The sequence below is a fragment of the Lissotriton vulgaris genome, chromosome 11, assembly GCF_964263255.1.
Source record: "Lissotriton vulgaris chromosome 11, aLisVul1.2, whole genome shotgun sequence".
NCBI classification, from domain to species: Eukaryota; Metazoa; Chordata; class Amphibia; order Caudata; family Salamandridae; genus Lissotriton; species Lissotriton vulgaris.
The window spans coordinates 447,814,560-447,886,648 of NC_141699.1; positions in this window are offsets into that span (position 1 = coordinate 447,814,560).

Genomic DNA, 72,089 nt, shown 5'->3' on the forward strand with positions numbered 1-72,089 from the left:
AACCCCTTTCCTTCCACAGCCGCCCGAAACTATGGGCCACGCCAAAGGCGTATTGGCTGCCTGTATAAATATTGACCTTCAGTCCTCCGCTCAATTCACAGGCTCGTAATAATGCCACTAGTTCAGCGGCTTTTGCTGATTGATAGGGTACTCGAGAGGTTTCAACTACTGTTTTTGAAGTGGCGATTGCATAAGCAGCTGTTGTTGTGCCATCTGCTAACTTGAAACAGGAGCCATCCACATACAATTCCCCATGGGGGTCAGATAAAGGAATATCTGTGAGGTCAATCCGACCATTCGTCTCTTCTTCGGTCCGAAATATACAATCATGTACATCATTTTTAACTTCGTCCAAAGGGAGGGGTAGTAACATGGCAGGGTTCAAAGTGGCACATCGTTTAAATGTAATATGCGGGGCAAACAAAGTCAATTCATATCCAGTAAGGCGCGCACTTGTGAGATGCTGTGTCTTTGTCTTATTTAATAATGCGTCCACAGCATGAAGGACCGAGTTATATTCTATGTAATATCCGCTCACTGACAAAACATGCTATCCAAATCTGGGACATACTATCAACAATCTCCCCAGATATATGCTTCTTGACAGAAACCTGGTTAACTCCCCATAGTGCCCCGGTAATCAACATCGCGATTCCGGTTGGGTATAAATTTATCCACCTGGACAGAGTGGGGAAATTGGGGCGGGGGGGGGATTGCCATAGCATTCAAAGAGAACTTAAAGGTCCAATGGTTACACACGCTTAGGAATGGGGAGCTAGAGATAGGCCTTTTTAGGGTTTCCACCTCACCCTCTAAAACCTGGGAGGGCGCACTTCTGTACCACCCACCTGGTCCAAAATTGAACTTTGTCAATTCTTTGACGGAGTTCATAGCCACACAGGTTATGGCCTCTAGTAGTTTTATACTGTTGGGGGATTTCAACTATCATGGAGAAGCTCTTCATGACCCAGAAGTGGCTCAATTGTTTTCAGGATTATCGTATATGGGTCTGGCACAGTATGTCCTTGGCCCAACGCACACTGCCGGACACACATTGGATATGCTATTCTCGAATATTAAAAGCCTACAATTCCTAGATGCCCAGCTCCTGACCTGGACAGACCACTATCTGATCTCCTTCATCTGCCCTGAGGCAAGTAAACGTGGACATGAACAACGGCCTACATTAAAAAAAACTCAGAGAGTTAGATCATGGCAGAAGCTCACTGCGGAAGCATTTGAGGGAAAGTTTCAGATCTTGGAGCATCAGGCCAGGGAATTAGGGGATCAGGACATGGAGGTACTATTGGCCAATTTCAATTGGGCTCTAATTCAGACCTTGGATACGGTTATCCCAGAAAAAAACACGAAGCCAGGACTTCGCTGGGACTCAGCACCTTGGTACTCAGGAGCTCTAAACATTTTTTAATCCTCCTGTAAAACACTGGAGAGACAATGGAGACGATCCAAAAAGAGGGGGACAAAAGGACCTACAAAAAGGCCTTAGCAGGCTATCATCACAATATCAAGACTGCCAGATCTGTCTACATCCAGGTGCAAATAGAGCAGGCAGGGATCTCCTCAAAAACACTGTTTGATATAGTGAAGGGTTTCTCTTCCCCGCAGGCCTGCAAACAATCACCGGTGGAAACACAGGAGCTCTGCGAAGCACTAGCCTCCCATTTCCAGGGAAAGATCTCCCTGATCTATGAGAACTTTCCTAAATATAAAAGTACCAGCCTAGCTGAGCCCAGCTCTAATAAAATGGCGTCCGGGAATCGTCTCAATCGGTTCGATCCCATTATGCGGCAGGATGTTATCCGTCATCTTCAAGCAGCTAAATCGGGATCCCCGAGTGACATCTGTCCGCCCTATGCCATGGCCTTGATTGCAGCGAGCTGTGCACCAGCCATTCAGGAGATTTTTAACTCCTCAATTGCCAGTGGCCACATTCCCATGGCATGGAAGGAAGCCCATGTGCGTTCTATTAAAAAACAACCATCAGCAGACCCCGCAGTTCTAAGTAATTATAGGCCAATATCATTACTTCCTCTGTTAGCAAAGATATTGGAGACTCATATTAACACACAATTGAGCCAATATCTGGAGTCCAATAACATTCTGGACATATCACAGTCCGGTTTTTGGCAGGGAGTTAGCACAGAGACGGCCATCTTAGCAGTCACTGACTCCATCAGGCGGACGCTGGATAGAGGGGATCAGTGATGCTTATTCTTCTGGACCTCTCCGCAGCTTTCGATACTGTTTCACATAGACTGCTGGCGGAGAGGCTACAGGACTGTGGGATGGGCGACCTGGCCTTGAAGTGGCTGATCCATTTTCTGGCCGACAGGAAACAACAGGTCATGATGGGCCCTTTCAGGTCACATAAGTTTTTGTTGGAGAGAGGGGTTCCACAGAGCTCATGCCTGAGCCCTACCCTCTTCAAAGTTTATATGGCCCGGCTAGCTGGAGTAGTACGGCAGTATGGGTTTGAGGTCGTCTCATATGCAGACACCACTCAACTGATATTCCCTATTGGGAGAATCTGGCGGAGGAAAAAGTACGCTTCTCACAAGGAATGCTGGCCATTGCAAATTGGATGACAGAGTCCTGCCTCCAATTAAACCCAGGAAAGACAGAACTAATGTTTCTGGGAAAAAGACAGGATCTGATTCTGGACGACTGGTGGCCGGCTGAGCTGGGCACTGCGCCAGCGCCCACGGATTCAGTAAAAAGCCTAGGAATACAGTTGGATGAAAGCCTGTCGATGAAGAACAATGTCAGCAAGATAATGAGCTCCTGTTATTATATCCTCCGGCTGTTGCCGAAAATAATTCCATACCTTCCCCATAGCCACCGTAGGACGGTGGTCCAGGCCTTAGTAATCAGCCGGATGGACTATGGTAACGCTTTGCTAGCAGAAGTAGGGGACACGCAGTTAGCAAATCTCCAAGTTATTCAAAATATGGCCGCCCGGATGGTCTTAACTCGTCCCCTGCCACACCATCTCTTCCTTTATTGAGGGAACTACATTGGCTGCCAGTCAAAAAGAGATCCTTCTTTAAGACATGTTGTCTGGTTTATAAAGCTATGAGGGAAATCGGCCCAAAGTACCTACAAAATAAACTCTGTAAACTGACATCATGCTGTAACCTAGGATCTAACGGAAAGGCTCTCCTATCAATCCCACGCATTCAACGGACTCGCCTGGGAGGTAGAGCATTCTCATATGTAGGCCCCAAATAATGGAACTCCCTACCAGAAGCTCTGCGTAAGTCACCATCTTACCTAATCTTTAGGAAACACCTGAAAGCCTTCCTATACTGATGTCACTCTTTGGGTCTTTGTTGTTCTCGGCAATTGTACTAGGTAGCACGGAGATGCCCCCGGGTGATTCATGTGCTTTAGAAAATACCAATAACATAACATATAACATAACATGCAGCACCATTATTGTGAGGTCAGAATTTAGAACTAGCCCTTCCGACTGTCGGATGGCCACCGCAACAGCGGCAGTGGCTCTCAGGCAGCTGGGAAGCGCTCTGGCAACATTATCCAATACTGCAGAAAAATAAGCACAAGGTCTCTGCTTACCACCAAATCCTTGTGTCAACACTGAAAGCGAGCAACCGTCTACCTCATTTACATAGAGCACAAAAGGTTTTCGGTAATCAGGAGTACCCAAGACGGGTGCAGAACAAAGCGCAGATTTTAAAGAATCAAAAGACTGTTGACATTCATCAGTCCAAGGAAGAGGTTCATGCACATATTTAGTGGTTAAATACAACAAAGGTTTAGCAAGAAGAGAAAAATTAGGAATCCATTGGCGACAGTAGGAAGTAATGCCAAGAAAAGAACGAACATCACGCTGAGTACAAGGTACAGACATGTTAGAAATGGTAGTAACACGCTCTGGGGTTTATGAACCTCCAATCTTTCGACAGTAGATGACCAAAATAGGTCACCTCCTGTTGACAATATTGAAATTTCGAGAGGGACACCTTATTACCTTTGGCCGCCAAAGGATGCAACAATCTAACAGTGGCGTCTTTACAGCCCTCCTCAGTATCCGAGGCCACTAGCAAATCATCCACATATTGAAGGAGGACATTTCCAGAGGGCAAAGTCAAATCATCTAGAACAGCTTTAAGAGCCTGGCTATATATACTTGGGCTTTCTGTATAGCCTTGGGGGTCACGACAAAACCTGAAGCTGCGACCAGATAACGAGAATCAAAAAATCTGTCGGCTATCAGGATGAATCGGAATGCTAAAAAATGCATTCTCCAGATCAATAACTGAGAAATACTTTGCCATCGGTGTAATCATAGTGAGAATAGTACTGATGTCTGACACCACTCGATATTGAGGTATTACAATCTTATTCACCTCCCGTAAGTCAATTACCAAACGATATTTATCACTATTCTCTGATGCTCCATCAATAGGGCCCTTTTTCAAAATCGGAAGAATAATGTTATTACAGACATTGGCCGCAGTTTCTTCCACTATACCCTTATCAACTAAATCTTGTATTATGGACAGCAAGGCACGTTCGCCTGCCGGCGAAATCTTATATTGTGGTATACGTGGCAACTTCACACCTTGTTTTAGAGTTATATGGACAGGAGGAATGTCCAACAGACCGACATCCGCATCTCCAGTAGCCCATAGTGAAGAAGGAACAGCTGCTAGCTCGGGCGGAAGAGGTTAATTTTTAGCGAAGCACTGCTTGACATTTTTACTAGGAGAATGTATAGTTAAATAGACACCATCAGGGGAACAGTAGATTTTTGCATTTAATTTCTTCAACATATCCAAGCCCAATAAGTTTTCTCCACAATGCGAGGTCAATAAAAATGGGGAATCAATTGTAACTGGCCCTATAGTAAAGGGAATTGGCTTCGATATGGGGCTTATCACAGGAACTCCTGAAAATCCGACTGAGACATTATTTTGCCCGGACAGAGCAGCCCCTGGGACCAATGAGCGAGCAATAGAACTATTGATTGCGCCCGTGTCAATTAAAAAAACTTAAGAAGTCCTCATCAATTGCCCTTTCACATAGGGTCCTTGCTGATCCACGGATACAGACACTTGGCCCCCTCTCTGTCGTGGGCTGTCCTATGCGTAGCAATACACATTCGGTTCCCTAAACTCACAATCCTCATTATAATACTGCCTACCTTGAGATTTGTCAAAACTATTTCTTTCTGTGATTCCACGTGTCACCTCTTTCCTGCGCATATCACTTTGATCGGTACCACCACGGCCACGTCCTCTTCCTCTCACAGCCCCATTCTGCGCCATCAACAATGGACACTGAGCTTGCAATGTCCTTCCAGTTTACAATATGCGCACTGATTTATTCCTAGAGCAGGGGCCGGACCTCCGCCTCTTCAAGTCGCCACCCCCTTGGAATGGGCCCTCTACCGCCTCTTCCTCCACCTCGTCCTCGCACGACTTGCTGTAATAATATTCGAGTTTTAAGATCTTTTGCTTTCTTTTCCATTTTATCTTTACTCTCATTTTCCCTATGTTCATAATACTGAGCCATGCTCTGAATCACGGAAGGGGTAGAAGTAGTCCATTTACTTTCGGCAGCTTGCAATCGAGCAAAGACCTCTGGTAGTAAATTGGTCACAAAGCGATTCCCAAATAATCGAATCCCACATTCCGTAGCATGGGCCTGCCCACTAAAATCTATAAATGTGCCTTCAAACCTAGTAAAGAAATCCGACACACTTTCATCCTTCTTTTGTTTACATGTTGTTAACTTATCCCCATCTACCTTACGAGGTGGAATCAATGAATGCATATATGCAATTATTTTAGCTGGGAGTGTCGTTATTTCATTCTTCGGCTTATCACCTGGTTTGCGATCCTTGTCCCACTCTTCAAGTGATCCCATGTTCCCCCTAGCTCAGCCACATGATCTGTATCATGTACTTAACGCCACACATCCACTGGAACTAACAGTCCGAAAAACAACTCAATGTCAGCTAAGGTCATCACTGCAGAAGCAGCCGCTTCAGTTAACTCCTTATAGTAAGCCGTAGGATTCTTTCGGTGATCAGGAAGTTGCGATTTCAGTGAAAGGACCTCACTCCTTTTCCATGGAGTCCAAACCCATTGTTCCAGAAATCGAGGCTCCACTCTATCTCTAGTTACTACATTCTGATCGTTTCCTATCTCTGGTATCTCAAGATGATAAATGGGGCGTACCTCTCTCATTGGATGCTGGGAGTCCCAATTGGGACATTTCAGAAATACCCTACCTCGGTATTTTACCACAATTTCTACATTCCTATATACTTCTTCGGGGCTTAGCTCAAATTTATGAACAGCGGGCCCTATTCACAGAATGAACTTAAGACTAAATCCTAAACTTACTACTATTTGGTATTCACAGAATGCACTTACTACTTTTGGGATTCACAGATTAAACTTACTACTTTTGGGATTCACAGAATGAACTTACTACTTTCGGTATTCACAGAATAGATTTAAGACTACTAACTTTACGTACGCACTAGGGCCATAAATTCCGGCCCGGAGGCGGAGTTTCTGGCTTGGGGCGGAGCTTACGGCCCGGATGCAGAGATTCCGGGCCGGAGGCGGAGCTTGCGGCTTGGAGGCAGAGCTTCCGGCCCAGAGGTGGAGATTTCAGCCATGGCTAAATACCCACCTCCGAGATGGAAGCTCCGCCTCTAAGCTGCAAGCTCCGCCTCTGGGCCGTAAGCTCCGCCCCCAAGCAGGAAACTCCACCTTGGGCCGGAATTTACGGCCTGAGTGCGGACGTAAAGTTAGTAGTCTTAAATCTATTCTGTGAATACCGAAAGTAGTAAGTTCATTCTGTGAATCCCGAAAGTAGTAAGTTCACTTTGTGAATCCCGAAAGTAGTAAGTGCATTCTGTGAATACCAAATAGTAGTAAGTTTAGGATTTAGTCTTAAGTTCATTCTGTGAATCGGGCCCTCTGTCTGAAATATCATATAATATCTGAGGAGCTAGCCCATCCCGAAAACACTGTTCCCATACATTAATGAGATAACAAGACATTTGATACCAAGCATGCTGCTGCATGACCAGCTCAAAATCCCTGATAGTACTCCAGATATCAGCCACTGTATATTGATCGTTTTGCATCCATTTAACTGCCTGTTCAGCTATTAGTTCTTTCTCATCATGCCCTGCTGATGCCCTCGTAATTAGCTTTTGACTACTTAAGTCCCCGAAATCCCTGGAAGGGGTCAATGCCACTGATACAGGTGTCGTACCAGCAGATTGAGAGGTCCATACAGGACTCGGGACCGAAAGAATCACCAGAGGAACCCCTATTGGAGGCTGTATATCAGGGATCAATGTAGCCATCTCCCTTACTGAGGTAGAAAGGGACTTTAGGAGTCCCTAAAAGGAAAGGAGAAATAGCTGAAGCAGGAATTTGGGCCGGTGGGGTAGGAGCCAAATCTAAAGGAACAGCAGGATACACACGCTGAGGGGCATACGGCAATGGGGGTCGAACATCCAATAATTCTTCTATTTCATCTTCTGCTTCAGTCCGAGTGACATAACTTTTATCTGTTTGTAGTCTAAATTGCCGATCAGTCAATATTTTGCTCAGTCTGAGTTTTATCATAAGCAATGGCTTTCTGGGTAATAGTTTGTCCTGCTTTAATTTTCTGTCATTTTTCCGATCTAATGCATCTACGTTTTGTTTCTTTCTACCACATAGTTAGTGTATCAAACATTGCCTGTCTTCTTTATTTAGAGAGCCATCGATCTTGTAAATACTCGATCTTTTTCTCATCAATAGATCCTGTCAGTGGCCATTGTAATTCCACATTGTCCTTCGTATATTTGTGCCACAATGTTTTAAACAGAAGTGGAGTAATTCCATGCTTACAATACATGTCATGACTAGGGCTTCCCTCAGGAGGAGCTGGCTGACTTTCATCCAATCGGGTGTCTTTTCGGCAAACACATCCAAAACATAATTTACTAAACCACGGCATTGTTCTTAATTCCTACTCACAATTTCTGAACCTTTCACAATAACTCTCTCTCATACATGGCCATGTTCATACAGAATTCTTCATTTGTTCACAAGGAACACATTCACAAACGACATAAAAACATGAACGAGAAAACAAAAATTAAAAAAAAAAACCCGATTCAAATTGACATGTCGTTCCAAACAAAGAGCAGAGCCCATTGACTCCTGCTCGTGGAGCACTTAATTAATTCCAATTCTTACTGAGAAAAACCAAAATCAGATAGCCGCATCCATCGACTACCTGGAGAGAGCCACACAGGTTTTCTACCACAGACCGACCTACGGACCATCCAACAGCCTTCCTGGTTCGCCTCCCGAACTATTCTGGCTCAGCCTGCTATCTTAGTGTTGCTCCAGATCTGTCTGAGGGTTACCCAAGTATAACTGCTGGCGTTTCGGAGAGCAGTCCGGCTGGGTGTATACTATCACAAGTCACACAAAGGCGTCTGGTCTATATCTCTATTGTAACCAAACAAATCCAGATAGGAGCATCCACCCATGCAGTCTCAATACTGCCCCGTTAGACCTCCAAACAAATTCTCCGTGGCTTTCCAATTGTGAGAAGTTGGTCTGATATGTGATGTCCACTATTCTAGTGGGCACCCTGTATCAGTCCAAACAACCCGTATGGTGATGGTTGTAAAGTCAACCTTATAGACCAGCTATCCTAGTGGTAGCATGGACAAAGCAGTCTTAGGCTAAACTAAAGAGAGCATGTGAAGCCAGCTGTTTTACCATATGTAACCCCTTTAATACCAAATGAAAGGACACCACACAGGTTATATATAAAATATATATGTATTTATTTCTAACACAACCCCTCTGAACTCTTTATGAGGTCAGAGGCACAAGCACATAACAAGATACTTAATTATCATACAATAAGTCGCACAATATATGGTAGCACCCTAGGGGCACAGGAAACCATATACTAAAATAGTTGTATAAGAACCACGTCACGAACAAAGGATAGGCCTAGGGCCTAGAGAATCGCTGGGGCTATACTGTACTACCAAAGGATAGGAAGTAGGAGGCCCACGGGAGGCGTGTGCAGTGTCTTTACACACACGCAAGTTACCATAGATTTAGAATGGGAACGAAAGAAATGGAAACTAGTTCTTTTAGGACACTTCCGGATGGACTAGGAGAAAGCCACTGAAAACTAGGACACTAGGATAGTTAATACCCACAGGAGCACTGGAGCACTCACGTTACCTCACCCACAGGAAGCGGGTGCATAGGTGTCAAAGTGTGTCGGGTTTCGTCGCTGAATCCTATGGAGCCTTGAAGAAAGATGCTGCAGGCAACCAGGAGAGAAGTGTCCGGTTGGATCCAAGGGCGGATCGAGGATGAAGAATACCTGAAAGCAGAGGGGACAGAGTCTGGGTCACTAGACAGTGACCAGGAAGGAACCAGGAAGGAACCAGGCGATGTCGTGAAGCTATCAGGGGATGTTGTGAAGCTTGTCTCTGCAGCCACGTGGACCAGGAGGTGTCCACGATGACCAGGAGCTGGGCACGGACTGTCCCATAAAGGATCTCGCTGTCGGCGGTGTCGGCTTCCGGATTGGAGTCAACAAGCCTTGGCTAAGGCTACCCATGCAGGAATCGAAGATGGCTTCTGGATCAGACCAGCAAGGTATGATGGGCTTCTCCTTTTCAGGGAAGCAAGGGCAAGCCTGAAGCAACCAGTCCAGGGGTGGAAATTTAAAGGTTCGTCGTCACAGAGGCCACTAGTCAACGGGCAAATGACCGGACAGACGCGTCAAGCAGGAAAATGCAAAAGGGCCCCACGCGGCACTCGTGGAGTTTGGAGGGCTGGTCATTGGTGCAGTTGATGCTTGGGGCTGGGGCTTCTCAGTCCCTACTGCACAACTTCGAGGGTACCTCAGAAGTTGCACGGGAAGCAATTCACAGGCTTTCCAAGATGGCCGGTCCCACGTCTCTCGTTGCCTCCACGGGTATCAGCTTTGCTGTGGCTATGGATCGGGCTGAAGGAAGTCTGGGTCTTGTCAGGCTCTGTGCTCGAGCTCCGGTGGGAGCATCAAAAAAGCAAACCATTGATCGCTTGATGGTGTCTGCTTGTGCAGGGTGGTCACTCCTTGACCACAAGGGAGATTCTTCAGTCTTCTATCTTCAAGTAGAACGTCGAAGGTCCAGAGTTTAATTTCACATTTCAGTCAGGATAAATCTAAAGTCTCTAGACTCAGCTCCTACCTATATACTATTCTAAGGGGCTGGATTACCTGCTAGGTCCCTCCAATGGGTGGGACCAGGGAAGGGGGTGGTTACACCCCTTTCACTTTGTCCAGTTTCGTGCCAGAGCTGGGGCTGGAGTACCCCAGCAACTGGTTTCAACTGGACTATGCATGGAACACCTTGTGTGCCCCAGGCAGTGTCTCATTTCATTTAGCCCTCCCTGCCCCAATACACTATGGCCTGTCTGGGGTGGTGCTAGCACCTCCCAAGACAGGAAACCAATTGTCCAAACCTCCCTTGCTGGAAGGACTCCCAGCAGCAGGAGGTCAGACTTGTGTCTGTGGCAGCAGCATCCATTTTGTGATGCTGAGGCTCAGGTTAACTTTAACCGGGAATAGTAGGAACAACATGTCTTCTCCCTCTAGAAGGGTGGAATGCTACCCCCGTCACCAGAACTGGCGAGGGGGTAGTATTCCAAAGTGTATGACACCTTACACGGCATGTTTTGATAAAGCCAAACCAAAGTTAGCATTCAACCGCGAGGATTATAATGCACTTAAGAGTATATGGTATGGGTATATCATAGAACAGCTATAAGGACATGATTCCGAATGCTGCAGACAGGCTCAGCTCATGCTTGAGCCTCATCTCACATAAAACCAAGCACTCTGCCTCCAGGATTGTTAAGGCATGCCAAAGGAGTGACTTATAGGCATATATGTGTCTATATGTAAAGTTAGGTATAGGGATACTACACCTAAGCAATGGGTGATTACACGACCTTGCCCCAGCTGACTGATCAGCCAGTTGTGTCAATGTGAGTGGCCAGCCAGGGGTGGCATAATACATGCTGCAGCCCCTGGTAGGCCTTGGATGCACCTATGCCCTGGGGACCTATAGTACAGTGTACAGGGGCTCATAAGGTGACCCAATGTCCAATTGGTAATGTACCTAAAGTACATGGTATTGAATTTAGAGAGAGCACAGCTGGGCTGTGGGTCTCATTAGCAGGCCCACAGCCACATTAAGTCAAAAACCAGTAAAGCAAAAAGCAAAAAGTGGGGAGACCATGGGAAAGCAGACCTTACTCTCCTACACCAACCACCAAATCCAAAGATCCAAAATCAAAAACTCCAAAAGAACACCCCCTTTCGAGGTGTATCCAACACCAGACAAAAAAAATCACTCACCTGGTGCACTCAGGTTTGATTGCGAATTCTCCACTGCCAACTCCTGACGACCAATACGGTCAGCTCCTAGGTTACGCCCGTAGGACTCCGGCGTGGGGCCACTAGCAGCTGAGGCTCTCTGATCGCAAGAGCAGAGCAACTCCAGACCTCCGATCAGTCCACCCCCTCAACCAAAAATCTCCCTCTTATTGTCCCTTTCTTTCCGATTACGGGGGAACGACCCCAACGCGGAGTCCCGGCGGAGTCGCCAACTGATGTACCGAAAAACTAAATACCCTATGGAGATATACCTACCAATAGCTCCCAATAACAATTTGCAATAATCAGTCAGTTGGCAGTGAAGAAGGTTCAATAATTTATTATCAAAGACTCTGACAGAGGAGCCTCTCCTCGCCTCACCCCTCGAGGCTCACAGAGAAGACTGCTGGCACATACTCAATAGCTTGTATATATCCTGGTACATTCTCAAACCGTTACCCAGGAAAGGAAAAATACAAGTTGGTACAGGTGGTTTCATAGGAAAGACCATATATGGCACACAAAGCAGCATCAGAATAGCTCTATTCATTATAGCAAGGTCAAAGAAGTTGACTCCCTTCTGCCTACCGTCCGGGAGGGCTCGCATGGCGCCTCCAAGAATGTGCTTATCAGGCTTGCACCCATTTGCAACCTTGACAATCCTAACGAGGGAAGAAGCAACCCTTCATCAGCTGCCTGTCTATAACTCAAACGCAGGGATCTTGACTACTAAACAGAAAGTTACGTTTTCCTAACCGAGAGTCGAGCTAAGGCCACAAAGTGGCGTCAGTTCCGCTCTGCTAACTATTCTAACATGAAACATACATGAAGATATGGGTGCTATTATACAAAACTAACTAATCAATATATTTCTCATCTAAATAAACTGAATATCTAGATACATCATGCTAACAACATATATTTATATGTGCCTAGGCCCGCAGCAAGGGGGAAATTCAGACTTCTGCCTTCAGACCTCTGAACAAGTAGCAGTAGCCATAGCAAACATTAAATCAGGCTCACCAACAGACCCCCTTCCACCCCATTCTTTTTATGAAGCTAGCACCCCTGTTAACCACAAGCCTCACAGAGATCTTCAATATGTCATTAGTTCAAGCCTCAGTCCCGACCAGATGGAAAACAGCTCAAGTCAAGCTCATTTTGAAAAAAACTACTTCTGATCCCAGGATACCAAGTAATTATCGTCCCATCTCGCTGCAGCCATATTTTGGGAAGGTGCTCGAATCCCTGGTAAATAAGCAACTAACCGCTCACCTGGAATGTCATGGACTTCTTGACTCATCGCAATCCGGGTTTTGATCAGCCCATAGTACCGAAACGGCAGTAGTAGAGCTGGTTGACAATATCAGACTGGCCTTGGATAACAGAGAATCAGCTATACTGGTTCTTTTGGACCTATCGGGCGCCTTCGACACCATCTCCCATGGCATTTTAGAACAATGGTTATGGGAGGTGGGAGTAAGAGGGAAAGCCCTTGACTGGTTTTAAAACTATCTAGTAACCGGTCTACCACCGTACATATAGACACCCTGGCCTCGGTTAGTAGATCCATAAGTATAGGAGTTCCTCAGGGATCTATCCTGAGTCCTATGCTTTTTAACCTCTACATAACACCTTTGGCCAAGGTAATCAAGTCCCATGTCTTAGAGGCCGTGTAATTTGCTGCTGACACTCAGCTGCTGATTAAGTTTGGTCCTGACCCTTCAGACACCATAATCCAGTTTAAAAACTGTATGATCCACATTAACAACTGGATGGGAAAAAACAAATTACAGCTCAACAGTAGCAAGACCGAAATCATCTTGTTTGGTAGGGCTGAAGAGCATTGGTCCAACAACTGGTGGCCCCAGGTATTGGGTCCTTGCCCATCCCCTAAATTAGCAGTGCGCAATTTTGGAATAACCATCAACAACAAATTGTCTATGAGAAATCATGTCAACCTTGTATTGGGCACTTGCTATGGGATCATGTGGAAACTACGTAAAATCTTTAAATGGCTACCAATTGAATCTAGGAAACGTCAGGTGCAGGGTCTAATTATAAGCCGTCTGGATTATGGGAATGCCTTATTAGCCTCCCTAAATGAAGATTCTTTTTCCAAACTACAGATCCGGCAGAACAGCGTGGCCAGACTTATCCTGAGTCTGCCACCCAGATCTCCTTCAGCCCCCAGTTTGAGATCTCTTCACTGGCTCCCAGTAAGAAAGATAGGCCACTTCAAAATCTTATGCCTTACTCATAAGATCATACAAGGAACCGGGCCCTGCTATTTAACGAAAAAGCTCAACAGGCACCTGCCAGGCAGAATGTTAAGATCGAGTTCAAAATCTCTTTTTACCCCACTACGAGTCCGCACAACACTGACTGGTGAACGATCCTTCTCTTTTCTTGCCCCCAATCTCTGGAACAAGCTCCCAATCCATCTCTGTTCCATTGCAGATCATAAGCGCTTTCGGAATGAATTAAAAACGTGGCTTTTTGACCAAAAATAATGCTGTCCAACTTTGACAGACCAGTCTACAGGAGTCCTGCAAGCACCATGAGACCTCTTTGGTGATGTGAGCGCTCTATAAGTTCTTTTGAATTTGACTGTGTAAGGGGGATACAGACTATAGCTAACCCCTGCTCCCCCCTTGGTAGCTTGGAATGAGCAGACAGGCTTATCCCAAAGGCAATGTGTAAAGTATTTGTACCAACACTCACAGTAACACAGTGAAAACACCACAAAAGGACATCACACCAGTTTAGAAAAATAAAGTATCTTTATCTAAACTAAACAAGACCAAAATGACAAAAATACAAAATACACAGTTAGAAATATGACTTTCAAAAGGTTTCAAGAACGTGTATTATAGAAAACTAAGGATACGTGACTATTCACCAAAGTACCTATAGATGTGTCAAAGTACCAAAATGGCAAACAGCCGGAAAACAAAGAGATGCGACAATCGCAAGACATTGGGGAGGCGATGCAACAGTTCTACGACATGCAGAGGATAAGTTGAGTCGAATCCAGGCTGTATGGGGAGGGATGCGTTTATTCTTCATGATGGTTTTGGTTTGTAGGTGATGTGTCAGGAAAGTTTGGAGCACAGGTACGATGCGTGGAAATCCGGGGTGCGTTGGCGATCAATGCGGTGGCATAGAGTGGCACTGCGTCGTTCCTCCTCAGCCGCGATCCCATGATGCGTCAATTCTTGTACTGGCGACAGGCGCAGCAACAGTTTTCGCAGCAGCACAGCAATGCGGGGGAATTCTTCTCATGCCGTGGAGATGCATCAAGAAAGCAGCCGCAAGAAGAGCTATGTGTTGATCTTAGCAGTTCTTCACGTTTCTTCTTTCTTCCAGTTCCCAAACAGCAGCAACAACCTCCAGAGGCCCAAAGCTGGCACAGGTACCTCTTGGCAGGCCAGAACTCACAGGAGCAGAGTTCAAGGGAGCTGGGGGTGTAGTCTTTGTGTCCCTGAGACTTCAAAACAGGAGGCTAGCTCACTTCAGGCCCTTGAAGATCTCCTTCCAGCAGGGGACACAGCACACAGCAAAGTCCTTCTCCTTTCCTTGGCAGAAAAAGCAACTGTAGGCCAACCCCAGACACACAGCAAGGGCAATACTTCTCCTCAGTATCTCCAGCTCTTATCCTTGGCAAAGGTTCCTCTTAAATTCCAAGAATGATCTAAGGTCTGTGGTTTCGGGTCTGATAGGTATACCCCAAAACGTCTTTGTTCTCTTTGTGCAAGGGATTCAGAGCACAGTTCAAACCAGTTCTGGGGGCACTCTGCAAGTGCACAACAACATCCAATGTCAGTGTGAGCCTTGGCTCCAGACACACCACAGAAGGACAGAGCCAGCATTGTGAAAGGCAGGCACAGCCCTATTCAGGATTAGGTGCTACTCTTCCCACAGCTCCAAATGCAGATCAGGCCCATTCAGCCTAGTGCTGATTCATCCAGACTCCTGGGGCCACTGGACTTCCCCATCCCCTGTCACTCCAAAGCCAGACAGTCAATCCAAAAACTGGCAGAGTCACACAGGATGTTTGAACAAGAAAGTAGCCACTTTCTAAAAGTGGTATTTGCAAACACACAATTTAAAAACCATCTTTACTATAAGATGTGTTATTCAATCCTGAGTTCAGGGATACTAAACTCCATTTTTCTATCTTATCCCTATAGGAAGATATGCTTGTAAAATGTTACAAAGCATTTCTCATTCTGTCCTATGGGGCAGATAGCCTATCAATAGTGAAAAAAGACATTGGCAGTATTTCACTATTAGGACATGTTTTACACTCCAGTACATGCCGTACCTTTCACATACACTGCATCCTGCCCAGGGGAGTACCTTGGTCCTACCATAGGGGTGTCCTATATGTAAAAAATGGGAATGTTAGGGTCTGGCAAGTGGGTACACTTGCCAAGTCGACATGGCAGTTAACAAACTGCACACAGGCACTGCAGTGGCAGGCCTGAGACATCTTTTCCAACCTACTCATGTGGGTGGCACAATCAGTGCTGAAGGTCTACTAGTAGCATTTGATTTACCAGCCATGGCACACTCAGTGCACTTTATTAGGGACCTACTGGGAAAACAAATATGCCAATCATGGATAACCACTCACAATAACAATGTACACAGAGAGCATATGCACTTTAGCACTGATCAGCAGTGGTAAAGTGCCCAGAGTCCTATAGCCAACAAACACAGGTCAGGAACAAATTGGAGACAAAAGCTAAAAGTTTTGTGGATAACCCTGCAAAAAGGGCCATTTCCAACAACACACAACACTGAAATTACTCCTATAGATGCCATTCCATCCCCTACTTACTACCTAGCATAATCAACAGAGCAGAGTGCTACTCATCAGCACAGCGATTCAATGCCACGTTGGGTATCACGTGTTACATAATTGCAACTGCAAACAATACAATAATATGAAAACTGAGATTATTTAGACCACCAGTGAACACTATTAAGAGGGCTTCCCTTAAGCGCTTTACTTTTAACAACACCTGAAAACCCCTACAATCTGCCCATTTTAACCCTTCATTGCTCATACATACAGAGCATCTGATTCAAGCTAGCACATTCATGGTTTCTGTTCTAATCAGTCATTTGTTATTCTTTTTAAAAAAAAAATCTTTTAAAGGTTCACAACATCCACCAAAACTGTTTCTATGAACAAAAGAGTACAGCAAAAAAAAAAAATGAGAGTATAAATAATCCATAGCAACAATACCTGTCAGCGGTTCAGGAAAGCTGGCTTTTCTTTGCATTCTATTCAGAAGTAGAAATGAAATATTCCGTGCTTAACAAACGCCATTTATAAAATGAACACCCTTTCATAATAACACCGGCAGTGATATCTTTTCACAAAGAAATGATGCACTGCTAAATATTGTTTGACATAACCTACCTTCAAATGTACCTTCCAAATTAATGATAAGTTCAGAAAACATTAAAATGAACCAAACGGAAATACATCAGACCAGTTGAATATGACAATGTGTGTTGCACAGAAAACAGGTAGTGTGGCAGAGGCAAGCTGCTGTTGTCAAGCAAAACCAACGGTAGGGGTCTTAGGTTTTAGAAATCGATAGCTTTTGATGCCTTTACATCAAAAGCTATCAGTTTTCGCCGCTTTATCAGCAGAAAACTGACGATAAAGCGGCGATAATGGGCTTGATAATATGCTCTATGGAATTCTAATCGAAGCCCATGTTAGATGTCTTCACTCCTAACATGGGCTTCTATTGGACTTCCATAGAGCATATTATCAAGCCCATTATAGCCGCTTTATTTGCAGTTTTCTGCCAATAAAGCGGCGATAATTTTATCTCCTGTTCTTGAAAATATGCCCCATAATTTTTTATGTTTGACGAAGCCCATCGATATAAAACGGTCACCAAAGAGTGTAAGCAAACAATCAGGCATCTAAAAAGAATTTTATATACAGATAAACGAAATACCGTTGTGTCAGGGACTACCCCTGCAGGTACCATTTCCAATTTACTAATTAATTTTGAACGCAGTACAACTCCAGTGACTGTTGGGGGATTTCGCCTAGTTTTTCCTCACAAACTAGTCATAATTTCCAAATAAACATTAGTAATGACAATAGGTTCCACCTATAAATGCCTTTTCAGTCACAGATGGGTGTAAGCATTATGTAGTCCTTCTTGGACTAATGCATTCATTCATCCATCTATCTATTGACGTATTCTTGCATTCCCCACTTGCACAACCATAGAATACCCACACACAAACTCAACAACATATGCAAGATAAATTAGGAGAATAAAAGTTGAACAAGAAATCATACCTCTGCCTAAGTATGGTAGGCATTTGCTTGTAATTAAAAAAAAACATTAAACATAACAGGAGGTGGCCTCCCTGCAATTTTACTGTAGATAGTGTATCGCTGCTCTATGTCCAACATGGCTGCCAGGTTTACAACCATGCACTGGACATCTTCTATAGGTAAAACTACAATGCATTGTAGATTATACCACTCCCTGATGTGAGGGTGGTTTAAAGAGAGAGGTTGCGTGGCACACCAAGAACTACAGATGAAATGAGCAGCCAGAACACATTGAATTAGCACTTTCTCAGGATCTGTATTATGCTCTAAAACATGAAAGTAACAAAAATAACATGAAAGAAATAAAAAGAGATCTACATAAGGAGAGATTAGAACATTGGAATGTTGGGAGCTTCATTGCAGACAATGGAGTGCTCCCTGCTTCCACAGGCCAGTAAAGGCCCGCAGAGCAACATTCCAATGTTCTACAAAGGCTTCTCGAAGCTCGAGGGGATTTATATCCCCTCGAGCTTCGAGAACCCTTTGTTTAATTTGTTTGAACATTCTGCCCTCTAGTGGCAGAATGTTCTAATATCCTTATATCCCTTCGTAGCAGCGCCATACCGGCAATTAAAGTCCTGCTGTCTCGTTAAAGTCCCTCGCCTTCGGCTCAGGCCTTTAACGATTCAGCCGGCCTTTAATAGCCGGTAAAGCCCGCTACGGCGGGCTATAAGGCTATATTGAAAAACTGCCCGACCAGTCCTATCAATGAAAGACATTGATTTTCTTGCAATGTGCACATCAGATCAATGCTGTCAGTTACAGGACAATCAGGTAGATGACAGAATTGTCTGACCACTCTTGATGGGGCAGACTTTCTTGTACCTAAATATCCTTGTATGGCCATCCTCAATTGGTCATACAGTCATTTGGTTGTCTACTGAAAGCGTCTGCGAATTTTACGCAGAACCGTACGCAAGACCACAGTTTAACCACTGCTTATTGTGAACTGCATAACTAATTATCTTCCCTTCGGCTGCATACTCTAACTGTTAAGCATTGTCATTGTTTCCATGTCACGGGTCTTATTACTCAATCACACTTCACTCCTCTCCAAGATGGCCGCCATTGTCCCGCTAACTCCTGCCTTTTCCTAAATGGCCACCGTACCAGGACTCCACAACACCCCTTAGTCCTTTCTCACTCTTGACCCCCATCACATGCACCAATCACTGGCCCTTATAAATGTCTCCCATACATCCCTATTGCAGAGGAATTCCCTGTGGACACCACGATCGTGCCGCCACACCCTCTTCGGCCCGGTAAGTCTCGTAATTCTGCTGCCTTTACCCTTTCACCCTCACGTCCCCTCTCCTTGCGTCCCCACTCTGACGCTGGCATTCCCTTGTCTCTACGCCATCATGCCATTGGCTCCTGGACTCGTTTGAACCGACCCAGCTTATCACCGGTTCATTCATCCGCATTAACGGTTTTGCCACTTAACCTCCAATTTTAGGTAAGTCTTTCCCTCTTCTCCCTTGTCCGCCCCCATGAGGGGTGCCCAGCTTAGGTTTCCATCATCGGAATGTGTCTTGAATTCCGTTCCCTTCCCACAGGAAACTTCACGAGCACTACCGCACCAAACAGCAGGACCGACTGTTACAACCTCACCTGGCTCAGCCAGCCTTCGGTAAGCTAGTCTCTTCAATACTCACTGACTCACATCACGTCCTAGCCTTTACATGCATGACTTGCATCTTTCATGTCTCCCTATCGCCCTCACCTCTGTTTTTATTGTTCACGCCGTCACTCCTTAGTACTTTCCTAATGACAAGGATGCGCCATATATCTAATGGTTAAACTCTGTAACTACTCAGCAAGTGTGAACTGACAACCACAGTAAGGATAGCTGCTCTAAGCAGACAACCATAGTATGTATTTTTTACCCCAATTAACTTCACAATGTTAGATCGCCATCACAAGCCTTCACAATGATTTGTTTCACCGCTCGCAAAGAATGTGTCCTTACCAATTGGAATACATTTAATGCACCAATTATGCATGAAGTGTACCACACCTCTAATGTGTTTTGTAGATATGTGTTTTTAATATTGATTGTCACCACTCCTAATACCCTCGCACACTGCCTTTCTCCCTTCTCTCCCCGCTAGGCATCTGAGGTTATTATTGTTAGGCATAATATCTATGTCCTGATGATGATCCGTGTATCAAGATAATGGATCGAAACGCCGTCGACTTCTCATAACACCTTATACAAGCTCGAAACCAATGTGTACTATTAATGTAAAGGTGTTTGTTATGTTCTGAGGTACCATGACATTGTGCAATTACTGGTGCTTCAAACCTCTTGCTTTTGCCTACAAGCACTTTTGTTCCAGTATTGACGCTAAATGTATGTTGCACACGTGTTAAGTAGGGTGCAGGCTTGTGCCCCACGTTGTGAATTGTTGTGTAACATTTATTATATCTAACCATCAGTAAATACTAGACCGCTGTCCGGCTGGAAAAGTCCAAACAAATATAGCGACGACAGAGTCAACAGTGATATATGTGGCACTTACTACGTATAAATGCAGCTACTGTTAATTGAATGATACAATGGACACAGATTAACATCGTTATAGCATAATATGTAAATATGATGCATACATGCATGAAGAGCTAAATTACGCTGCACCACTGTCACAGATGGAAGCAGAGTGTCCGTGACAATCAATCAATCAATCAGCAGATTTGTAAAGCGCGCTACTAACGCGCTAGGGTCTCAAGGCGCTGGGGGAGGGGGAGTCGCTACTGCTCAAACAGTCAGGTCTTGAGTTGTTTCCTGAAGGAGAGATGATCCCCGGTCAACCGTAGGTGGGTGGGGAGGGAGTTCCATGTCTTGGCCGCCAGGTAGGAGAAGGATCTTCCTCCGGCGGTGGATCTGCAAATTCGTTGGACGGTGGCGAGGGCGAGGCTGGCGGATCGGAGTTGGCGGGTGGGTGTGTAGAATGCGAGGCGGCTGTTGAGGTATTTGGGGCCCGTGTCATGGAGAGCCTTGTGTGCGTGGGTGAGGAGTCTGAACGTGATCCTCTTGCTCACGGGGAGCCAGTGCAGGTCTCTCAGGTGGTCAGAGATGTGGCCGTGACGGGGTTTGTCCAGGATGAGTCATGCAGATGCGTTCTGTATGCGCTGGAGTCTTTTCTGGAGTTTGGTTGTGGTTCCAGCGTAGAGGGTGTTCCCGTAGTCCAGACTGCTGATAACGAGACCCTGGCTGACCGTCTTCCTGGTTTCGGTGGGGATCCACCGGAAGATCTTTCGGAGCATGCGCAGGGTGTTGAAGCAGGATGACGAGACGGCGTTGACTTGCTTCAACATCGTGAGGGAGGAGTCCAGGATGAAGCCCAGGATGCGTGCATGGTCCGTTGGCTTGGGGGCGGTGCCTAGGGCAGGGGGCCACCAGGAATCGTCCCAGGCAGAGGGGGATGGTCCCAGGATGAGGACTTCCATCTTGTCTGAGTTCAGTTTCAGACGGCTGAGCTTCATCCATTCCACGATGACATTTATATAAACCAATGCCAGAAGAGGGCTGACGAAAAGCTTGTCTATGTATATATATGTTTAAATACATGACCCTCTCAGGTCCTCCAAAAGAACAGCAGCATTGATTACTACAGCTCAAATCTTCTGCCACCCGGGTTTGCAAAGGGTAAACAAAGTCAGCACCAAAATCCTTGCCGAAAAATCTAAAGTTTGAGATGTCTTATAACAAAATACATGTCTGCAGGCTTTCACACCATATAGAAACAATCCACCATTAAAATTCAATAGGATTTAACATAAGCATTATATAATATTATGAATCTGGTCTACTGTCTTTGCCATAACCTTTCATAATAAATGGATCAGATCAATGGCATTTGAAATACGTTTTCCAAGGAAACCATTCAGGCCTATAACCTTTATCATTTGCTTATCGCTAAGGGTGTGCAACATTTAAATAATTAGGCAAAGTTTTGGCAAAAATTTGTAAAATTATGCAAAATTATGTGAAATGCAAATTGTCATTTAGCACTATATTTCAATGCAAAAGGCATCCTCTCATCAATTTTTGGCGTGAAAACTCATCTAAACATAGGCATTGTGAATAGCTGCTTCCATTTTGTTGAACCATTGTGTTCAAAGTACATTTTTATCGCAAAAGGCCTGTTTGTGGTACATTTTTACAGTAAATAAAGTTGCATAGAGGAGTATTTTGGGGAATTTCACGTAAATAAGTGCAATACAAAATTATCTAAATTATACAAACGATGCCAGGATAATGTAAATGTCACCTTAAACGTCTCGGACCTACAAAACAGAGTATAAGCATTCCCACACGGCACTCTAGGGTAACAAAAGAGCAACATTTTATATTTCACGTGGAAAAACAAAGTACAATCCCTCCTGAGAGGGCATAATAGGGATTACCATGGTGAAATGCTTCTAACCCCCACTGTTTGAGAGGATTTCGAACACCAAAACCTTTGCCTACTATGTTAATATTTGAGATTCTATTTGTCATAGTACCTGCTTTCAGACTATTGTACCGTGTCCTCATAAACAACTTGAATGGCCACATGCATCATCCCGGGAGTTTGCGAATTCTAAATTGCGAAAAATAGCGATTCGCAATTTAGAATTCGCAAAACGGGATGCATGATTATTTTCGGTAAATTTATGCGATTCGGTAAAAATCGCAATTTTTACAGAATCGCATAAATTACCGAAATACAATTTGCGAAATCGCTATTCCCATTGGTTCCTATGGGCCAAAAGGCCCATAGGAAGCAATGGGAAGGCATTAGCAAATTGCGATTTTCACTTTGAAAATCGCAATTTGTTAATGCATTTCATGGGTGCAGGGGGGGTCCAAAGGACCCCCCCCTGCACCCCTGAAATGTATTTTTCGCATCATGTTGCACACACACATGTCCTAAGGACATGTGTGTCCGTAACATGAATGTTTTAAAAATGCATTTTCTGCGTTTTTTACACTTTTTCCAAATTTACCGAGTGGTTCAACCACTCGGTAAATTTATCCCTCTAATTGCGAATTCGCAATTTAAAAAGTAATCATGCATTGCTTTTAAGAAATCGCAAATTTGCGATTTCTTAAAAGCAATCGCAATTTTAGAAATCGCAAAAATGTTGCGATTTCTAAAATTGCTTGATGCATCCAAAAAAGCATTTTTGGAATCGCAAACGGCCGATTTTAAGGAATCGCACCGTTTGCGACTTCAAAAATGCTTGATGCATGTGGGGGTTAATGCCTTATTGTTGTTAACATAACATATGCTTTTCTCAGTAACTAAATTAAGTATATCGGCTTTTTCATAACTTTTCACAATACACAGATCAAACCTATAGGTTCAGACATACTTTTCCCCAATAAACCAATAAGGCTCTCCCATTTACCTTGAGTCTCACACTTTATCCACCAAAGGCCTTTTGGAGTGTGCATAAACTAGCAACAGTCATGCATACAGTTATAAATAATAACACATATGTACAAAGATACAGTTGGCAAAACAGCATACAACTTCTCTCGAAAGGGCCTACCAAGATTTATCACAATGAAAATATTCTCAACCCGGGACTTGCCGGAGGGAGTGACCAAATAAAAATCTGCGTTTATTATGGTTATCTGTGAAATTCCACGTAACACACATTTGCAGCTGGTAACACAGTGTGATAGAAGCCACTGATAAAGGCCTATCGGTTTTAACATATCCATTCCTGAATGAATGAGTTAGGCCCACTAACTTTGTTCATAACTTCTCATAATAAACACATGCGATCTATGGCATCGGACACAACTTTCTCCAATGAACCAACAAGGTTTAAAGTCTTTATCATCGGCTTGTCTCCAGTAATAAACTCATGTTTACTGTGTTGAGTGCAAACTTTTTCAGAAATTAACCACCATGGATACAATCATAAAATAACTATTGTATATAAAATTACAGTTCGCAAAGCAAAATAATATCTCTCCTAAGAGGGCCTAGAAAAAATTGTCACCATGCAAATCTTTTTTCGACAAGGTTTGTTAGAAGATGTAACACTAAAACCCTTGCCTGCTACAGTAATATGGGAGATTCTCTGTAACAGAATACACAACTGTATGCTTTAATACAGGTTCATAATAATCCACCTTTAAATTCTTATTGACTTTAGCATATGTTTTTCACAATAAATATGCCATGCCTAGTGCCATTGTCATTACTTTTCATGATGAATCTATGCGGTCTAGAGTTGTGATCACTGGCTTGTAACCATAACCAAATCAGTTCTGCTGTATTGAGCATAAGCTTGCTCTCAACGGCAACATTTTGAATAGAAGCACTCTTTCATTGGAATCACTTTACTTCTGCCCAATAAAGTAATGTTCTCAATGGATCCAACATAGTGGGGGAACATACATTCTTCTTTCTGTAGTACTTCTGAAAGATGTTTTTCTGTTGCTTACATAAGCTTAGCAGCAGCTGTGTGATCAAGCCAACCTAAAAATTATGAAACCACTGAAACACTCACAGTTTTCCTAGAGGGTTTTCTCTTTCAAAATCAGAAGCTGTTCAAGTACGTTGTATTCAAGTGCTATTTGTGTGAAGTCATTCTCAAGGGAAAGGTACCCATGGTAACACTCATGAACATATGGTTAAGAGTTACTAGCCACACCCAGATTCAGTTTACCCATGAAAAACAAATATTAGCTTATCAAATGTTCTCATTACTACTACAACTATCACAATCGTCAGAGGAAACCACCCAAGTCCAGTGGCATGGGTAAAGCAGGAGAATCCACAAGCAATGGCTTGGCCAGGAATTGTGAACTTGGCAAGACTGATTGCATACCTGTTAGAAAGTGAATTATTAGCAGTGGCAGATATGCATTTACCACTGCCAATAATACCACTGACAAAATATAGGGCTCAGAATAGGTGTTTAGAAACCGTTGGTAGCTTGGCTGCGAGCAGGAAGGCTTAACTTCAAAGACAGGTATGTAAAACACTTAGAACCCAACAGTGCCACTTTTGGACATTTGGTTGACTTTGACAGGGACAAATTCACATTTAGAAATTGTTCTGGAGGATTATCCACCAGATGGCATGCAGCCTCCTCCAGCAGGCTTAGTCCTGTTAGGAACCCCTTCCTGACTTCCTCTTGTGGATCCAAATGGTCCAAAACACAATCTAAGGATCTGGATTCCCCAAGTGGGTCCTTGAAAGTTTGGGCATTCAGTTCCCACAATACACTTGGACAAAACCCTTACAAATCCACTATTAGTACTGCAGGCTGAGGATTCTTTGTGGTGATGGTCCAGGTGAGCTCGTTTAACCTGTAGCTTGCAGGGAGTCCACCCTTTAGTCCTTTTGAAGCAGGTTTGATCCACAGGGCTGTAGTTTCAGATGGTGCAAGAGGCGTAATCTTCAGAATGCAGGGCCTGGTTAATGCACATCAACTCTTCAGCGTGAACCCTTATTGTTCTCTAAGGTTTAAAAAAAGCAGATCTGAGAGGCACTGCCCCTTCAGATACTAATTCAGTGTTCTCTGCAGTCAGGCAGAAGGGCACTCCTGCCCAGTGAGGTGCAGGGCAATACCCCAGAGCACGACCACTTCTTCCAAAGTGTAGCAAAATGATATATCGGAAAGTACTAGTTCGACAAAAATCAATATGTCAGAATTTTCAGCAGGGAGAGAAGAATTGCCTAAACACACTCCCAGGATGGCCAATCTCCATAGTCCCTCCCCCGTGCATCTGCTCATTCCTTCCTTAAACCAAGTATTGTTGTCAACGAATCTAGGACCCTAATTAAATATTCCTGATTTATGCCCTTACATGGTTATAACAAATCATTTCCTTATAAAGGCATAAGAATCATATCCATATTTAGTCATAGCCAATGCAGTCCAAATACGACAAGGCTACTTCCTTAGACTCCTAGAAAGTACAACGAGTTCTTTCAACAAACCAAACCTCCAGCAACCTGGGAATTCCCCATGCCTTTGTTTTGATTTTTCCTAGAACTCCTGCGAGTCCGAAAGAACGGCCAGTTCTTAGTGACATCTTTTATTGACGTCTTATGTCCAACCTTACGTCAAACACGGCACCTTCCAGGTATAAATATACCAGCGTTTGCCTTAAGCAACACACTGTGGTTTGGAGCAGAGCAGCTATCTTTTTATCCGAAGCCCTGCTGATGCAAGTGCCGAAGGAAGCCGTCCCTCCCATTTGACGCACTGAGAAAGACGCTGTCTTTTTCTCCTGCCGAGAAAATCCAGGTCTAGTGTTTCCGGTCACCCTTGAGGGTTACTGGGAGATCGAGTCCTGAGAGCGAGATACAAGACCTCCTACATTCTAAAACCAAGGTATCGAGCTGATTAGATCCTTAGAGAATTCTTGAGTCAGATGCTTGGCAAATCTAACTTAACCTAAAAACTCCTTTACTCCTTCCCACGTACTAGGCTTAGGTTAGGTACACTGGGGTAGGCATATTTAGAAACATCAGTTGAGTACGTTTAGTAAACTTTTAACATTGCATGTAATTGTATATATTTTATACATTTTAAATATCATATGGCTCAGAAACCATATCAATGCTTTTACAGTATTATTTCATAATACTCCTTTTACTGTACGCACTTTACTTTATTACAAGTATTGCAATTGTAGCAATTCACTTCTCTTGCATGAGAAAGAAGTCAATAAATAACACCTTTTATTGAAAACACCCGTCTCTCTATTTCTCTGCACTCTGGTGAAACTAAGTATGCACGATTGACTGAGTGAAATAGCTATCTATTGTTTTCACACGACTCTGGAGATATACTCTTTATTCTGGGGGAGCAAAGTTGTCATGTTTATGCGGTTGTCAGAAGCTAATCCCTTCTTGTCTAATCAGGGAAGTTAACTCTTCCCTGTTCATTCGAGAAAGTTTCTAGTGACCTCTGAGCTAGCTGGCAAACCTAATTAAGTCTAACATATTCAATAGAGACCTAGTCGACCTCAGTCCTACATCTAAACTATTGTTTATGTTATTCCAGTGCGCAGAGCCTATTGGGAAAATAGGAACTACACTACATGGCGCTCAATGTTTGGTAAGGCGATAATCTAACGCAAGATACTATAGTAACTCAGTTGTGCTTTTTCACACAGACCCCTTTTTCCCGTAAAAACTCCAATAGACGTCTGGAGTGGGTGAAAGGTTAATATCCGCCGAAACGTAGTAGGAAGAGATTCCTATGTATCAGTTTACGGTATAGTCAACGTTGAAGGATACAGTGTTCCAAAATATTGTGCACCTAATCTTTGTTCCCTCAAAACTTGCTCTGCAAACTTTCTGTCAGTAAAAATGTCAGACAGTGAGAACGAAAGGGACAGAGCTAGACTAGCAGCTCAACTCGTAGCGGATGACACACTTGTCCGAGACAACGACCCGGATGCAATACTCATCCCGGTCAATATAAGAAAAACCGTAACTATAAAACTTATAGAAAATGGAGTAACATCAAGAGGTGGTACAGTCGTATTTGTGGTAGAGGCACATGAGTTTCGGCAGACAGAGGTATTCTATTCCTGGATAAATTTTCCAGCAGCACATGCTGTAACACAAGAGTTCCACTACTACAAAATAGCGGAAGCTCCAGCGGAATACTCTCCTTTCGAGGAAGTTGAAATTCCACTTACATAGCAAGAGCATCTGCTCTGGTTTAATGGCGCCCTAAAACATCAAAATCACATTACTAGGCTTGGTCCACAAGGTAGACCAGGAGCCACCTGACCGGTTCTAGCCAGCCACACACCACATCCCGACATTGAAAAAATATCAAGTAAAGAACTCTTAGTTAAAATAAAAGAATTAACAAGAGCATATAGGGATTTAGTTCAATTAACAATTGACGGTACAACCTACCGACTAAATACATTAACTGAAAATCCTGAAAAAACTTTTATTAAAAATAATCTCAATTCTCAAAAGAAGAAGTGGGAGGGTAAAAAACAAACCACTCCCAGAGAAAAACAGTTTCAGACCAGAGGAGGGTCTCCCCAACGAAGAGATAAATCTCCAGAACGGGGGGGGCAAGTCTCCCCAAAGGGAGCCCTCTGAAAAAAGATACAACCTTAGAAATAGGGACAATTTGAGAAAACCTGTCAGATATCAAGATATTGATACACGTCCCTCTCGATCTTTTCAAACTTCCTCCAAGAAATCGGAAAGAAGAGGACGGTCAGAACATAAAGAAGAGCACGTCAAGTCCAAAGACAAGGAAGCTGCTTATCAAAGTAAAAAATGTCAATTTCCCAGAAAGAAGGTAGCCAGTATTAAAATAAAACATGCAGAGAATTCTGAGGACACAACTGAAAAACGGAGAGTGGGCCCAGACAATGCTAGACAGCGCAGCAGAAGTGAGCATAGCCTGCAAGATCCTGATGAATCTTCTGGAGACAGTGGACACGAATGAATACATTCAAGTGGAAACTGCAGACACCCGAGTGAGCGTGCCCCATAAACTATATGAAATAACATTAAGTATAGAGGGAGATAAAACTAGGAAAATAAAAGGTCTGCTTTGGGGGAATCTATCTAAAGGCTATGATATCCTTCTAGCAGAGAAAGACTAGCCACCAGAGTTTGTCAGGGAGTGCCCACATGGCGAAGAAATGATTAAGCCTGTCTTCTCGAATCACATTCCAATTCATTAGAAATACACACTTGCTAAAAAATGGGCAGTGGCCCAAGCTCCTGCATTATATAAAAATCATGTAGGATGGGATGTTCTCCTCACCATAAAATCCAGTTAAAAAATCAACCTACTGCACAGAGGCAGTATCCTGTTAATCAAGAAGCTAAAAATCAAGTAAAAGAAATTTTAGATCAACTTGAATATCAGGGGGTGATTGAAACATGCACCTCACAAATGAACAATCCTTTGTTTCCTGTCTCCAAGCCAGACGATTCATATCGCCTAGTTTTGGACTACAGACATCTAAACTCCTGCTGTAAAACTTTTGCAGTACAAAACTCACACAGTGCAGCACTAATGAATAACATTGTGCGCAAGAAATATAAAACGACATTAGATATTTCAAATGGTTTCTTCTGTCAAACCATAGGACCTGAAAGCAGATATTTGACCGCTTTCTCCAGCATGGGGACCCAAAAACAATTTTGCCATCTCCCACAGGGATTCAAGAACAGCACAGGATTATTTTCAGCCAGGGTAACAGAGTTACTACAAATGTATGATGATGAGGCATTATCCTATGTCGATGACATCTATCTTACAGACGATGACCTGGAGAATCACTTGAAAAGAGTGAACACCATAATACTTGGGTTCGCAGCTGAAGGGTACAAATTTAACTTTAAAAAATCACGAATGGCCCATCTAACTGTCCTATTTTTTGGTTATGAATTCTCAAGTGAAGGCAAAAGCCTAGCAGACACCTTCTTAGAGAAGTGTGCAGTACTCCAAGCTCCAAAAACGCTGAAGAACTTACAATCAATACTAGGTTTCCTGACTTTCGGAAGAACATACATTCTAAATTATGCAGAGAGGGTTAAACCTCTCTACGAACTAATAAAACCTGATTTTAAACCAATTAATTGGACTCAAAAACACACAGAAATTTTAAGGTCATTACAGACAGACATGTTAACTAAAACAAAACTGCAAACACGCGCAATTGAACACAACCTTGTAATCCGAGTCATCCCAGGAAGATGCGGATTCACATAACTGACCTCTAATGAGGGAGAAACTGTAACAATAGCTTACAAATCACATTTGTACACACAAGCTGAAATGAAATTCAGTTCTACTGAAAAAATTCTAACTGCGGTTCAAACTACTGTAGCAAAAGAAAGAGCCCGAGCCCAAGGTAAGAGGATATCTGTTTTAACAGCAGTATCAGCCCGTGAGGCGGTAACAATACCAGGCAATCTTAATGCTAAAGCTCTAGATCCAAAATGGATAAGATGGGAAACTTCTCTTGCAACAGAAGACGTGACACACTCATTTGATCCTAAAAGGAAAAAACTAGAATATCTGGAATATGAAAATGAATGTCCTCTGCCGATCGAAATTCTGCCTCTCGAACAGTACACCTGTGTAATCTAAACGGACAGATTTGCACAACACTACGTTGTGGAAAAACAGATTTACAATGCAGCTTGTGCGATTGTTAAAGGTCGCTGGCGCTTAGGTAAATTCAGACCGATGATCACTAAAACTGAATCTCTCAGAGACTGTACAGCTCAGCGAGCTGAACTACAGGCTTTTGAGAAGGCACTTGAAAATAGCGAACGAGAATTCCCCACACTAATAGTGTGCGATTCATATTACTGTGTCCAGTCTTACAATGAATATTTACAGAACTGGGTTCAAAACAACTAAAAAGATGCAAAAGGTGGCACAATCAAGCAATAAATGCTTTGGGAACAGGTAGTTCTTTTACAAAAAGAACTACAAAAGACTCACGTGATTCATACACTGAGTCATCAACGTGATGGCGTTCACGTTGCGGGAAATTCATTGGCTGATGAGGCAGCGAAAGCAGCTGTACAAACGGCTTCCGTAGCTGTCATTACTCGGTCAAAAACAAAAATAGACAGCGAGATAATACAAGCTGTCAGTGCTTCAGTAAAAAACAGCGGTAAGACACTCCCGAAAGGCTTTCCAGTAAAGTACTCATACAAAACTGATGCAAACAATGTTCCATTTGCTCAAATCCCTGGAGTGGGGGATAGAGTAATTCCAAACACGGAGCACAGATTAGGACTAATTTTAGCGGCACACGAAGGTCTCGCCTCTGCACACGCTGGTGTTTCCGCCACAGTATCATTATTAAAACAGAGATATTGGTGGCCACGAATGAGAAAACAGACTAGGAACTATGTTCTAGAATGTGAAATATGTCAGAAAATTAAAGTATCAACAGTGAAACGACCAGCGCAGACGCCCCTTTTAATCTCAGACAAACCATTAGCATGCGTTTACCTGGACCACTGTGGTCCCTTACAAAGGGACGGCAACTATCATTCATACATACAAGATTCATTTGGATGTTGCTCCAGCGCTCGGATGTCACCAGAACTGTTATAAAAGATTTGCGAGTCTTTATCGGCACATACGCAATTGGCATGCTACATTCTGACCAGGGTCCTGCGTTTAGCTCTCGGGCTTACAAGGAGGCCATGGCCAGCATGGGCATTGCATTGCGGTATTCTAGTCCATTCCATCCCGAGGGAAATGCGGTAGTGGAGAGAAAAAACCGGGACATAAAGCAATCTATAACAGCGAGGGTATTAGGTTCGGGTGACGGGTGGGTCAAACATCTAATAAGTGTCCAACGTAGTCTTAATAACATGCCAAGAAATTCTCTAGGAGGTGTCAGTCCGTACAAACTTTTATTTGGTACTAGAATGATCATCCAGGACTTGGATTGTCAGACTTCAGTGGTGCAAAAAAAAGCTTTTGATATCAAAGATCGTTTGGCTGTTTTACAGGACTTAAATGAAACAAGAAAAAGTCTGAGTAACGAAAAGCTAAAGCCAACTACCACTGAAGAAAAACCACCTGTCCCAGCAAGACCTGTCTGGATTCCAAAGATTGGGGATCTGGTCAGAGAAAATATCGTGGTGAAGAAGGAATTTGGGCCTTCTTACAGAAAAGCAGTACCTGTCTTAGCTGTCAACGGAACAAGATCAGTAGTACTTCCGCCCCTTGCTGGTAAAAAGGAGAACCGAGTTGTATCAATCGACCTGGTGAAACCACAACCATGTGGCAAATAATAAGTAGCAGGCCCAGTGGACTCCCAAGAAATAGCAGAAGACCAAATCTTGCTACAATCTAAGCGGTTCAAACTGAGAGACTAATCACATTTGACAAACCTGCAGTGATTAAAAAAGGACTATGCAACAAAGCCATGGAACTTGAGCATCTTGAAACCCAAATTGCAACAGTACATCAAGAATCACCAGTCTACAATGATGTAGCCACGGACTATATACATGTAACAAAAGTAAATGCAAAGATCAATGGAAATCCGGAAGCAATCCCACCAATTGACAGAACTGCATCTGGCTACTTTATCAACTTTGATGACTTTTCTGATGATCCAAGTGAAAATTGAGACAAGCCAGCAACAAAAACCTTCAAAAATAAAATCACAGAGCTCTTTCATCAACTCAGAGAAACATATCTAACTTCATCATGGAATAAATTATGGATTGTGTTAGGTGTACTTTTCCTCCTTCTATGGCTCATCTTGGTTTTAAGTTTGGGTAGATTTATTGATGGAAAATATAGTACAATGGACACAGCAAGTCAGAACATCAACTTGGTCCTGAAACCACACAGATCCTCACAAATCGAAAAAAGAGAACTGTCATCAGTCAACATCACAGCAAAGCCTATACCTGGTGGTATAGCATGGGACAAAACTGATTATGAAATCTATGGCCCGGTTGAGCTCTTGAAATATCCACACCAATTTAAGATCTCCTTAAGTGACTTTGTATCACCTAGTACTTTCTCTGATGATTGGGACTTTGAAAATATTAATAATATGATGTAAGATTTAGAAATGTCAGCAAAATGTACAGAACATGATTATTTACAGGGTTCGTCGAATTATGAGGAAATGTATTGTTACAATCACTTTGGGCATCATTATCTGCATAAATCTGCAAATCCTAGAAATTTTTTCAGTTATAATCAACGGGAACATTGACAAACTCCGCCAAAAGGCAATTCAAAAATATTTTATGATAAATTCCCATACTTCTCAGGGTTTAATGTCACTGATCCTGAAACATTTTATTTCAAAGTGTTAAATAAGACAGGAATGAAAAACATGTTGACAAATACTAAACTTATTTATTCTGAAAGACTTTATGAAAAAATGTCAACATTTGATTTTGAATTTTGGGAAAACAACATTGAGACAAACAACATCTGGGGAACAAAAGAATGGCAGGTACATGGTCTAGAAGCATTGTTTAGAGCCTGCATGATCCCAGAACAAATAATGTTCCTGAATGACACAATTCAGCAAACAACCTGTCTTGGTTTAGCCAAGATAAAAGATTTAAACAGCCCGTCTATACCAAAGCCTATGCCTGATAGAAACACCACTATAGATGAGGGATTAGACGTGGCCTATATTTTAAAACAAAACAGAACAATTCCTGATTGGAACAAATGGTTGATCTGGCCCACAGACACTAATAACTGTCAAGATAGATTCCTGAACAAAGTACAGGGTTTCAAACAGAATAGGCCGGACCCAAGATATTCCCAAAGACAACATCCAGGGATAGTTACAACATACAGTGTAGGAAAGTTATGCCTTGATTGGCTACAAAGATCCACACTTCCCGAAATTAAGCAACACTTAACTTTACTTAAAGAAGGTGCTGACTTGCGAGATTTCATACTGGGACCTCGCAAACAGCGTCAAAAATGTTTCATATACGCCGGTATATACGCTGCTTACAATGAAGCTTGGAAATTAAATCAAATTAAAACTGCAGAAAAAATACGAGAAATTGATCGTATTAATTTGGAAAAATCTCTTTCTGTGGTGGACAATGGGTTAACGACTCTGTCCTCCAGAATTTATTCACTGGACAGCATTGTATCATCTGCTATTGATATAATAGAACAGGATATGCTAATGTTACAACATGGTCAATCCCAATTGCGTTCTATTGTACAGCTAGGCTGGACGTTACAAAACCTGCGTTCAGTTCACGTGCCATGGCGTCTAAGCGCAAAAAACACAGTTGATGGACAGAATGCAGAACAATGTCTTACATTCACCCCAGTACAAAGATCTGGGCCTAAATCCATTGTTTTTTTGCACTCCACACCACCCTGGGTCAGACACTTGCTATATGCAAATCAGCCTTGACCCTGTGCCTCATGGGAACAGTCCAGCCCGAACTACCAAGCCATGTCTTTCTTAGACCGGAATCAAGCATCCAAGGACCGGTTTCTGGCTATCAGCCTTCTTCAGCCTGGATAGCTTGATTCCAGTGATGTGGAGAGCCTGGGACTCACGTCTGAGCATACCCAGCCCACTCGGGGTGAAAATTGCAAAAAACACAGTTGATGGACAGAATGCAGAACAATGTCTTACATTCACCTCAGTACAAAGATCTGGGCCTAAATCCATCGTTTTTTTGCACTCCACACCACCCTAGGTCGGACACTGGCTATATGCAAATCAGCCTTAACCCTGTGCCTCATGGGAACAGTCCAGCCCGAACTACCAAGCCATGTCTTTCCTAGACCAGAATCAAGCATCCAAGGATCGGTTTCTGGATATCAGCCTTCTTCAGACTGGATAGCTTGACTCCAGTGATGTTGCATCCTTGGGAACTCTTGTCCTAACAGTCCTTTCTTTTTCACTAATTGAAATAAGGCACTAGTTACTAATCCCTCATTCAAAAGGTACCATTACCTTACCATTATACTATGGGGTCAAGGACACAGAGGCGTTGTCATGCCTCGAATGTTGTCTCACTACATGTGACCGATATGGATTACATGTTTTTTTGTTGTGTGTGTTTTAAGTGTCAGTTTGTTCTCTTTCCTTCCTCTACAGGTATCTTTGGCTGCTGTAATCCACAGTGTGTCGGCACAGGTAATATCCGTGAGTAACTACTTTTTCACTTATTAAGTTTTCATTTTTCACATTAAATTCCTAGAATCCCTTGATTTCTTCCTCCCCCCCTGGCCACCTTACTCAACCTCTCTTTCTCCTCTGCGGTGGTTCCCACATGCTGGAAGCAGGCAAGGGTCTCTCCGATTATCAAAAAGCCCACACTAGACCCCTCAAAGCCAGAAAATGTTAGACCAATTTCGCTGCTTCCATGGGTTTCGAAACTGGCAGAAGCCCATGTGAACAAAGTACTGTCCGATTATATGGCGCAATATCAAATCCTGGACCCCTCACAGAACGGTTTCAGGCCAGGATTCAGTACTGAGTCCGCCCTGCTGACTACTATTGAACACCTCCGGAACATCCTGGACACCGGTCAAAGTGCTGCGCTGATCTTACTTGACCTCAGCGCGGCCTTTGATACGGTCTCCCACCCTCTTTTGCTAAAACGTATCGAGGCCATAGGGATCAGTGACCTAGCTCTTGAGTGGTTTCAGTCTTTTCTGAAGGATAGATCCTCACGGGTCTCAGCCCCCCCATTTATCTCTCAGCCTCACCCCATTGAGCAAGGAGTCCCGCAGGGATCGGCGCTTAGCCCTTCCCTTTTTAATCTCTACGTCCAGCCTCTCGCTGAAGTAGCAAAAGAATGGGACCTCACGCTGGTGTCGTACGCCGACGACACGCAGCTGGTCATTTCTCTATCTGAAGGCCCCTCGATCTCAGCTGCGAAATTTAAGAATGGCCTAGAGGCAGTCGCGCGTTGGATGTCACACAACTGCCTACAGCTGAACGCTGGAAAAACAGAGGTGCTGCTCCTGGGAAATAATCCCTGTTACTGGAGTGAGCACTGGTGGCCGTCCTTACTTGGCCCCATCCCTTCCCCCAAAAATGTGGTGAAAAATCTAGGTGTCTGGGTGGACTCCTCCCTCAATTTCCAGACACACACCAAGAAAGTGGCTGCTACTTGTGTGGGCCTGCTGAGGAGCCTTCACCCAATACTTGGCTTTTTCGACCCCAGTACGCGCCAACTGATAGTTCAATCTATCATTTTGGCTCGACTGGATTATGCCAATGTTCTATTCCTTGGCATCAACAAAGCAGAGATGGCTCGGCTGCAACGGATACAAAACTCTGCAGCCAGGGCTGTCGTAGGCCTCCCTCGCAGATGCTCTGCCAGAAATACCATCCAGAAGCTACACTGGCTACGTATTGAAGCCCGTGTTCAATTCAAGGCCCTCACCACTGCTTTTAAAATTCTTAGATCTGACTGTCCGGGGCTCCTACGCCCACTCCTAGTGCCTTACACCCCCCAGCGTGCCCTACGCTCCTTAGGACAACACTTGGTGGTAGTCCCTCGTACTAGGCTAAGCAGAATGGGTGGCCGTTCTTTCAGAGTTTTAGGGGCAAAACTTTGGAATGCTCTGCCTCCCCACATTCGCTCCATGACCAACTTGTTGGCCTTTTGGAAGGCGATCAAAACTTTTCTGTTCTCCCCTACATAATCTCCCTGTAGTTCCTCTCCCCCCTCCCCCTCCCTTCAGGTTTCTGTTATGGTTCAGCGCCGGGACGCCTCGTTGCTGGGGCAGCTGTTTGCGCTTAATAAAATATTAACATAACATAACATAACATAACATTAAGTGCCTCACGGGAGGGTGTACCTTAGCGCGTACATACCACCGGAGTGCCATTTAGTTGTGGTCCTGACGAATGCTGTGCGATCCCGCTTTTTGACAGCAGAAACATGTTGACCAGATATTGTAATTAAGGACACAGGTCTCCTAATATAGAACCTTTGGTGGTCCGGCTTTCACGTTTTTAATCCTAATACAGGTTGGCCCGCATTAAATATTTTGTTTGGGTTCCAACCTAGTATTTTTTAACCTTGCATTCACATATTTTGCACATCCTTTTGAGTTTAATCACTATTACACTCACCATCAACCCGCTCCGCTGTAACTCAGGCGTTGTAGCACGCTGGGGGGGCATTCGGCCACCCCAGCGGGGACCCGATGATGAAGCATGTCACCAACTAGTGGTGAGTGAGGGTCCTTCTAAACAAGAGGTAACTTGTCTTTCCCTGTTGGATGCAGTCATTCTTGTCCACTGGGTTTTTGCCTCCTGGTTATTAGGATTGGACATGCCAAATCCTAGTTTTGCCTTAACCAGGTAGGGGCCTTTGAACAACCTGTCACTTTTTATTTTGTTTTTCACGCATGATTATGTTTCACAGAGTCACTCCTTAGTTGTTTCTGATATACTTGTTGGGGTACAGGAGTGTTTACTCGCGCCCTATCTCTCTTGTTGATATAAATATATCAGCCTTCTTCAGCCTGGATAGCTTGACTCCAGTGATGTGGAGAGCCTGGGACTCACGTCTGAACATACCCAGCTCACTCTGGGTAAAAATTGCAAAAAACACAGTTGATGGACAGAATGCAGAACAATGTCTTACATTCACCCCAGTACTAAGATCTGGGCCTAAATCCATCATTTTTTTGCACTCCACACCACCCTTGGTCAGACACTGGCTATATGTAAATCAGCCTTGACCCTGTGCCTCATGGGAACAGTCCAGCCCGAACTACCAAGCCATGTCTTTCCTAGACCGGAATCAAGCATCCAAGGACCAGTTTCTGGCTATCATCCTTCTTCAGCCTGGATAGCTTGACTCCAGTGATGTGTAGAGCCTGGGACTGACGTCTGAGCATACCCAGTCCACTCGGGTGAAAATTGCAAAAAAGGGTGGTGTGGAGTGCAAAAGAACGATGGATTTAGGCCTAGATCTTTGTACTGGGGTGAATGTAAGACATTGTTCTGCATTCTGTCCATCAACTGAGTTTTTTGCAATTTTCACCCCGAGTGGGCTGGGTATGCTCAAACAGTTCTGGGCATCTTCCCGAATTTTGTGCATTCGCTATTCGGCGGCCTTCCTCTTATTTTGGGACTCGTAGCAGGAATTTTATTTTTGTTCCTTCTACTTTGATATGGCAAGCCAAGTCACAGACAAAACTCAGGCTACGATGGGAGAAACGATCCTAGCAATACAATACCGAGACCGTATCACTAAGGTCCTCGGATTGGCCCGCTAAGAGATCTGAATACTACATGGTTTCTTTCATTCAGACCAATCTGGCAAGATTGCATTTTACCTGTGCTTCGATGTCTGCTATGCGGAGAAGAATGCGTGTTGGACGTCTGTCTTACACTACCATCAGCAGTACCAATGGATATCGATACTTTGCTCGGTCCGGTAACGACTCATACAACGTGTTGTCCCCAGCGGCTACCTATTCTGATGAAGGCATTCGTTGAGACTTCACCATTACGATTAGGTGGTGGTGAAGCACGAGATGAAAGCGGCACCACACAGGTACAACCTTCTGTGAACATTGCTGATCCTGACATCGATGATAGCAATGCATCTCACATATGCACAATAGCAGCTTTTTCAAACTTGGTAGAACTTTCACCTACTGTAGTAGAGGATTTTTTCAACAGCCTATTTGATTTGATGTTCTCTCCTAACAACGAGAATAATTTTTGAAACAGCGAGCAAACAGCGTTCCCTGAACTCTGAATTCGACCTTCAGTTTTTATAACAACACTACTGAAATCATTTGGAACTATTTTTTCCCATGAAAGCGAAATTATTTTTCCCCAATTTCCAAAATATTTACCTTTTTCCTTTCTTTTGGCACATGCTACTCTGCATAAAGTAGAACTATTCTTAGAGAACAGAACTTCTATTTTTAGAGACTCTAGAGACAATATTTTGAATCAGCCTCTAGCACATGTACAATTTTGTATAAATATGTGATGAAATGGTCTCGACCTTCTCTTCTGTATTAAGAGCCATTTCATAAATGTAATTTTCGCAATTCATTCAGCTGATATTTATATTTGCATTATCTGAATGATACCACTGCTTGAAAGCGTAGAGTATAATAATCATGTTTGTGTATCTATACCATTTCAAATACATTTGATGTATTTTGGGGAGGGCTGGAAAACACATGCATACCTATATGTTTATATATTGCTTAGTATTTAGTAATGATGGACATTATACGTGGAGTGGGTGTTGTGAACGTATCTAGGACCCTAATTAAATATTCCCGATTTATGCCCTAATGTGGTTATAACAAATCATATCCTTATAAAGGCATAGGAATCATATCCATATTTAGTCATAGCCAATGCAGTCCAAATACGACAAGGCTACTTCCTTAGACTCCTAGAAAGTACGAGTTCTTTCAACAAACTAAACCTCCAGCAACCTGGAAATTCCCCATGCCTTTGTTTTGATTTGTCCTAGAACTCCTGCGAATCCGAAAGAACGGCCAGTTCTTAGTGACATCTTTTATTGACGTCTTATGTCCAACCTTACGTCAAACACAGCACCTTCCAGGTATAAATATACCAGCGTTTGCCTTAAGCATCACACGGTGGTTTGGAGCAGAGCGGCTATCTACTTATCCGAAGCCCAGCTGATGTGAGTGCCGAAGGAAGCCATCCCTCCCATTTGACGCACTGAGAAATACGCTGTCTTTTTCTCCTGCCGAGAAAATCCAGCTCCAGTGTTTCCAGTAACCCTTGTGGGTTACTGGGAGATCGAGTCCTGAGAGCGAGATACAAGACCTCCTCCATTCTAAAACCAAGGTACAGAGCTGATTAGATCCTCAGAGAATTCTTGAGTCAGATTCTGGGCAAAGCTAACTTAACTTAAAAACTCCTTTACTCCTTCCCACTTATTTGGCTTAGGTTAGGTACACTGGGGTAGGCGTATTTAGAAACATCAGTTGAGTGCGTTTAGTCAACTTTTAACATTGTATGTAATTGTATATATTTTATACATTTTAAGTATCATATGGCTCAGAAACCATATCAATGCTTTTACAGTATTATTTCATATTACTCCTTTTACTCTACGCACTTTACTTTATTACAAGTATTGCAATTGTAGCAATTCACTTCTCTTGCATGAGAAAGAAGACTGCTCAATAAATAACACCTTTTATTGAAAATGCCTGTCTCTCTATTTCTCTGCACTCTGGTGAAACTAAGTATGCACGGTTGACTGAGTGAAATAGCTATCTATTGTTTTCACATGACTCTGGAGATATACTCTTTATTCTGGGGGAGCAAAGTTGTCATGTTTATGTGGTTGTCAGAAGCTAATCCCTTCTTGTCTAATCAGGGAAGTTAACTCCTCCCTGTTCATTCGAGAAAGTATCTAGTGACCTCTGAGCTAGCTGGAAAACCTAATTAAGTCTAACATATTCAATAGAGACCTAGTCGACCTCAGTCCTACGTCTAAACTATCGTTTATGTTATTCCAATGCACAGAGCATATTGGGAAAATAGGAACAACACTACAGTATATACTTGGGTTCAAGAGGAGAGTTGCAAATGAAAACTACTTTCTGTTGCTTGTCTCCTCCTTCCCTTGAAGAGCATTATTTACTACCCCTCCCCCTCCCCCTAGCTCTTGTCTTCCTATGCCCAGCAACCTCTCCTTCCAGAAAGGCTCCCTAACCCCAGGGGTCAATTATCACCTCTTCAAAGCAGCCAGGCTAATCCATTTATCTCTGACTAATCAAGGCAGAGCACTAGAGGGCTGAATTTCGGCTTACAAACAAGAAAGTCTTATAACTTCTTGTCTGTACATTCTAGAATAAATTCAACAATACCATAGTGTTGCATTTGTCATTACCATTCTACTGCGTCCTTTAATCCTAGTTTTATGGCTTTTATTTCTCCTGTTATTAACTAATAACCTCTTCCAATGTTAACCCATGGGCTGGGGATCTGCAATGGAAAAAGGAACTAAACAATGTTTCCAATACCAGGGCCTATAAAACAGTTTTTATAAGGACCCTGCTTTATACCTATGTGACCCCCCCCCCTATCTCTGGAACACATAGGAAAGACTTTAGGGGTTCTGCATATATCAGAATATTGCAGATCCTCATTTCCCAGTGCTCCTAGCACACAAGTCGATTTTAGGAAGCACTTTACTACAATGTGGGGAGTGAAATGTACAATTTCACTAACCCCAGGGCATATAAAAACCACTTTATAAGGATTATCCTTATAAATACCTAACTTCCCTACCCCTGGGACACCTAGGGAAGACCCTGGGGGCACCTACCATGCCCAAACATTGTAGCTTATTATTTTGTAAGTGCCCCAAACACCAAAGTCGAATTTGGGCACAATCTGCATTTTAAAAGAAGTCCTGCAACACAGGGCTGCCTTTTTATATCCTAGGGCCTTACAGGGGAGGCCGTGCCAATCACAGAAGTACCCTAACCCATAGTGTATCCTAGTGTATGTAGGTTTTTTCACTGCATTATAAGTGTCTCTTTCAGCATAGCACTGGCCTTGGGCCTGGTTAGACAGAGCCCATGATCAGGCAGAGTCAGTTACCACCAGTACCAGTCAGCAAAAAGTTCTTGGGGGGTTCCCAGGGCACAGAATGACCTTGCAACAATAACAAACACATACGCCTACTCTGGCGACTGTGCCTGTAGTTAAGATCTGTATGCAAGCAGTACATTCTGTATCTGCCTAACTTTCACAAATCATTCACAAGGGTCAGTAACACAGGAGATTTATAGGTGACTTTAAGTTGTACTAGGCTTGATGACAACTACTGGGAAACAATGGAGGTCTTGAAAAATAATCATATAGATATGATTAAATACATTTATTAGTAGTATAATTCTCGGGTTTGCCACAATATGCTAAATGGTGAATAATATGATTACATTAATTGAATTCATTGCCCTGGACAAGGAAACCTGCAGATGATGGGTCGTGGACTTGTCAAAGCCAACAGGTCAAATATCCTCTCTATAAGATGTTGGTGCTAAAGACAACATACACTTGAAAGAAATGTGCTGCTGCCTGGCCATTTTTTTTAAAAGCATCACATTTTCAAAAGATCTTTTGTAAATTACCAGAGAAGAGACACAAATCACAACATAATATGCAATAAAAATGTCTCATACCAGTATGGCAACTTACACAAACCCAGACAGACCATGCGTTATCAGTACAGTATTAGGAGAATAGTGCAACAGACGACCATGCAATTGAGAGAGCATTACACATAATACCTCGAGCGGGGACTTTGTACATTATACATTATTGTCATGAATGCAAAGCATATTGTTATAAATGAAAAATACATTGACACGTCATATAGTATTTTCAGGCATGCAAAGTAAGGCAGGCTTCACATTATTGCGATGGACACATTCCACAAGGTAGCACAACGATCCCATTTTCTTTGTTTATAAAATAATAAATCGTATTTTGCTGCATTGTGGTATTTTGTATTATGATACTCTCTGGCATGCACTGCCAACTCAAATGCTTCTAAGAGCAAAAGCAGGTAACCTGACCAACGTTCCAAAAGACTATGTCAGACAACCAAGAAACTACACCAGGTAAGTCTTCAACGTTTGGCATAGAAATATTGAACATAATGGTTGGCAAGTATTATATTATGATGCTTAGAGAGATAAGTTAAAAATCCAAACTCATTACCATGAATATCAAAAAAGACCTAAGCGAGGAAGGCCTCTCCAATGGAGAACTCACATCACAACTAAATATGAATAAAACATAACATACTATCAAACGCAGATATTTTTCTCCAAATTAATATAACCAAGCAAATACAGAGAGTGAGAAGTCTCTCTGAAACAGATTTCGAACTATTAACGAAGCACGGGTGTTATTATAAAAGGATATTTTTAACACATTACATTGACATTTCGGATGCAACAAACAATCATATATTAATTAATGCATTATGCGTTTTCTCATGGAAATAATATATTATAATGTTATTAAATCCTGCACTCTCTGGAGAAGTTACCCATAAGTATGCTATTGGGTCTTCTGTCCTATATGGATATCTGCATAGGGAAAGCCTAAACTCCATTTTAACTGTGCTGGCGGATTCTTGTGTGCAGTATATTATCTGGTCAAAATGTGTATACCTTCTTAACGTTTTAACCAAACGTATTACTAACCGTCCAAACTACCGGTGAATGATCGACCAAGAACCATGCATATGATACATTCCATGCAATGGCGAGGCAAGCAAAAGGAAATGGGGAGGGAGGAATGGTCAGATTAGAAGAATCATGTATGCGTTTAAGAGTTTGTACAGATGGAGGGCATGACACGCCTGAGGTAAAGAGCAGCCAGCATAGAGGCTTCCCCCAGTGCAGCCTCACTACACTGGTGAGCTGTGTTGGTCTGAACAGTGAGTGTATAAGGGAAGGCCATCAAGCATTATGTAATGTGGGGGACATGGATGTGCTTCTTGGATGTGTTATAAAAATTCTTGAATAATTAAACCTACACATCTAGGTACCACGGTCAGACTCTATAGGGCGAACTAACCTCATTTTTGACTACCTTGGAGAATAAGATCATCTGCTTGTCCTAAGAATAGGCAGTGAGAATTACCTGAGACCACTGACATCTTCTCTGTGGAAAGCCAGACTCTTGCTAGCAGTAAATTGTGATGTGGCAGTGCTCAGCTGGTTTACAGGAGAATCTGAGTTGGTCTTTCTATTTATGGCAATGGTACACTTGGACAACATTAGCAGGAAATCAGAAAATCTAGTCTTTATCTTGCCTGCTTTGAGGTATGGAGTAGTCCCACTATACAGTTCTGTAAGATATTGAAATATTTTATTCCCACTTTTTTCTCAGTATAGGTTCGGAGGACCTGCCAGAATTGCTCCATTGTTAAGTAAGCATGGGCGGAAAATCCGTTTCGCTCGCGGATTTTGCGGATTTTCGGGAAATTCGCAATCCGCGAGATTCGCGAATCTCCCGCAAAATCCGCAAATCCGCGAGCAGCGGATTTTGCTCGCACTGCTCGCACTGTTCGCGTGAGTTCGCGGCTTCCCAGTACAACTTTGCGCCCCGCGAATAAGTGCTAAATTGCAGAAATACGATCTTATCAAAACTGAAACTACTTACCAGGTTCAAAAGTTCAGGCTCATCATTAGTAGCCATTTCCTGTAGTGCTTCCTGAGGGGCCCCTCCAGAGTTCAGTTGCCAGTTGCAACTATTATGTGACCCTGCTCTGAACCTCAGAATAGTTACACATATGCCACAAAGGTCCTGAATTACAGCTAAGGGAGACAAGCAGGAGCCAGGCTGGAAGTTAAAATCCATTAATCAGCCCCTAATTCATTATTGTCAGTTGGGGCAGGGCAGGTGTTGTAACTAATTTTGCAACAATGAAAGCACTTAGCAAGTGCAAAAGATCACTAATCAGGGCGCACTAAGGAAGCAGGTGCCAGCTAAAAAAATATTCTGTGACACATTAATCAGCCCCAAATTAATTCAGGTCACTTGAGGCAGGGAAGGTGTGCTTTGCTTTGCCGAAAATAATGTACACTGGACAACCAGAGGGTGTGGTGATGAAACAGAGGGTGGCATGGGTGGGCCAGAGGGTGGCATGAGTAGTCAGAGAGTGGCAGTGGTGACAGAGAGTGGCAGTGATGAAGAAGAGTGTCCCAAACAGGCTGGACACGTAGAAACAACAAGTTCGCAAAACTTGCGACCCGACAGGTAAGTTCGCAAATTGCGAAATTGTAAAAACCCTCGCGAACTGGCAGAAACACGGGCGAACACAAAAAAAAAAAAATCCGCACATTCGCGGGAATTCGCGGATTTTGCGGATTGCTAGTTCGCAAATCCGCAAAATTCGCGAACGCGAGATTCGCAAAATTCGCCCATGCTTATTGTTAAGCACTCCAATACTATACAGACAAAGCCTGCCTAATCCGTAGGACAGCAAAGGGCAGCTTAATGAAATTGTGGGCTTAACTTTACTAAGTATTTTGGAGGTCAAATAAGCCCTGCACAGCTGGGGATATTAATCACAGCTGTCCAAGGCCCGCAAAGCTGCACTGTCACAGAGGCCCTGCTGAGGTGGGACTCGATCCTCCAACCCCCACCCTGAGAGAAACAGGAGGGTCATAACTGCTGATGCTTTAAAAGCGTTCAGGGATTCCCAAAGCATGGGACACGTGTGGGTTGCCCGGGTCATGTCCGGCAACTCCCGGGTCAGGGGCTAGTCCGTGGCCGGAAAAGGCTGGGCTGGGCCTCAACTCTTGGCTTTGAGATCTGCCATTGTCCTGTTTACAGGTACTCTGGACCACCAAATCAAGATCCTGCAAAAGTAAGTGGACAGTTTCATAGACTACCCATATCTTGTTTTGTACTATCCTGTGACGAGTCTGTGAGGATATTCCATGGTATTATTCACAACATCTACTCTGCTGGTATAATGCCCCGATACCTGTCATTATGAGAAAAAGGAAGGCGACAAGTAATACATCTATAACATGCGGTAATCCAGCCACAAGAGACTCATTCTTGACAAGAACTATGAGTGTTGTAACAAAGGAGATTGACTTGTCTACTCTTTCCTTTTTTTTTAAACTTTATTTATAAAATGTTTCACACAGTAACTGAGCGGTCGTACGTAGAGTTCAACAACATATCACCATTCAGAATGTTTCCAATTTGTATCTGGGTCCTATACACACATCGTAATTATATATTCATTTAATTTCATATATCTTTATTTCGGCAATTTGTAACCATAAAAGATGATCGAAACATATTAAAAAAATACAATGTACATGGATGAGAAGTAAGTTCAAATAAAACAAAAGTTAATTAACAGCAGTACAGGAACAGGTAAGTATCTAAAATACACCGTGCAAGTTGTTGCATAAAATCCTGAGAATTACAGTGCATCCATTTTATCATTTGTAACAATCAATTACAAAGTGCTCATGTAGGTAGTTTTATGCAGTGATTGTCAGAAACCTACGCTTGTGCCACATAGCTGCCAGAAATTTTGCTACAGCAAATACAATGTAACTGGTTTACTCTGATTTGAATATTCTGTAAGCTTGCATACAATGAGTAAATCCCAAATTTTTACAAAGAGGTATGAGCCAGTACCTTCTAGACTTTTGATAAACTGGGCAAAAAAACTAAATATGCAAGTCATTTTCTAATTCGCAGTTACAACCAGGGCAGTTTTTTGGAGAAGATGGGAACCATTTGCTAGTGAGGGCTCTAATTGGTAAGTTGCCATATCTCCATTGTAAGTATATTTTTCTAGTTAAAATAGGAAAAATGTCATCCAAGACACACTCAAAATGGTAAAAATCTTCAACCTTTAGAAAGGATTCTGTTAGGGTGCCGATCTGAGAATTATGTTAAACAGCGAATAGTTTGCTATCATAAAATAGTCTGGCCAAGTGCTTGCGTGAAACCACGTTACAAGCAGACTCGGGGTCAGACCACAGTGATGGTACTCCCAGCTTCCAACATTCTTTCTTAATATACCTAAACCATGGGATTTTCCCTACATTGGGTAGACTTAAAATTTCTTGGAGTTCCTGCCTGTAGTTAAGGAGCTCGGGTGGTGTCCACAGTCTCCGCCAGAATCTTAACGGTTTAAGGCCCAGTTCCTCGTCTATCGATCCGAGGCCCAAATCGAGCCTCATGGGTAGGAGAGGAGTACTAGATGGCAGGGCTAACAATTGTCTGAGGAATTTATTTTTTGGTGGTAACAATCTCTGATCTACATGAGTAGCCCCAAAGTTCGCCGCCATAGATGACCGCCCCCCTTGCCTGCATTTTATATATCTCCAAGGGTGGGCCAATAGGTTTGATGGTAGATGTGTTGGAGAGCTTGAGGATACCCCCTGCAAGTTGGGCCAGTTTTAGTTGGGATTTAGTTTGTTGGGGTGGCCAAGTCATGCTCTCGTTTATGGTTACCCCCAAATATTCGAAAATCTGGATCCTTTCTAATCTAATACTGGGGTTTGGGTGTGTGGTTGCTGGGGGATTAAAAATCATGAATTTGGTTTTGAGTGCATTTATCTCCATATTCAGTTACGACGCAGGTTTTTTGACATCATACCTAGCCAGAGTGTTGCACCATTATCAACTTTACGTTTTGCTACTATTATCCAATCCATTGTCCTGAGCATTTTTATTTCCCGTTGGGTTTAACAACTCCCTACATAACTCTCTCCAGAGTGCAATGTCCTCATCTAACTTTTCATCTTTCCGACAGTGATAGTTGTCGTAATTTATTGGCCATTCTCTGCTCCTTGAGTTGCGGTGACAGTCCCAGGAGGCATTGTTTCGGTTTGGGCTCTACCAAAGTCCCCACCCCTACCCGGATCCTTGATAATACATTGATCCAGTACTGCTGATCCTCTGGACATTCCCACACCAGGTGCATAAACCCCGAGTGGGCTCTTTTACATCTAGGACATTCATGTGGATGGCTGGCATCTGTGCAGTGGAGCCTCACTGGGTCATGTACACCAGCTGCAAGAAGTTATTATGCAGCAGCTTCAAGTAGGCGTTGCAGGATATCTTGCGTGTTAATGCACATGCCCTCATCCAGCTTTTTTCCTGTAATGAAACCAGCAGGTCCTCATTCTATGCATCCCATGCCTCAAGGGCTAGGGACCCAGAATCCACTCCCATGGCTTTATATAGCAGCGACACAAGCCTGCGCCTGCTGCCACATGTTAACAGTATAGCAAGCGTCTCAGTTGTCTGTGGCATAGTTGGATATGTGAGCCACGTAACCCTGGCTAGTTCCACTAGGCCCGCATATTGGCTATACTGCCCCTGTCCCAGGTCAAATCCCTCGCATGCCTGTTCAAAAGTGATGATATAGAAGTCCGCTAGAACCATGCGACCCCCTCACTCCAAGCCTGGAAGGACATTGTTCAGACATGTTCTCTACCATTCTTCACATAGAGGCTAACTGCCAGATAGGTAACTCTGGGTGGAATGGATCCCTCCCAAGCACCTGTTCCACGCACTTCTGCCATATAAATGCCGTTTGTCGGCCTATGTATGGGAGTTCCGTACTCACACCTGCACCCTCCATTAGTATGATGTGTAAAATCTCTGGCTGCAACCGTTCGCTAAGTAGACGTTACTCCCAGTTGTCACCCTCATCTAACCATTGTGCTTCATGCTGAAGGTGCGCCGCATAGTATTATGGGTCAAATCTGGGTAGCCCCATCTTCAAATTGCTTACAAAGGACCTGTGGCACTACTCTACAACGTCTCCCCACCCAAAATAGGGATATTAGTATTGAGTTCAATTGCCAAAATACCTTCATGGGGATAGCGCACAGTGCATTTTGTAAAGGCGTACAGCCATCTAGGCAACACCACCATCTTTGGCACAGCTATTCTGCCCATTAAGGACAGTGGCAACATGTTCCAGAATTCTACTGAGTGCCTCAGGGACTGCAATACCCCCTTCATGTTCAGTTGAAGTATTTAGGCGTCCCTGTGTGCTACCTGTACACCCAGGTATACAGCGATGTCTCACACAAATCTGCCAACCAAGTCAGTTTTTACTTTCTATACCATAAATGTACTCAACTGTTCATCCATGAACTATGGTGATAATAAATTGTAGATAGGATTGACATGTAAAGACAATTATGCAGTGATAAATATTCCGTGGAAATTTGACGTTCAATTTGTTGAGACATGTTGATGCGGATACAACACACTGTGTCTGTCGTAGGCCCCACCAGTCATTGCTTCAGTCACCGGAATACAAATTCCTTGGAGAAAAAAAACACCAAGCGTCTTCGGGAGAAATTTATGTCTGCCCCTAGATTGTGCCCTTGAAGTTTGAGAAATGCACACAATAATGGTGAACTGCTGTAGCTTCCATTATAACCACATGGAAGGAAAATTGCAGCATGTACATTGTGCTGCACCAGATGGCCAAAACCGGGCAAACCAAGTCCACTACCTTCGTGCAGTAACTAATCGAAGATGGCGGCATCCCTGCGCCGGGTGGCTCACGACGCGTGCGTGTGCCAAGCGCTGCCACGCAGCAGAACAGACGTGGTGAAAGGCTGGTTCGTCACAGATGAAGAAACCGAGATCCTGGTGGGAGAACGTCACTGATAAGACTTTGCGTGACCCACATACAGAAGGTTAGTGTGTGTGTGAGATACTTGACTTGTGCCACGCTTTAAAAAATGACCACAGCGGTTGATCTGCCATATATGCTTCAGATACAGTTGAAAAATTATAGTGTAACAAAATAATACCTTTGAAGTGTTTCTATGCACAAAAGTACAGCACATACTGTTGCCACCACAATCAAGCTCCACATGAACCACTGCGCATTCCCCAGCAGCGAGCGCCACATGAATCACTGCATATACCCCAGCAGCGAGTAGGTAGAATAGTGCAGCATGCCACGAAACCATGCAGCAGAAGACATGTCCAAAAACTCAACGTGCCTCTGATCCATAGTTGCGAAGGGCAAATGAAAAGGCACAAAAACGCAGCATGCAGCAATCTGTAGTCCGAGTTGTTGCACAGAGAGACCAGGTATAATAAGATTTCGATTGAAGTAGATGCTTCAATTGTCCAGTTTGTTACCACTAACTCTGGGCAATTACTCCACAAATGATCCCGTGATGAGCAGTTGAGCCATTGATCTTTTGTTGAGATGTTGAGCCTTGTCTAGTGTTTAGAGATATTTACAACAAGGGGTGGTGAGGGACAGAGTCTCTGAATTAAGCAGAAAGCTCTCACCCAGTCAAGAGATCAGGGCTAGATCCAACACCGTTTTTAGCTCACTGCACCATCCCAGTTTCAGAACCTGGCTGTATGCAAATTAGTCTGTTCCTGTCCCAGTGCATGATGGGAACAGGGCAAACCAAACTACAAAAGCCAATTCTTACACTGGGAAGGAAACAAGCTCCCGGGGACCGGTTTCTGGCATTACAGCCGTCTTCGGCCCGGTTTGCTTGAATCCTGATGGTGCAATGAGCAAGGGTCTCACATCTGAGAATACCCTTCCACGCTTAGGGTGGACAAAAATATTTACAACAAGGGGTGGTGAGGGACAGAGTCTCTGAATTAAGCAGAAAGCTCTCACCCAGTCAAGAGATCAAGGCTAGATCCAACACCGTTTTTTAGCTCACTGCACCATCCCAGTTTCAGAACCTGGCTGTATGCAAATTAGTCTGTTCCTGTCCCAGGGCATGATGGGAACAGGGCAAACCAAACTACAAAAGCCAATTCTTACACTGGGAAGGAAACAAGCTCCCGGTGACCGGTTTCTGGCATTACAGCCGTCTTCGGCCCGGTTTGCTTGAATCCTGATGGTGCAATGAGCAAGGGTCTCACATCTGAGAATACCCTTCCACGCTTAGGGTGGCCAAAAATATTTACAACAAGGGGTGGTGAGAGACAGAGTCTCTGAATTAAGCAGAAAGCTCTCACCCAGTCAAGAGATCAGGGCTAGATCCAACACCGTTATTTAGCTCACTGCACCATCCCAGTTTCAGAACCTGGCTGTATGCAAATTAGTCTGTTCCTGTCCCAGTGCATGATGGGAACAGGGCAAACCAAACTACAAAAGCCAATTCTTACACTGGGAAGGAAACAAGCTCCCGGGGACCGGTTTCTGACATTACAGCCGTCTTCGGCCCGGTTTGCTTGAATCCTGATGGTGCAATGAGCAAGGGTCTCACATCTGAGAATACCCTTCCACGCTTAGGGTGGACAAAAATATTTACAACAAGGGGTGGTGAGGGACAGAGTCTCTGAATTAAGCAGAAAGCTCTCACCCAGTCAAGAGATCAGGGCTAGATCAAATACCGTTTTTTAGCTCACTGCACCATCCCAGTTTCAGAACCTGGCTGTATGCAAATTAGTCTGTTCCTGTCCCAGTGCATGATGGGAACAGGGCAAACCAAACTACAAAAGCCAATTCTTACACTGGGAAGGAAACAAGCTCCCGGGGACCGGTTTCTGGCATTACAGCCGTCTTCGGCCCGGTTTGCTTGAATCCTGATGGTGCAATGAGCAAGGGTCTCACATCTGAGAATACCCTTCCACGCTTAGGGTGGACAAAAATATTTACAACAAGGGGTGGTGAGGGACAGAGTCTCTGAATTAAGCAGAAAGCTCTCACCCAGTCAAGAGATCAGGGCTAGATCCAACACCGTTTTTTAGCTCACTGCACCATCCCAGTTTCAGAACCTGGCTGTATGCAAATTAGTCTGTTCCTGTCCCAGTGCATGATGGGAACAGGGCAGACTGATTTGCATATAGCCAGGTTCTGAGCTGGGATGGTGCAGTGAGATAAATAACGGTGATGGATCAAGCCCTGATCTTTGGACTGGGTAAGAGTGGTCTGCTTAATTCAGACACTCTGTTCATCACCACCCCCTTTTCTGAATCGTTTTTGGCCACTATAGGTGTGGCAGGGTATACTCAGACATGAGTCCCTTTCTCACTGCACCATCAGGATTCAAGCAAGCCGGGCCGAAGACGGCTGAAATGCCAGAAACCGGTCCCCGGTAGCTTGTCTCCTTTCTGGTGAAGAATTGGCTTGGTAGTTTAGTCTGCCCTGTTCCCATGATGCACTGGGCCAGGGACAGACTGATTTGCATATAGCCAGGTTCTGAGCTGGGATGGTGCAGTGAGATAAATAACGGTGATGGATCAAGCCCTGATCTTTGGACTGGGTAAGAGTGGTCTGCTTAATTCAGACACTCTGTTCATCACCACCCCCTTTTCTGAATCGTTTTTGGCCACTATAGGTGTGGCAGGGTATACTCAGACATGAGTCCCTTTCTCACTGCACCATCAGGATTCAAGCAAGCCGGGCCGAAGACGGCTGAAATGCCAGAAACCGGTCCCCGGTAGCTTGTCTCCTTTCTGGTGAAGAATTGGCTTGGTAGTTTAGTCTGCCCTGTTCCCATGATGCACTGGGCCAGGGACAGACTGATTTGCATATAGCCAGGTTCTGAGCTGGGATGGTGCAGTGAGATAAATAACGGTGATGGATCAAGCCCTGATCTTTGGTAACCCTGGGCGAAGAACTACGCTCCGTTCGCGGAGTTTGCGGAGTTTCGGCAACTCCGCGCTCCGCGGAGAACGCGAAGTTGTTGAATACTCCGCAAACTGCTGCGTAGCGTAGTTCTCGCGCGCTCAATAGCATGTTCGCGTGCGCGAGGATGCTTGTCGGTAAGATCGAGTTGCCGAACACGCAGAAACTGCAATCCAGCACAGAATAACTCGCGAACACGTTAGTAGTGACCGGAAATAAGGGGACGCGAGCGGGCGGGACAAACCTCATGGGTAACTTTGCGCGCTACACATCCCGAGCATGCAGGCAATCAATCAATCAATCAATCAGGATATTTGTATAGCGCGCTACTCACCCTGAGGGTCTCAAGGCGCTTGGGGGAGGGGGACCGCTACTGCTCGAACAGCCATGTCTTGAGTTGCTTCCTGAAGCAGAGGTGGTCTTGGGTCAGGCGGAGGTGGATGGGGAGGGAGTTCCAAGTCTTGGCTGCCAGGTAGGAGAAGGATCTTCCTCCCATGGTGGATCTTTGGATGCGTGGCACGGAGTGTAGAAGGTCAGGCGGTTGTTGAGGTACCTGGGGCCCAGGTCGTGGAGGGCCTTGTGTGCGTGGGTGAGGAGTTGGAACGTGATTCTCTTGCTGCCAGTGAAGGTCTCTCAGGTGTCCGGAGATGTGGCTGTGTCGGGGGATGTCCAAGATGAGTCGTGCGGAGGCGTTCTGGATGTGTTAGAGTCTTTTCTGGAGTTTGGCTGTGGTTCCGGTATAGAGGGTGTTTCCGTAGTCCAGTCGGCTGGTGACGAGTGCCTGTGTGACCGTCTTCCTGGTTTCGGTGGCGAGCCATCGGAAGATCTTTCGGAGCATGCGTAGGATGTTGAAGCATGCTGATGAGATGGCGTTGACTTGTCTGGTCATCGAGAGGGAGGAGTCCAGGATGAAGCCCAGGTTGCGTGCGTGGTCCGTTGGTTTGGGTGCGCTGCCCAGGGCAGGGGGCCACCAGGAGTCGTCCCAGGCGGAGGGTGATGATCCAAGGATGAGGACTTCCATCTTGTCTGAGTTCAGTTTCAGGCGGCTGTTCCTCATCCACTCGACTACGTCTTTCATCCCTACGTGTAGGTTGGTTCTGGCGGTTCCTGGGTCGTTGGTGAGGGAGAGGATCAGCTGGGTGTCGTCGGCGTAGGAGATGATGTTGAGGTTGTGTTGGCGTACGATGGCTGCGAGGGGGCTCATGTAGACGTTGAAGAGGGTGGGGCTGAGTGATGATCCTTGTGGTACACCGCATATGACTTCGGTGGCCTTGGATCTGTATGGGGGGAGGCGGACTCTCTGGGTTCTTCCGGTGAGGAACGAGATGATCCACTCCAGTGCCTTCTCTTGGATTCCGATGTTGCTGAGGCGCTGCACTAGGGTGCAGTGGCAGACCGTATCGAATGCTGCGGAGAGGTCCAGGAGGATGAGGGCCGCTGTTTCCCAGTTGTCGAGCAGGGCTCAGATGTCGTCATTGGCTGCGATGAGGGCGGTCTCGTGCTGTGGTTGGCGCGGAAGCCGGACTGCGAGTGGTCGAGGCTGGTTGGGCGAGCGCAATTGGTGATCCACTGTGTGAGGTTGTTGGCTGCTTGGTTGGGGTCCGTTGAGCTGGCGGGAGGGTTCTGTCTCAGTGAAGTGGTGAGCTGGTCGGTGGTGATCTTGTTCCAGTTCCTGCGGGGAACCTGTTGCGGGTGGTGGTGAGTCGTGGTCTTTCTGAAGCTGAAGTGGACGCAGCTGTGGTCTGTCCAGTGGAGTCCGGTGGAGTGGCTGAAGGAGATGTACTTGCTGGAGGAGAAGACTGGGTCAAGCGTGTGTTCGGCGTAGTGGGTGGGGGTATTCACAGTTGCATGAGTCCCAGGTTGGCAAGGTTGTCCAGCAGGGTGGTGGTGGTGGTGGTGGTGTTGTCGTTGTTGTTCTCCAGGTGGAAGTTGATGTCCCCTAAGGGGATGTAGCCAGCAGAGGCGAGGGCGTGCGGGCTGATGAAGTCTGCGATGTCTTCGCTGAATTGTGTGCGAGGTCCTGGGGGTCTGTAGATGAGGGTGCTTTTGAGTGTGGTCTTGGGGTCGGTGTGTATCTGGAAGTGAAGATGTTAAGCGGCTGTGAGGGTGTCGTCTAAGTTGGTCGTGATGCGGATGGTGTTCTTGTGGACGATGGCGATGCCTCCTCCTGTCTCGTTGACGCGGTCTCTCTGGGTGATCTTGTATCCGTCCGGGATGGCGACGGCGATGTCGGGCGCTGAGGAGGCGTTCATCCATGTTTCCATGAGGAAGGCGACGTCTGGAGATGTGGTGTCGAGCAGGTTCCAGAGTTCCACGGCGCTCCCGAAGACGAAAAATGGCTCTCGAACGGGTCAAGCAAGCTACTACGCATGCTCGCGGAGCTATGCGTAGTTCGCGGAGTGCAAGTGCATCTTCGCGTAGCTCGCGGAGTGCGGCTACGCGAACTACGCCCAGGCTTAATCTTTGGACTGGGTAAAAGTGGTCTGCTTAATTCAGACACTCTGTTCATCACCACCCCCTTTTCTGAATCGTTTTTGGCCACTATAGGTGTGGCAGGGTATACTCAGACATGAGTCCCTTTCTCACTGCACCATCAGGATTCAAGCAAGCCGGGCCGAAGACGGCTGAAATGCCAGAAACCGGTCCCCGGTAGCTTGTCTCCTTTCTGGTGAAGAATTGGCTTGGTAGTTTAGTCTGCCCTGTTCCCATGATGCACTGGGCCAGGGACAGACTGATTTGCATATAGCCAGGTTCTGAGCTGGGATGGTGCAGTGAGATAAATAACGGTGATGGATCAAGCCCTGATCTTTGGACTGGGTAAGAGTGGTCTGCTTAATTCAGACACTCTGTTCATCACCACCCCCTTTTCTGAATCGTTTTTGGCCACTATAGGTGTGGCAGGGTATACTCAGACATGAGTCCCTTTCTCACTGCACCATCAGGATTCAAGCAAGCCGGGCCGAAGACGGCTGAAATGCCAGAAACCGGTCCCCGGTAGCTTGTCTCCTTTCTGGTGAAGAATTGGCTTGGTAGTTTAGTCTGCCCTGTTCCCATGATGCACTGGGCCAGGGACAGACTGATTTGCATATAGCCAGGTTCTGAGCTGGGATGGTGCAGTGAGATAAATAACGGTGATGGATCAAGCCCTGATCTTTGGACTGGGTAAGAGTGGTCTGCTTAATTCAGACACTCTGTTCATCACCACCCCCTTTTCTGAATCGTTTTTGGCCACTATAGGTGTGGCAGGGTATACTCAGACATGAGTCCCTTTCTCACTGCACCATCAGGATTCAAGCAAGCCGGGCCGAAGACGGCTGAAATGCCAGAAACCGGTCCCCGGTAGCTTGTCTCCTTTCTGGTGAAGAATTGGCTTGGTAGTTTAGTCTGCCCTGTTCCCATGATGCACTGGGCCAGGGACAGACTGATTTGCATATAGCCAGGTTCTGAGCTGGGATGGTGCAGTGAGATAAATAACGGTGATGGATCAAGCCCTGATCTTTGGACTGGGTAAGAGTGGTCTGCTTAATTCAGACACTCTGTTCATCACCACCCCCTTTTCGAAATCGTTTTTGGCCACTATAGGTGTGGCAGGGTATACTCAGACATGAGTCCCTTTCTCACTGCACCATCAGGATTCAAGCAAGCCGGGCCGAAGACGGCTGAAATGCCAGAAACCGGTCCCCGGTAGCTTGTCTCCTTTCTGGTGAAGAATTGGCTTGATAGTTTAGTCTGCCCTGTTCCCATGATGCACTGGGCCAGGGACAGACTGATTTGCATATAGCCAGGTTCTGAGCTGGGATGGTGCAGTGAGATAAATAACAGTGATGGATCAAGCCCTGATCTTTGGACTGGGTAAGAGTGGTCTGCTTAATTCAGACACTCTGTTCATCACCACCCCCTTTTCTGAATCGTTTTTGGCCACTATAGGTGTGGCAGGGTATACTCAGACATGAGTCCCTTTCTCACTGCACCATCAGGATTCAAGCAAGCCGGGCCGAAGACGGCTGAAATGCCAGAAACCGGTCCCCGGTAGCTTGTCTCCTTTCTGGTGAAGAATTGGCTTGGTAGTCTAGTCTGCCCTGTTCCCATGATGCACTGGGCCAGGGACAGACTGATTTGCATATAGCCAGGTTCTGAGCTGGGATGGTGCAGTGAGATAAATAACGGTGATGGATCAAGCCCTGATCTTTGGACTGGGTAAGAGTGGTCTGCTTAATTCAGACACTCTGTTCATCACCACCCCCTTTTCTGAATCGTTTTTGGCCACTATAGGTGTGGCAGGGTATACTCAGACATGAGTCCCTTTCTCACTGCACCATCAGGATTCAAGCAAGCCGGGCCGAAGACGGCTGAAATGCCAGAAACCGGTCCCCGGTAGCTTGTCTCCTTTCTGGTGAAGAATTGGCTTGGTAGTTTAGTCTGCCCTGTTCCCATGATGCACTGGGCCAGGTACAGACTGATTTGCATATAGCCAGGTTCTGAGCTGGGATGGTGCAGTGAGATAAATAACGGTGATGGATCAAGCCCTGATCTTTGGACTGGGTAAGAGTGGTCTGCTTAATTCAGACACTCTGTTCATCACCACCCCCTTTCCTGAATCGTTTTTGGCCACTATAGGTGTGGCAGGGTATACTCAGACATGAGTCCCTTTCTCACTGCACCATCAGGATTCAAGCAAGCCGGGCCGAAGACGGCTGAAATGCCAGAAACTGGTCCCCGGTAGCTTGTCTCCTTTCTGGTGAAGAATTGGCTTGGTAGTTTAGTCTGCCCTGTTCTCATGATGCACTGGGCCAGGGACAGACTGATTTGCATGTAGCCAGGTTCTGAGCTGGGATGGTGCAGTGAGATAAATAACGGTGATGGATCAAGCCCTGATCTTTGGACTGGGTAAGAGTGGTCTGCTTAATTCAGACACTCTGTTCATCACCACCCCCTTTTCTGAATCGTTTTTGGCCACAATAGGTGTGGCAGGGTATACTCAGACATGAGTCCCTTTCTCACTGCACCATCAGGATTCAAGCAAGCCGGGCCGAAGACGGCTGAAATGCCAGAAACCGGTCCCCGGTAGCTTGTCTCCTTTCTGGTGAAGAATTGGCTTGGTAGTTTAGTCTGCCCTGTTCCCATGATGCACTGGGCCAGGTACAGACTGATTTGCATATAGCCAGGTTCTGAGCTGGGATGGTGCAGTGAGATAAATAACGGTGATGGATCAAGCCCTGATCTTTGGACTGGGTAAGAGTGGTCTGCTTAATTCAGACACTCTGTTCATCACCACCCCCTTTCCTGAATCGTTTTTGGCCACTATAGGTGTGGCAGGGTATACTCAGACCTGAGTCCCTTTCTCACTGCACCATCAGGATTCAAGCAAGCCGGGCCGAAGACGGCTGAAATGCCAGAAACCGGTCCCCGGTAGCTTGTCTCCTTTCTGGTGAAGAATTGGCTTGGTAGTTTAGTCTGCCCTGTTCTCATGATGCACTGGGCCAGGGACAGACTGATTTGCATATAGCCAGGTTCTGAGCTGGGATGGTGCAGTGAGATAAATAACGGTGATGGATCAAGCCCTGATCTTTGGACTGGGTAAGAGTGGTCTGCTTAATTCAGACACTCTGTTCATCACCACCCCCTTTTCTGAATCGTTTTTGGCCACAATAGGTGTGGCAGGGTATACTCAGACATGAGTCCCTTTCTCACTGCACCATCAGGATTCAAGCAAGCCGGGCCGAAGACGGCTGAAATGCCAGAAACCGGTCCCCGGTAGCTTGTCTCCTTTCTGGTGAAGAATTGGCTTGGTAGTTTAGTCTGCCCTGTTCCCATGATGCACTGGGCCAGGGACAGACTGATTTGCATATAGCCAGGTTCTGAGCTGGGATGGTGCAGTGAGATAAATAACGGTGATGGATCAAGCCCTGATCTTTGGACTGGGTAAGAGTGGTCTGCTTAATTCAGACACTCTGTTCATCACCACCCCCTTTTCTGAATCGTTTTTGGCCACTATAGGTGTGGCAGGGTATACTCAGACATGAGTCCCTTTCTCACTGCACCATCAGGATTCAAGCAAGCCGGGCCGAAGACGGCTGAAATGCCAGAAACCGGTCCCCGGTAGCTTGTCTCCTTTCTGGTGAAGAATTGGCTTGGTAGTTTAGCATGCCCTGTTCCCATGATGCACTGGGCCAGGGACAGACTGATTTGCATATAGCCAGGTTCTGAGCTGGGATGGTGCAGTGAGATAAATAACGGTGATGGATCAAGCCCTGATCTTTGGACTGGGTAAGAGTGGTCTGCTTAATTCAGACACTCTGTTCATCACCACCCCCTTTTCTGAATAGTGTTTAGAGAAGCACTCCAAACATGTGCTGTGATTGGCCAGTGAGGAAAACTGTGCTCAAGATCACACAAACTGTCACGGAAATTGGATTTGCCAATAGATGAAGTCAAAGAAGTACAAGCAGGCTGGCGCTGTATGGTGTAAGAGACACTGGTGGGACTGGCACACCTTGTACTTCATACTGGAGTTTCCTTCTTGTTTTCTGTAGACTTCCTTTAAAAATGTCTTGTTTCAGTAAGACCTTTGTAAAACACGCGTAGTTTTGATTCAGGAATCGTCGCCAAAAACCTGTAGTGATTAAGCCCAGTAGGCAAGATGTAGTTTAATGTACATTTATTGAATTCAATTACAGGTAGTTGAGATGTAGAGATACAGCCCCTCCAGGAGCCGCCTGCCTGCTTATCAGCACATACTCCAATTGTTACACTCAAGCACCCAGGCACCCAAACATTCCAATCAAGACCATCACACCAACATTCCATGCATTACATTCACCCGGGCTGAGCAGCTAGCCAGAAAGTAAAAGAGAGTAACCAGATAATTATAATACAGATTACAACATATTATGACCCACCTACAGAACTGTGGCCAACCCCCAAAATACTAACTATCTCCAGCAGATATTTCCAGTCCAAGGTATCAAATATTTTTTCAAGATCAATGGAGACCAGCGCCATCTACTCAGGGGCTGTCTGTGTCCCATGTACATGTGTTAAATACCATATATTCAGGGACGTGCTACTGCCCGGAATACAACTGCACCGATCTTCCTGAGCTAGGTACCACATGTGCGGGCCCAGTCGTTTGGCCAGCACTTTACACAAAATATTAACGTCAGTGTTAATCATCGTCAGTGGTCGGTATGCCGCCAGGTCCTGCCTGTCCCCACTGCAGTTAGGGATCATACAAATTTCACCCTGGTGCATCGTTGGAGGCAATATACCATTTGCAGAGGCTTTAATAAATGTCTGCACCAACAGTTGGGCTAACTTTGGCGAATATGCCTGATAATATTCCATTGGAGCCTTTGCCTTGGGTATATCTGCTATTGCCTCCACTATCTCTTTGTCGTAATGTCATGAAGACAAAGCCATCAGGTGATTTCTTTTAAGTTTAATCAATATTAAGTGGACTGCCAAGCAGAGCAACAACTCCGGGTTACAAACAGGAGCAACTGTTGACCAATAGAACCCCAGCACAATGCAGAGCTTCCCCACAGAATACTAAGAGTACAGAGTTCCATCAATACAGCCTTGCAACAAGCAGAGGCAAATACAACCTAAAATACTACATAGGTTTTTCCTTTAACAGAAAGATAAAATGTGAAAAGAAGAAAGAGGAAAGAAAAGGAAAACAGAAAAAGAAGAGAATACAGGAGAATAAAAGACTGAGAAAAAAAAAGTAAAAGGACAACATAAGAAAGGAAATAGAAAAAATGAAACTCAAAACTGTAAACTAATACTGTTACAGAATAAGCAAAAAAGAGTTTTAAACTCTATACATGTGAGGAATTTTTACCTCACGAGAACTACGCCTCAAGACAGGTTGTCCCGTACAATCTTCTTCACAATCACAACCACTTTTCTTGAGTAAATAATTGGACTGATCACTTTTCACCAAACGACCCTTATTCCACCAATGTCCATTGATAAGTTTGACAGAATTTCTCCTAACTTCACTGACTTTGACTGGTAGACTAAATTTAGAAGACCCTTTCTTCACATGTGTAGGCTTCTTAATGGACACATAATCACCAGGATTTATATCCACATCTTTAACACTTTTTTTTAAATCAAAATACATTTTCTGTTTGCTTTGCACATGCTCTACTTGATTTCTGACCTCTTCATCATTCCATTGTTTGCCTTTAATCCACTTACTCATCCATCCTGGACAAGACAATGCGGATGCTCTGCGACCACGTAAAAGCTCAAAAGGTAACACACCTGTAGTTGAGTGAGGAGTAGTTCGATAAAACCAAAGAATACTCTTCACTGAACTGCTCACTACACATTTATTCGACAATGCCCACTGTATACATTCTCCCAGAACCCTGTTCATACGCTCCATCAAACCATTAGTTTGTGGGTGGTACAATGAACTTTTAAGATGCTTTATACCACACTTCATTAGATAATTCTCAACCTCTGAAGCAACAAATTGCGTCCCGTTGTCAGTAACTAAATATTCTGGGAATCCTTCCTTCAAAAACACATCACTGAGAAATTCAACAACTGTACTCGCACAAACTTCCCTCACAAACTTGACCTCGGGCCATTTTGAGTAATAATCCATAAGAACCAACGCAAATTTGGACGATGAATCAAGTGCATGAAAAGGTCCCACAATATCCAACCCTAATTTACTTCAAGGTGCTACAGGCAATTAAACAGGTGATAAAGGTGAAGTACACAATTTTACAACCTTATCACAACTCGAACAAATTACACATGATCTAACAAAATCATTAATTTCGCTATCCATTGAAGGCCACCAAAATGAAAGCTGTACTCTTTTCTTTGTTAAAATAGCACCCAAATGTCCCTCATGTGCACATTTTATCAATCTTTCCCTCAAAGCAAGGGGAGGCACTAACCTGTCACCCCTCATCACCAAACCACTTTCAATAGTAAGCTCATCTGCCACCTGCAGATACGTTTTAAACTCAAAATTCAAACATCTTTCTTTCGGCCATCCATCCTTGATGTACTTCACGACATGCCCCAAGGACACATCATCACGGAGAGCTTCGCGCCATTCATTTTCAGACACAGCACAAAACTGAGGAAGATCAACAGCTGCTACTAGAAACTCTTTCTTATCCTACTCAACACTGTTAGTTTTTTCTTCAACAATATCAGAAGAACGAGATAGAAAATCTGCACAACCATTCTTGCTTCCTGGAATATAATCAACAGAAAAATCAAATTGCAATAATTTTGATGGCAAGCGTGCAATTCTGGGCGTAAAACTTCTCAAATTTTTCCCACTGAGGATGAAAATTAATTGTTTATGATCAGTTTTTAGACAAAACTTCCTTCCCCAAAGAAAATTCCTAAACTTCATAATTGCCCACCAACAAGCTAAAAGCTCTTTCTCAATTACTGAGTACCTTGTCTCAGCCTGTGACAAAACTCTCGAAGCAAACCCAATAGTGTTTAACTCACCATTTCTCTTTTGAGAAAGAACCACACCCAATCCAACATTGCTCGCATCAACCGTAAGGGTGCACATGAGAGACGGGTCAACGTGCTTCAAAACCATAGGAAAACTCAGTTGTTGTTTCACCTAGTCAAACACATCTTAACACTCAACATTCCACTTAAATTCAACACCTTTCCTCAGTATACATGATAGGGGTCTTAGTCTACTTGCAAAATCTTGGATAAATCTTGAATAAAACTCACACAATCCAAGAAATGATTTAAGGGTGCTCTTATCAGAAGGAGCTTTTGCCTTTACAATAGACTCAACAAGACTGCTTTTAGGAATGATACCTTTTTGGTTCACAAAATGCCCTAAGTACTCAACTTCACTTGTTGCAAAAACACACTTGTCTCTGCGCAATACAACTCCATTAGTCTGAAACCTTGATAAAACTTCTTTCAATGTATTATCATGTGAACTTCTATCAGGGACAAAAATGAGGACTTCATCCTAAAAGACAGATAGACCCTCAATTCCCTTCAACATATTAGACATAAGCCATTGGAAAACGGATGCCGCTGAGGCAAGCCCAAACGGCATACGTACATACTGGAAAGTCCCGAATGGAGACACAAATGCAGTGAAAGGTTTGGACTCTGGTGCTAGTTCTACTTGGTGATAGGCAGATGCCAAGTCTAACTTAGTGAAAACCTTGGCATCTTTCAAATTCGTCAGTTACTCATTTATGTTTGGAAGGGGATATGAATCAAACCATATTTTCTTGTTGAGACAACGAAGATCCACACAGACTCTTAGCTCTCCATTCTGTTTTCTCGCTACCACTAATGGGGACAACCACAGGGATGATTCGACAGGTTCAATGATACCCTTGGTGCATAATGTATCAAGTTCCTTTTCAAGGCCTTGCCTTATACTAAAAGGAACATTTCTGAGTTTATGTTTTACAGGACACGCCCCATCCTTAACAATAATTTTGTGTTGGAAATTTGCTATTTTTCCAAATTCACCCGAGAACACATGTGGATAATCATTAATTAAATTTTCCATGTCAGGACTGTCTCTTATCGCAAGTACTTGGTTTTTAGTACCAGGTCTGAGTACCTTCCAAATAAGCCCTGGTGAAACCAGCCTAAGATGATTAACCCTTTATGTGCCACATAAATCTTTCCAAAAATCTTCCTCCCCTTAAATTCCATTATCTCTTCTGTATAACCAGAAAGATTTATCTCACGTCCCTCATAAGAGACAGCCTTCTGGTCTGGAGGAAGAAGAACTTGATTGGGCCATGTGGTATGATAGAGTTCTAGAGTAATCATCGAAATGTGTGCCCCAGAATCAACTAAAAGATTTAACACACGATCACCAACATGGATGTTTACATAAGGATCAACACATAAATCAGGATCACCTGTAATAACACCATCATCCTGAACTACAACAACCATATTCCTGAGATCTTTTGTAACAGACTCTTCATCATCTCGCAGAGTATCTTCATCAACCACACATTTTACAGGAAAAGGGTTTGATTAAATCTATTTTTACTTGTTTGGCAAACCTTCGCAAAGTGGCCCACTTTATTACAAATCTTGCACGTCACAATCCTTGCTGGGCATTTGCTGTTCAGACCATGTGGCTTATATCCACACCTAAATCAAATATTAGTTTTGGAAAAAAAGGAATTTTATTTTTCAACTAACTGTTGACCATCAGTAGCTTTGTTATAAGACACCTTAGTTTCATCACTTTTACAGCAGAAATCGCTTCACTTTTTTTGTCTTCCAACTCTTTTACAGAGATCTTTGACGTTTCAATGCTTTTCGCTACTTTAACAGTTTCTTCTAAGGTTGGATTTCCTAAAGTCAATATTTTTTGTTTAATAGCTTTATCTGTACACTTGGAAATAAACTGATCTCGAACTAATTTTTCAGTAAAGTTCTCGAATTGGCAGTCTGATGCAAGACTTCTTAAAATGTAATATAGTTATCAACGTCTTCGCCTGTGCTCTGTTTACGCAAAAAAAACTTGTGACGAAGAACTACCAGGCTACGTTGTACATCGAACCTCGTCTGCAATTTTGTGATTGTTTCCTGATATTCATCAAGAGGATCACCTTCAACTTGTGCAGGATTAGGGAGATGTTTTAGTATTTCTCTGCCTTCATATCCTAACAAGTGTAACAAAATGTACTTCTTCCATTCAGCACGGAATTTCATAGCACCAATTGCACCAAGAAAGGTCTCAAAACCATCAAACCATTTCTTCCATTTAATGGGCGGATCTCCTGGTGATTCCAAGAATGGTGAAGGAGGAGAAACAGCTTGCATTGTCATAGTAGATTGAATAAAGATAGAAATACACAATGCTAAAAAAAAAACAAAAAAAACTCTTTGGTGTTCAACTGTGAAAAACAATATTTAAAACAGATGTAAACATTAAGAGTAGTTTTCTTTTCCAGATTAATGAACTTGAAGAAAGAATGACTCTTTAATATTTTTTTCTTGCTTCAAGCTATCTTTGTTAATAACAATTTTTTAAAAAAAAAAATCTTTTATTATATATGTATATTTTTTTAACTCTAGGTTCTTATTCTTCTCTGTTCCAGGCTTCCTCTCTTAATTCCATTCGATTTATAAACAAACTTTGTTTCCCTTGTTTAATAATGTCTTGCCATAGAGTTTGTAGACAAAAGCCACTATGACGCAATAGAACGTTAAAGTCGGAATCCCCGCTGAAAGAGAGATTCCAGACGTAGGCTCAACAACCCTTCCGCGTTTCAGCAGTGAAACACAAACGTGCCTGGATGCTCCGTCAAACGCACCAGGAGACACGTCACGTTTTTCAGTTGCTGGAACGCATGCAAAAATTATGCGTTCCAGCATTCCTGACCCCGTTTATAGTTGCGCTCTGCTCTTAAATGCCTCACAGCATACTCCAACAGCATCCGCTCTTTATATCAGGCAAACGCAGCTTACCGCTTGAAGATGAACACGATAATAAAGCTGAAAGCACTTGCCAAACAATGTGAGCAACTTCATCCGGGTCAGACAGCCGCCGATGAGATGAAATTCTGTCAGCTGCTTACACACGTCGGTGACAACGCTAGAGAGAGTTCAGGTCTTGTTTTTCTTTGATAAATAACAATTGACTTAGCATTTGCTGATGGAAATCTTGATAGCAGGATCGTGGGTCCGTGTGGGCAGTCCAGCACCCGTCGCCAAGAAAAATATGTTGTAATGTCATGAAGACAAAGCCATCAGGTGATTTCTTTTAAGTTTAATCAATATTAAGTGGAGTGCCAAGCAGAGCAACAACTCCGGGTTACAAACAGGAGCAACTGTCAACCAATAGAACCCCAGCACAATACAGAGCTTCCCCACAGAATACTAAGAGTACAGAGTTCCATCAATACAGCCTTACAACAAGCAGAGGCAAATACAACCTAAAATACTACACTCTTCTTCAGTTAAAAGTGCGCCCATCTCTAACCTAGCTTCTTCAGACAACTGCCACAATTCGAGACCTTCCAAAAATGGGGTGTAGGACTAAGCTCTGACCAACAAATCAACATATACACTTTCTCCAAGTGCTGCCGAAATCACTCCAGCATACCTGCACGGGTATAAACCAGCTCACCCAACTGACTGCGTAGGCTTGTGATCAGTGGGGGGCCTGTTCATGGGTAGTGTCCATGCCAGCAGTCGGCCGAACTTATCGCCCTCCGCCTGTAATCTTTGTCGGTATTTGGCGAGTGTTTCTTTGTCCAGCCTGTCCCTTGTATCTGCAACCTGCTGTCGCAGTGCAAGTTCTCACTCCTGGGTGCCATCCTGACCCTGTGATCTGACTGGAGCTCTGCTAATGTGTCTTCTCTGTCTCACAGCTTGGCTTGAAATTGCTTCAGAACGTCATATGTCAATCCCATTGCTGTCCCCCGGACCACCGCCTTCATTGCGTCCAACTCTTTAGCTCTATTGTCTGAAGTGCCCCTATTGAGAGACATGTATTCTATCAGAGTGTTTGAAATTGTCTCTCTACTAACCTTATCTTCCAGGATATCAGCGGGTAGCCACCAGCTACGCAGGCCTGTTCCCTGGCAACCCACTGCACCGAGCAGCACAGTGGTGCATGAACAGACAGAAAGTGTGCCAGGTGAGTCATTTCTGCTGCTAGGAGTGAGGGTGTTCCATCGCTAAGACCGTGTCTAGCTAGCTGTACGTATTGTGTCTAGGTGTATAACATGTATAGCTTCTGTTTTGGATGATGGTCTCTCCAAACAACCCTTAAGCCCAGGTCGTGCATCACCTTCTGCAATTGCTTAGTCATTTGTGGCTTGGTGACACTCCTGGGTGGACATCTGTTCATATCAGGGTCCAATACACAGTTAAAGTCCACTAACCACAGTGTTGGGGCATCTAGGTCTGCAGTGATCAAATCCTGTAGCATCATAAATAAGGTGGGCTTATCGATATTTGGGACATAAGCTTTCAATATGGTTACCTCTTTACCACCCAACTTCCCCCTCAATAGCACATAACGGCCCTCGACATCAGCTTCAGCATACTGCAGCATGAATGGGGCACAAGGAGCCACCCAGATCAGAGTACTCCTAACATAAGTGGAATATGAGGAGTGATATACCTGGCTCCTCCACTTTCTCACCAACAGTGTAGCCCTAGCATTGTCTAAATGCATCTCTTGCTGGTATGTGAACATTATATTGTCTCTTATGAGAAACAAAAGGACTCTATGTTGTTTAGTGCAGGTGCCAACCTCCTAACATTCCAACTATGGAACTTTACCTCGCGTACCATATTCAGTTGGTCATAATTCCTGTCCGGACATGTGCCCTGACTCACCGCTGTGATGTGTTGTCCCACCATCCTCATAACATAACTTGCATTTAACACGTAAACAAAAAATGAAACAGTCCACCCCTCCACCCACGGACAATACTCGGCTAACCTTACAGATAATACTTCCCACCCTCTGCTCATGCCAGGACATGCTCAGCAACCCAAGAAACCCAACAGGGGCAACCAATGAGCTTTTGTCTCAAGTCCGTCCACCTTTACTTAGTCGTGGTCATACTACCATTTGGGATATAACCCCTCTTACACATCTATGTTCAATTGTTCTAAAAATTCCCCAGTCATATCTGCAAGTGACCCAAGCCCCACCCCCTCCCCCGCACAAGCTTCCAACCACTTCTCACCACAACAGCAAGTGACATTATACATTTTTACTGTACATGTATACAGTGGGTATGTTGCAGTTCTGTTTGTTATAATGTTAATACCTTTGCTTTTATATTCATCGCTTAGTCCTTTTCTCCCTCAAGGGGCTCGTCCAGGAAAGTCTTGGGCACTGTGTCTATTGACAGTTGTAGAATCTAAGACTGGGCATCCAGATCAGCAGGAGCAGGTTCCAGCGAGTTAGTGTTCATGTTCTTAATCACAGGGGCCTTCAGATGTAGTGATCTATCCTCTCCCACCGTGATCCTCCGCTGAAAAGACTCGGGTACGCTCTGCGATTCCACTTGACCACTCTGCTGCCAGGGGCCCCTGTCTGATCCTGCTCCCCACCTCCTTTTCTGACCCACGCCTTCCCAGGGGGCAGCCCATCTCCCCGGACCTCCCCGGACCTCAAGCCACTCCCAGATATCCTCTGGCGAGTCAAAGAAATGCACCTTGCCCCCCAACAACACTTACTGTTTAGCAGGGTACAGGAGCATGTATTACAGGTTCAGTTCACGCAGCTTACGTTTGGCCCCTAGGAAGGATTTGAGAAGATCCTGAACTTGATTAGTGTAGACCGGGCACACAGTGACTTTGTTGCTGTCATACTGGTGGCCCTGGTGTTCTCGGGCTGCCCGCAGGATGCAGTCTCTGTCCCATTAGCGAGAATTTTGGAGATAATAGGCCGGGGCTGTGCCCCGGGGAGCGAGAGAGGGACAAGGGCCCTGTGAGCTCTTTCTATTGCAAACATGTCTGACAGCACCTTGGGTTGCAGCTGGGTATGAATCCAATGCTCTTGGAATTGTTCAGCTGCTCTCTGCTCTGCTTTTTCCGGTATACCCAGCACCTGGATGTTGCTGCGTCTTGCCCTTCCCTCTACCTCTTCTGCGCAGCTCTCAGCACCCTCATAGCCACAGACGTCTGTCCCACTTGCTGTTTGAGTGTTACCACTTCCCTTTTCAGCTCTGTTATATCCGTTTTGGCATTCATAACTTTTTCAGCCGCCTTGAGGAGGTCCGCTTGTACTAGGTTTACATCTTTAGACATGGTGTCTATTCGGTCCTCAAGCGCCTTCCTGGACACCTGGATAGTTGCCATGAGTTCTGCTCTGGGGGCTCCAGGCCCCCTTGACCCTCCTCTGTCTGGTCAGTAGCTGGGGGGGTGCCTCGGAGTGGTGTATTACGTAATGGTGTTAGCTCCGGCCGGCTTCTGGGCCCTATCTTTGCCCATTATGCTCCCGGATGTGTTCTCCCAGTTTGCCCGCCAAGGAAGTCTGTGTTGTCACTGATCCTCCTCAGGGGAGCCCACCCCTCCGCCAGACCAGCAAGCGCAGGTCCCCCCTAGTACAAGTTCAAATTTCTGCAAGCCCCTTGTTAGAAATATGATTTCAGGTTAGCTAGGGCATGCACCTAAGCCAGGCATAAACCACCAATCTAGTCAGGGCAAGAGAGTTACACGTTGAAGATAACCCCTGCTCCCTACCTTGGTAGCTTGGCAGAGCAGTCTGACTTATCCCAGAGGCAATGTGTAAAGCGGTTGCTCAACACACTCACACAGCAGCGACACACTAGGCACACCACAAAAGAAACTCTACACAAGGTTATATAAACAATAACCTTTGTATTACTCATGAAACACATTAGAGCATAGTCACACATATACACTGTGCCACCTGGCACTAGGTATTACTTTATAGGGGATTATATACATTACAGGACCAATCAGGCCACCGTCATAACCATTAGAACATACAAGTAATAAAACAACTAGTAACTACTGGTAAACACTGTACGTGAAATAAAAATATTATGCATAAACCATATTAGGCATACATTCTAAATTACCAGTGCACGACAGTTACACTAATAAGGCGCACACATCACCTCAGGGCCTTACGCCCAACCAAAACATAAGGTGACCACCAGGCTGGCTGGCCTTCTTCGGAGGCCCATCTTGGGCTTCTCTGCAATGCACTTTATCCCAAAGTCAGGGATCTCCTAATCATGTGTTCATCAAGCAGGTGCCCACAATCATGCCGTACAGCTGCGAACCCCGATCCTTGCCCTTGAACTCAGGGCAACACCAAAAAGTGACCCTGGGCAGTCTCGGTCCCCGAGTGGGAGGCAAGCTGATACCTTGCTCACCCTCCTCTGCCCCGGCCCAGAATGGGTAACGGTCTCGCCCTGACGGCGATCGGAGCTCATATGCCAGAAAGCCCCAAATGCTCAGAAGTTCAGCCCCACTCACCATTCCTTAGGGGCTGAGCGACTTTTGTGGCAGTCGTCCCACCACTGAGGGCTCAGGCTCCTGTGCTCCTCTGTCTTGCGGTCTGGAGCACGAGCCTGCTTCACCCGGCTTCAACCAGGTCGCGCCTGGCTTCCGTTTGCTTCCTCAGCAAAGTCTTTGTTGTATCTGTCTCCTTCTCTGGGCAATACGAGGGGCTCCCACAGGCCACACTGAAGCCGCGGCCACCTCCAGGTACATGCCTCTCAGAGGCAGCTCACAGTGGATGCGAGGCTCTGCTTCCTTGGGCTATTGGGCCCCTCCCCTAACCAGGCTTCTCCTGCCTGACATCCTGCGACTCCCATTCCCGTTTCCCGGCCACACACTGGGTCCCTTCTTCATGGCACGGTGGCGCCCATCATTGTCAAGGAAGAAGCCCACTCCTCAGGCTCCGGTTAGGGAAATGAAGGGTGCCTTCACATTTTCCTGGTGGGTAAACACAGCGCGGAAGGCGCAGTGCAGCGGAAGCACTCTATATGCTTCACCAAGGCACAACCTCGTCCCAGGGGCCCAAGTACCCAGGGCACAAGAATCCTGCAGCATCGCAAGCCCAGGGCTGCAGGACAATCGTGAGAAAATGCAATGCTCAGCCTGCCTCCCCCTTCATACGCACAATCAGGGAGCAGGCATGCTCTTTCCCAGGGCCAGAGCTGGGCACAGGCAGGCCAGCACATAGGGACCCCAAAGAGTCAGCAGCTGGGTCTCCCGGCGGTTCCTCCTGGCAGTCTGGCAGCCCCAAGTCCACAGTAAGCACCCAACAGCCCTTTTCATGGGGCCACAGCCCCAATATTTATAACACATAATGTCTTTGCTCTCCCACTGGCTCAGGGCTCTGTGCCCAGGCCAAACCAATTCTGGTGGGTACCTCCATACATTTTTTTACAGTGCACAAACACCCTCATTGTTAGTGTAGGCTCTGGCCCCAGACTCACCACAAGGGAGCAGAGCCAGCATTGTGGAAGGCAGGCACAGTCCTATTCAGGCCCAGGTGCTACTCTTCCCACTACTCCAAATGCAGATTAACCTATTCAACCTAGCACTGACTCATCCAGCCCCTCTGGAGCCACTGCACATCCCCAGACCCTGTCACTCCAGAGCCAAACATGCAATACACATCAGGCAGGCACAAAGACACATAGCACTCAGAAATGCCCACTTCTTAAAATGGCATTTCGAAAATAGTGATAATAAATCTGTGAACACCATTATGCAGCATTTATTACCACTATTCTAAACATACCAAACTTGATCACGCTACTCCTCTCATATCAGGGATTACCACTGAAACACATATCAGGGAATCCACAATGCATTTTTATGAGAGGGCAGCCTCCCAGTAGTGAGAAACCAAAATGGCTGTTTGTCACTACCATGACATGCTACACAGTTAAGGCACATGTTCTACTGTTTACCTACAGCGCACCCTGTCTACAGGGTTAGCTAGGGCCTACCTTAGGGGTAACTGATATGTAGTAAAAGGGGAGTCACAAATGTGGCACCCACTTTATGTGCCACGTCACAGCGGCAGTAAACTGTGCGCGCAGGTCCTGCAAACGCAGAGGCCTGAGACAGGTTTGAAAGGGTATTTTGGTGGGTGGCATGAGCAGCGCTGCATGCCCACATATAGCATTTAATTTACTGGCCTTTCGTATCTGAGATACCACTTTACAAGGGACTGATCTGTAAATTAAGTATGCCAAACAGGTGTGGACGAATCTTACCATGTTTACCGTAGAGAGCCCATGCACTTTACACTGGACAGCAGTGATAAAGTGCCCAGAGTCCTAAGACCACCGACACCAGATCAGAAAAAAATACAGGGAGAAAAGCAAAGTTCAGGGACTACCCTGCAAAAAGGGCCAAGTCCAACACCCCACCGCGCTGCCCTCTCAATTTCACAGTTGCAGGGATGGCCCTTCTACTGCTGCCGAGCCCCAAGGGCGAGCGCCTCAAAGTCCCCCTGTTCACAGGGATCGCTGCGATTTATCAGCCCTTCATCCTACGCTGCTGAAGAGTATTGGGGGTAACAGACTGGATATTCCACAGCCAATGTCTTTGCCCAATAATGGGAGTCCGCCTGCCCCAATATACAACCTCCATCGGGCCTGCTCCCTCCTTTATCCTCTAACTGATGCCGGGGGGTCCAGTATTTCAGCTAGCCACACTTGCGTAGAAGTGGGATCCTTGGCTTGCGCTTTTTTTAAAGCTTGGTCAGGGTTCAAACTCGGTGTAGGCTCAGTGATCACAACCTGCTGCCACACCGTGGGGTGCCACAGCTGGGTTGGCAGAATGTGACTCCCCTTGTGGTCCTTTTCCAGCCTACTCGCTCAGTGTGACCCATCATTCCAGAGGGCTGGGGGGGTCTCCAATGCGCAGCGTCCTTCAGCCTCCGCTCTCCGCCTGGCCAAGCCACAGGCCAGCAGCCACTGACACCCCCAATGAGCGCACGGGGCACACAGGTGAGGGGGACAGGGGCAGTAGAGGGGACCCCACCAGCGCTCCCATTTGGCAGTCGCAGTCTACAAGCTCAGCAGGCGCCCGATCGGGTCCACAGCGGAATGCTCCGCCCCAAGTCGGGAACACCTTGGCAGTGCTCACCTCATCTGTCCCTGCTCCCAGAGTGGTCTGGCACGCACACAGCCAATGTCACCTATACTGTTCAGGGTGCGAAGGGGAAGTACCGCAGCCCAGCAGCTCCCCTCAGGCCCAATCTAGGGAGTCGCATCAAGGTCCCATCTGCAGGGGGCGCTCCTCACAGACCCAATCGCCGTCCCTACGCACTTCTCCATCCCCGCCACCACGGGACTTGCAGAGCCTTCAAGCTCGGGTCCAAAACTTCAATGAATCAGAACTAGATTTTTCCTACCTTATTCGGCAGGTTTCAGCTGCAGCGTGCAGGATAAAAGCAGGATTTCAGGCATATGGACTGGTAGGTCAAGAGACTCACATCCTGTTGGTCATGTTGCTTGGCCATGCCCCAGAGACATCTATTCTTAGGATGCATTGGATAGTCTCTCCTTTTATATCAGACTTAAGCCAAGTGAGGAGCACTCAGTTTCTCTGTCACCCGCACCATCTCCAGCTACTTGTGATTGATCTCCCCCTGCTTGTCATCCATATGTTCTTGTTCTTGACAGTGTTCCCTCATTGTTAAATTCTAATCAGGAGTCAACCAATCAGCTCCAGAATAAGGTGTGCCATTGGCTGGTCAACCACTCTAACTACAACTTGCAGGACTATAAGAATATTTTGTTGGCCTGTTGGACTGGGACCTTTACTAAGTCTATTCAAGGGGACTGTATCAGTGTGTGGTGAAGTATATTTGTAATAATAGTCTTCAGTTAGGAATACTTCAACTACTGTGGTTATTAGCCACAGCTCCAGCAGTCTCAGAGTAACTGTCTAACATAGAATCTCTTAACTAGAAATCCACACTGAACATTCTACATTCCAATGACATATTATTGTGATGCAATGGACCCAAGATCACCACACAGTGTCAATTTCTCATATCCAGAGATTGCAAGGAAAATTGTGTCTCACCATCATCAACCCTACGTTAGGAATGGCTATGTCAACATTCTCCCCCTTGGATTTTTCTATAGACCCTCGCATTTTGG